Consider the following 71,987-nt stretch of genomic DNA (forward strand, 5'->3'; position numbering starts at 1 on the left):
TGAGAAGCAACCCTTTCTGGAAAATACATGGCAGTAATGTTAGAAGGACACCGTCCAGGGTTATTGCAACATCAGTCTTGCCAAACCCAGTTCCTTCTTTACTCCAGCAGCATAACACCCTGCATCCAAGGTCTTTACCTTTGGTCATTGTTACATTTCCAATCACACCATGATGGACACCTAATCATTCTTTCGATTGGCTAATTCATGCCCCTCCTCCCCTTAACTGTTCCACAGGTATTTGCTGCAAATGACAAAAAACATACCTGAAAATAATACATATATACAGCATGACATTTAGATTTACCTAGAGAAAGATTGTAATGTGTGATGTTTTTTATATATAAACAAATATTAAAGAAATTAAAAGGGCGGTAAAATTATGTACAATAATTGCCACAAATTGTTATCACAAACACTCATTGCTATTTCGATAAATGCTGCTCCAAGCATTTCTCAGATTTTTAATTTCTAGGATTTAATAGATGGATTGCTTTTGCTTACCAATTAAATGTTTTGTTTTGCTCATTGAATTGTTTTCCCTATGAAAACTATCTACTCATGCATCATGCCACAAATCCCCTTGACATCTATCTTACTGGCATTGTCACCTTATAGCCTACTGCAATGTACTGCATCTTTAGTGAGCTTCCCAAAATACCCAGGAGTCTGGCAGAAATGGATTACTTTTGTAGAGGGCCATGACAAGCATGCAAAAAAACATTACAGTGAGGAGCTGGGTGTGTAGCGACCATTTCTCTCCACACAGTTGTAAAAAGTTCCATCAGTGAGCCACTGCATTAGCCAGATTGATCCTAGTTGTTTAAGCTCTAGCTCTCTATTTCGGTAACAGAATCCACCAGTCAGCAGAGCCTGATTGTATACTTAATTACTTTGTACTACTCTCAAAGCTAGTTCAGTACATTCCTTTTACTTTTTGCGTAGCTGACTACCTTGTAATGCTATAAGTAAATTACTGTGAAGTATTAGCTATTTAAAGTCAGTGCTATTACCGTGATTTCCCATTTATAAACCACAGCTTATACACAGATTTTGAAAACGCGTGGCTAATAACCACGTTGACATTTTTAAAACCGTTTCACACACAAACCTATTCACGGATGATTCCTTGGCGACTAGAGGTCTCAGAAACCCATGTAGCAAATATGATACAGTTGGCATTACAGGTTTTTTTTTAAAACATATTTTATTCTTCAACAAATAAATTTTGGTAGCGCCCTATGACAGATGTTTAATATTAATGTACAGTATCTCACAAAAGTTATTACACCCCTCACATTTCTGTTAATATTTGATTATACCTTTCATGTGTTAACACTGAAGAAATTACACTTTTCTACAATGTAAAGTAGTGAGTGTACAACTTGTATAATAGTGTAAATTTGCTGTCCCCTCAAAATTACACAACACACAGCCATTTATGTCTAAACCGCTGGCAACAAAAGTGAGGACACCCCTAAGTGTTGTCACATGAAAAGATATAAACAAATATTTTAAAAAATATATTTACGGTATAAGCTACACAAGCATGTAACATAAGCTTGCATCAGCAGCAAATGTAGCTACCTACAGAATCTCACATTACATTGGCTGGGTGAACGTAAGTTTGTTATTACAGTTCTGATCTGGGGATAATGCTGCTGAACATTGTGTCACATTTTCACATGGATTCACTGCTGGTAATGTCAAAATCAAGCTCTTAACGGGATAGTATATCTAAAAAAAATCACTGCAAAAGCATCATCTTTAGTCTGATGTACAACAGGCCTAAACAGTGCATTTTGGATGTACAATCACATTATGAAACTTAGAAACATAGTTGGCCAAAATACGTTCATCAGAAGTAGTATAGCCAAAAGACATTGGGTATATATAAAAATAATAAAAAAAAAACTATTGTCGACAAGAGACATTCTAAAACATCCTCACCAAATTAATTTGAAAGGGGTTACCTTAAAAGCCATTTGTCATGCTAGGTTGGAAAAACACTGATGCTAAATGTTGTTTTTAGTATGTCTGTTAGGTAGCTACATCCTATTATGAGAGCTGGCCATTGGGCCCCTCTTGCCTAGAATGTCTTTTCCAATACATTTTTGGAATGTGAAAAAAGACTCCAGCACCCCTGGAGTTATGAGGGGGGGCGATATCCGGATGATCAACCACACATCTTGGAACTAGTTCAGCTTCAGGGACTGGGTCATTCATGGTCTGCAGCATTGGAATCAATAGTTCCCATTCGTTGCAACAAAAGCATTCCGTTTCGGTTGGCATTAGATTGCACAACCCACAGCTAAACCACCATCCTCTGGACATTCTGGGCAAGGGTTGGGGATTATCTTGTTCACCATCGTCAGCTACTGTTCTAGCCTCTACTAGTTTGGTCAGTTCATCCTCTGTGTAATCTGGTTCCAACAAGTAAGGTACTACCCCTGGAAAAAGCCTTCTTCCTGGTCGTATTTATGTATTTTCCTTTGTCTCTCAAGCAAGTAAGAGTTGACTGTCCTTTGGTGAATATCAACCACAAAACAGGTAACTTGCTTCCTAGCTAGCGAATGCTACCTTATGTTTACTGTGACATATACACCACCTCTTCCTGAAAGAACGCGGATTGATGCAATGGTGAACAAAACTGACCGGTAAACACAGGAATAATCTGTTTATTTGAAATGACAAATATATTCCGAAACATACTATTTTTTTCGAGGAATACAACATCGTCATGTTCTTTGAGTTAAACAACACCACTTGTATTAGTTTGGAGTGTTTTGGAGTCGTTTTTCTGCTTGCAATCAGCTTTGCTGTAGTGGGACGCATAGTTTCCATTAATGAATTTGGACGATGCTAAGAATGCTAATTACAGCCGGGGACAGAGCTGAATAATGGATGGTTGGAAAAAATGACTATGTCCATTCCAGACTAACTTTTGGATAAATATGATTTTTTGACAAACTATCCCTTTAAGCTGTGCAAAACACATGGATGAAGTAAAACTCGTGGGGAGAGAACAGAGTGCCGGGATCAGGCTGCATTTATACTGCCAAACAGGTGTTCCTGATAAAAACAAGACAAGAGATACAAACAATATTATACGAAAACAGATTAGGAGGCTTGTCAAACAAACATCAGTGGCGAGATTTTTTGGACCATTGCCATCTGCGATTGTTTATGTGTAATATCGAAGTGCATAAAGTGCATGCCCATAGCATTGGCTGAACTGCCAGAAGAGGTAACAATGCAAAAAGAATAGGATAAGAATCTACATTTTCTTATTGTTTTTGCCCGCCATTGGGGTTCATTTCATGATGGGTGATTAAAATGGGAATGGGACAGGAATTAAAGGAATTTAAAATTGGCCAAAAAATTATAAAAAGCTTCCAAGTATGGGAAAGAACAATACTTAGGCTTCACTTACCTTTCTTTGCCATACTATGCATTGGTTAGCAAATATCACTTCCATCTTGATGTACTGTATATTGTCTCAGGTAAGACTAGAGCAATAATGGCCCCATTCCATAGCTGCTAGTTTAAAGGTAAAATGAAACACCCACAGTCTGTTTTGTGGGATGTTTTAATCAAATGCCACTGGAAAAGGCCAACATAACATGACATTTCTACAAGTACTTTATGTCCATTCTAAAAAGAGATATTCCCCCAATCTAATAATTTCTCCAATGGTTCCCCCCTTTCGGCCTTTGGCATGAGAAGTTTTTGGAAACAAGCAGTAAAACTTTTGAAGGTCATTTATCAGTAAAAGTTCAAATGAGCATACCGGTTTTCTGTCTATACTGACTTTTTTGATAACAGTTTCCAATTACGTTGGCATGGAAACCAACCCAGGGAATCAAAACAAAACAAAGGCTACTCCAAGGTTCAGAGGGTTGGATTGTAATGTCAATGTTGTCTTGATTTGCATTTATTTGCCTTCCAAGTCAGTGGCGGTCTTTGCGTGTCTTGTTTTGGGCTCCGTAAAATATACAGTATCTCATAATCATTTTAATCAAATAATGTGGCAGGGGACAGAGTCAAAGGGGAGCTCACTCCGATTCTTGCATGAAACACAAAAACAGTAACCTAACAAACAACATAAATATCTGCAGAATACACAGATCAGGATAACAATGAATTGTTTAGTATTCCTTTGCATACTTATTTCACAGAATCACATTTGACACACAGGGCCGTAGCTAACATGGAGAAAGGTGGATATGATTTACTAGGCCCATGGCATTGCAGGGCCAAATGATGGAAATTATATACTGTTTGTCTATATGTGAGGGGGCCCAGGCATATATATTCTCAGGAGGCCCAGGATTCCTGGCAACATCCCTGTCGACACAAATTGACTAGCAATTTCCTGGCATCAAGATTAATCTTTTCTAACATGCAACTGAGTATCAAATGATCACAATTTGAAGTTTGTGTATCATTTTAAGTCTCTTTTGTACTGTCTACATCTGTTTCAATTTATTTCTCTCTCTCTTGCCCACTCTCAGTCTGCTTTCAAGTAGGCCTACAATTAATCCATGTCCATCACTCCATTTGCCAACAATTAGCCATGTACATTTTCAGATTGTAGGGATTTTCTAGTCAGCTATCAAAAAGGGAATGCAGTTTGGGTCTTTTGTGTGAACGTTACAACAAAATAATATTATTGATGTCAAATAAACTTTTATGTCAAATAAATGTGAGAAGCTAGCTAACTGTCACGACTACAATCATCTAGCGCAGTGTTTCTCAACATTGCTCCTGGATGACCTCCTGCCCTGCATGTTTTAGATTTCTCCCAGCCCTAACATACCTGATGTAGCTCATGAAGGACTTAATAATGCTGATCTTTTTAATCAGGTGTGACAGAGCAGGGAGAGATCTAAAACATGCAGGGCATGGGGGCGCCCAGGAGCTGGGTTGAGAAACACTGGTCTTGTGTCAAGCAGTCAACATTGGAGAATCGACAGCAACAATGTCTTCCGGTTTTCGTATTTGCCTTCAAAATAAATGTCTGCGGTGAAACGATATATGTATAAAATAAATTATTATTTTTTTGCAGATTTGCATGGTGGAATAACAACGTGGGAAAAATCTATAAATGAAACATAATTACTATTTAAATAATACTTTAAATAATGTAAATAATATTGTAAGGTGGAGCACACTGCAAAATCATTAGAGCTTAAGTAAATACATGTAGAGAACATATCTAACATATCTTATTCTGATATTATTGTTGTTAATTTGCTGGTTCTCATTAGATTTGGACAGGGATTGTGTTATAAGCTAACCAACAATACCCCCCCCCCCCCATGCCTACCTCGGCACACATTTATTGTAATTAAATCCACAAAATCTAAATTACATTTTCTGGAGCAATTAAAGTATAATTGTTGTTGACAAATCAATAATCACTACAGAAAAAAATATTTATTTGGAACGCAATATCATACATTTACATTTCTTTCAAAACCCCAGGGTAGGCAGTGCCTACCTTGCCTACCCAGACCACACTGCCCAGTGTATAGATACACATACACACATGCTCATTTTATTGGCCCATCACAGGTTTTGCTACAGTATTACATTCCATTTGCATTCTAATTTTCTACAGATTGGCTGCTTGTTCAATGGGCCTCAGTGAGATGGATGTGCAGGTTTATAATAAGCAGGGGACATCATTATGCAAATGAAGGGAAATATTACGTATTGTAAAGTCATAAAACTTTATTGGATGTTGCGTGTTGGGGCAGCAGAGATGTGAGATATGCATGAACAAAACACTGTTCATTTCCCAATTCAAATGTCATTATCGTCAGATCAGAGGAGAGTCCACATTAGTGTGGTAGAGTGCATAAACATCTGAGGAATGCTTTGTCGGTAATGAGTGATAATGTTTCCTAAACACTGTAGGTGTCTATGTGTGTGTTTTACTATGGGATCTGTGCTGTCTGAGAAAACGGGTGTGTTGCCCTGCATTACTTTTACAGGTCTCCCTTAAATGGCTCTGGTTAACCCTCCCAGGGAGCAGTGCCATTTGAGGGGGTGTTTTTTAGGATCACCACAGTCTACAGTAGGCTTGTTACAATGCTAGACGATATGTCAGAACTATTAGGATGGCAGGTGATGGGCAAGACCAGTTAACATAGAAGACAATAGGTCAAGCCCAGTTACATAGATGATTGGTCAAGCTTATTTACATCACAGAAGATGGGCCAGAAACATTAACTTGGTAGAAGTTTGGCCCGAACCATTTGCATAGCAGAAGATGAGCTAATTAATATGGCAAACTGGTGAAGGCTTGTAAATACGGCAGATGATGGGCAAGGCACATTACAATGTCAGATAATAAAACAGGACTAATAGCATTGGGCCAGGTCTGTTTTAATGTCAGATAATGGGCCAGGTCTGATTTCAGATGATGGGCCAGGACTAATAACATGTCAGATGATGGGCCAGGACTAATCGCATATTAGATAATGGGCCAGGTCTGTTACAATGTCAAATGAGGGGCCAGGACTAATAACATGTCAGATTTTGGGCCAGGCCTGTTATAATGTCAGATGATGGGCCAGAACTAATAACAGTAAATAAAACAATTAATTATTACAAAACCCAGTTCTGATCAATATTTATTGATTGCTTGTTATTGCAGCCAGTTACACCACCCTCCATGAAGTGAATGTTTTTAGATATTGGGCTATATCATTAATAATAATTATTTTTGATAGTGGGCTGTATCATTAACAATGTTTTTTTAGATATTGGGCTGTATCATTAATAATAATTATTTTTGATAGTGGGCTGTATCATTAACAATGTTTTTTTAGATATTGGGCTGTATCATTAACAATGTTTTTTTAGATACTGGGCTGTATCATTAACAATGTTTTATTAGATACTGGGCTGTGTCAGTGTGGTGGACTGAGTGGATGGATATGTGATGGTCACCATGTTCCCATTTGTTGGTTACACCTGTTGACCAGGAGAGAAGGTGTCCCACAAGGGTTAGGTCCTGATTTCACACAACTGAAGACAGTAATTGGGAAGATTTCAGGTGGGATTTAACACGACCTTTGGAGAGCTGTAGGCCTCTCTGTGTTTTTTGCTTTGTGAGAGAAGGTGACAACCCCAGACAGCCGGAAGCTTGAGAGGTGCCGACTCAGGTACAGCATCCTAAGGAGCATCCTAAGTTTGAGTTGTTTGTTTTCTGTTTTGGGCTAGTAAAAGACCCTGGTGAAAAGGTACGTTATCTTGTGTAAAAAAATTCTGGAATTGTTTGCACATTTTGGCATCACCCAAACTTCTGGTATGAATTTGATCACACCTGATGCTGAAGGTGATGGACAGACCAACATTGGATGAAGTACAGGAGGTCTGTCGTAGCTGAAATGCTGCCGGCCATTTGACTCCTTCCGCTGCTGCTGTTGGCTTTGATGAATTACAGTTTGTGGTGCAAAGCCCCTGGCCCTCTCGCTCTGAGGCAGAGTGCTTCAAGCTGTTTTTGACAGAAAAGCTGTCGGAAGACAGTTGAGGAGACCAATTGCTGTGCCTCAGAGCTGCAGGGAAGACAGCCTGGAGTCAGGAGGAAGCTCACTAAATGGGTGACAACCCCAATTAGTGAAATGTATAACTTCCTGGTGACAGTCCTATTGATGGGAATAGTGAAAAAGAACTCCCTAAGGCAGGCATAGTCATTGGGCGTCTCGTGACAAAAATGTGTCTCTCTGTCACTTGATTGGCAGCTCGCTGCAATAATTTGAAATAATGTGTTATCCTCAGTCAGCTGAAAAAGCAGCTTTCCAGCTGTTCATAGAATCGTGTTTGAGCAATTCTTTTAGCAGAAAAAAGCAGTTCTTAATGTTTCTGATGCTTCTTGAAATTACAATTATGGTTCTAGATTTTGAATGGTTGAAGCAATTACAATGAACCTTCAATGAAAGGTATAACTTTCAGCTGTTTCTATCCATTACACGAGCTGTGGGAGATTTAGTAACCGAAAGTGATGAATCTGCAGAGGGAAATGTACTGATTCTCCCCAAAAATGCTTACAATGGTTTGCATATCATCCCTGATGTTTTCCTGAACTGTCTACCTTCCTGATGGATTTCAATCCAATGTAAAGTGGCTTTAGAGTGAAATTCACCATTACCTGACTTGACATAGTATCTTGTTAGAGATAATTGCAATACGCTAAAATATTTCAAATGTATCTAAATATTTCGCAGGTCTGTTTCTTAAACGAGTTTCAGGTTTGGAGTCTTTTGTAAAGAAAAGATTTGTCTACAAGTCAGAGTATCAAGTCGGAACATTACTGTCTACAGACGGTCCATGTGTAGACGGTAATGTTGCAAACGGACAGACTTAGAAACTTTACAATGCACCGCCACACTTTTCCAGCATTAGCTTTTAACAGCGCAGGGACATAAGGCACACTTGGCTCCAAAAGGTATGGGAAGCCAACATTCAGATGCAGGAAGACGCGCAAGGGTGATCTGATAATAAAGGCGATTGGTCAACAGCGGGCAGCATAGGTGGGCGTGACAAACAAGCCTGTGTTTCTCCACTATCCACGCAGTAAACATGTCACATGACACAGGGATGACGGATGGGAGGGAAAAGTAAAAACAGACTGTGTGCTTGACTGTTATCAACAATGGGGGCTGTGCAAAAGGTGAACAAGGTGGACATCTGACCAACACTGTTGTCCTCAATGCCACAGTCAATACCAGCTAATGGGAAATGACTACCTACAAATCCCATACAGTTCCATTATGCAATTACAATCTCTGCAGCCATCCTCTTGGGGACCATATTTCAGACAACTTCCTTACCTCACTCGGAGGCACCGCGTTGTCTGCTTATTCAGCCCCAGGAGAATGTTGCAGAGGAGGTTGACATTGTGTATTGTGCTCCCTCTAACACATCACTGCGTGTTGAGCCATGCCATGGCTTGTACCATACACATAAGCGCTGCTGAGCAAACCTCCTGCATTTACTGACCGACTGATTGACTTGATTGGTGACTGGCCATGACACACCAACTTTAGGGGTGGTGTGTATATTTTGAGATTTGCTGTGGTTCTTCAAACACTACGTGATAGTTAAAAAAGGGTTACATAAATGGGCCGTATTTGTCAGGAAGAATGAAGTACAGGATGTCTGTGGTAGCTGAAAGGCTACTGGCCATTTCCTGCTCCAGCTGTTGGCTTTGATCCAGTTTTTGGTGCAAGAATGGATGGAGCAATATGAAATATATTATTTCAGCTTCATGCTTTTCTTTAAATACTGATTCCTTTTAGAACTACAGTAAATAGATGCTGTTCTTGAGTTATAAGATATTAACACATTAAATAAAGATTCAGATGTATTTGATATGATATTGTCACTGCTTGCCATTGAATGCATTAATGTATGCAGTTCACATTTTTTGTTTGCCATACCAGTATCTCTCTTAACATATGCATTGCACATAAATGAACAGGCGTCATAAGACATACATTAATCATCATCAATGGTTCTAAGAAAGCATTTGCCTCCCCGCAACGTATCAGAGCCACCCCCATAAGAGTTAAAATATCAATGAGCCCCAAAACCACACCAGAATTACCAAACATATAGAAGCAGGGGGACCTCAAGAGAACCCTCCCAGAAACGCAATGTGTAATATAAACCCTGTATATAACCTCTGCACCGGCCTGGGGCACCAGTGGGGATGCTGTACGTGTGATGTATGACTGTGAGAAGCCTGCACAGCTCTCTCACACACACACACACTGTGCTACAGCCAGCTGATGGATGGGGAACAAGTATGCTAATGCTCTATTGTTTTAAAGCCTCCTCTCGCCTAGCTGCTCTTATAGCATTATGAAAGCCTTTACTGCAATCCCCTCCATTTGTCATGCCGTCGCAGCGAAAGTTCACAGTCAGAAATAAATTCCAGGAAATGAAGAAGGAGCTGTGGGATGATTTACTATGAAGTAAAACGTGCTAGCCTACAAGGTTGCAGGGAAAACGTAATATTGGTTTTGTTTGTATTTACGTTCCCTTGGCATGAATGTCTGTGGTGATTTACATAGGGAAATTGATGCCAGTTTGTTGATTGGGTATAAAAAATCTGTATAGGAGCTCGTAAAGCGTCTGTCCTGTATAGTTACGTGGAATTGGGTGAAAATGGGTGGACCCGTTAACCGCAATAGCAAAACATAATAGCATTAACTTCCAAGTCTTGCTATGCTTCTGCTATACATACTCAAGACTTTAGCCTAGTGTTAAGGCAATCAATCTCAGTAGTGTTATACTTCCAGGACAGCGTATGGCAGGGGTTTTCAAACTCTCATCCACAAATATATTCGGGCATACTGACAATGGCCGGCATTCTCACATGGCAGTACATATAGTCTCAGCACTGTTCTGGGGTTGGTGTCGGACAAGAGCTGCCTTGCTTTGTCACACTCTAGTGACTCCTTGTGGTGGTCTGGGCCCCTGTATGTAGATGTTGATTGGTGAATGCATTCTCCTCAAAGCGTGGGTTCTGGCAAGTACTTCCTTATAAAGTGAGATGAAGCAGAAAGACTTGGGAAGATGTGCTTTGTAGAACATATGTCTCAGTCTTCAACCCTCCCAAGCCTGCCAGGTGTTGTTGCAATTTATTCAGGCCGTAAGTGCAAAATGGAATTCACAAAATAAAACGGTGAGAAACTGAATTACTGGAAAGGAAAAAGATTTCTCAAATTCTTCTACCAATGCCTGCCAACCAATTCTATTCAGGTTGTGCCCCAAATTGTGCTCTTTTCTCTATTCAGCGCCACCCAGACGTCACTCACTGTTGTACGTAGAGATTATGGTGCTCTTTGGAAGACATCCTTAGCTTGGCTATTCTTTAATCGCTCTCTTTGTCTCTCAATCCCCTTCTCTATTTTTCTCTTTCTCTCTAACATTTATGGTTGGCTATCCCTCCATCCCCTCAGCCCCGGCGTCCTACACTCTGGTCATTACTGAGATTGATCAGATTTGCCAACATGCCGTAGTGCCGACTCCCCTATTTCATCTGATGCTTCCACACTGACTTAATTCTGTTCATTTTCAGCGAGAGAGAGAGAGGGTTTCTTCTAGAGGGTGGACATGTTGATGTCTTGACCTCCGGAGGCACTTGCTGACATTGAGGATTAATGTTTTATATGACAATAAGATACGGTAAATAGGCAGCCTAAAGTTGTTGTTCAATTTTCCAAAGGAAAATAGAAAAAAATGAAATGGCTGTGCGACCTCTCATTCTTCTCCCTTGAAACTTCTCATTGTTTGACAGATAATAGTCCCCTATTTGTCCTTGTCTTCCATATTAGTAATTTCATTTAATTTTTACACAAAAACACATCCATTATCAAACCACATCAAACATTGTTATAACATTCTATATTATTCTCTGTATTATTCTGCTTATGCTGTTCTGGATTCTGCCTAAAGGCTCTGGCTATAGCCCACATGCTGCCACCAATATGTATTGATCACTGGTCATCTGAATTTGCTTACCTCCACAACAGATCAATAAATGATGCCATTTACAGAAAACGCATGGAGGAACAATTTAATAATGAGACTGCTGTTGATTGACTACAGTTCAGCTTTCAACACTATTATTCCCTCCAAATTTGTCACTGGTTCCCGAAACCCTGCTGTGCAATTGGCCGTTGGGCTTTCTGAAGGGCTCTCCTCAGGCTCTGAGGATTCACAACTACGCCTCCTCCTCACAGACACCTAACATTTGGGCTCCCTAGGAGTGTTTTAGAGTAACTTAGGGTTATTGCTGTTCACCGATGACTGTGTGATTTTTTTAATGACATAAACTCTGCCACCAGTTTGCCAACCACACCATGGCTGGCAACCAACAGTCGGCCTTCAGGGAGGAGAGAAACGCATCATAAACGTGGTTCCCGAGGCAACAACCTCTCCCTCTACGTTAGCAAAATGACGGAGACTAACACACCCTGGCCCAGATCAACAGAGCAACAGCAGAGCGGTTAGCGTGTTTATGTTATTCTGCGGTCACCTGGCCGAGGACGTTTAGGACCAACGGTGTTGTCAAAGGAGTTCATCACGCCACCCCTGGTCCTCCAGCACTGCACCCCCTGGAGGATTCTGACAGGATGCAACATGACCTGGTATGGGAATTGCTTTACAGATGACTGTAAGGTCCCACAGTGGGAGGAATCCGCTTCCAGGCATTGGAACTGGAATCGTATTTACTGCTAGTCTCTATCTGCTATTCCAGTTGTAACCTGTGCTCTGGTAAATCTCACCCAGGTCACTCCTAATACCACACGCTTCCTGTGGCCAGCATGACAATCATCACACCTCGGAAAATCTGATCATTGCATCTACTGAACATACATGCTGTCTATTGTAGGGTAATGTTTTGATTATATTTATTTCCATGGCATATAGTGTTTGAGGTATTATATAGTTTGAGTTTTGAATTAGTTTTTTTACTGGCCTGGGGATGTTCAGCAGTCTTAAGTTGCTGTCCTTAAGACTTAAGTTGCTGAAATTCAGAAGCGTGGGTTCAAATCTGACTTACAGCTCTCCCAGCAAAAGCCCTACCCTCAATCTTTCACCACTTTCCTGTCTAATAAAGCATAAAATGCCCAAAAAGAAATATCTTTAAAAATAAAATCATTTTTCATCATTTATATGGTATTGAGTGTAGTCCAGTCCTGCAACTATATGCCCTTGGCAAGGTCAACTTTGTCAGGGCATCATTGTAAATGGTTGTCAGTTGACTTACTGGATAAAAAACGATGAAAGAAATAAATGCAAAAATGTAGCCTGACTTCTACAATTTCTCTCCAGTTAAAAGGCTCACACTGTGACTGTGGACAATAAAAATCTGTTGCAGTTAGAATAAAACATGCGGTCTATATTACAAGCAATGTTTGCTTTAATGCCCCCAGCCTGGTACAGTATCTCTGTTTAGTCTCCCCTCTATCCTCTCCTGCACCTGCTAGTTCCAAAGGCAACACTGTTGGAGTCCATGTACTCCACTTCTACCCTGTTAGGAACATGTCCACTTGCACTGAATAATTTCCAAGCTTGCACAGTGGCCACCATGTAATAGAACAAAGGTTTTAGGTGCTTGAATACCTTGCATGGATTTTCGTGCTTCTGGGTATATAAGAGTAAGGGGGAAAATTTGAGAGAATGAGAGGGACATATCTAGTACTGTAGCTAATGTTAATACCTATATAACTGTCTCTCTGAAGAGGATAGCGTTAGGTTATTTGAGGGTTAAGGGATCAAAAGTGTGCAGTCACAGCAGCGCCATTCTGATGGATTAACTTGGCTATTGTCAGGGTTAATTCTTGTAGTGATATATGGAAAAATGTGTTTTATTCAATGCAGAAGAAGCTTTGGAACAAATATACCAGTTATAGGGCTAAATAATACTTATCATCTCAACCAAGTTTGGGGTGCATGATGTTCCTTGTAGATCAGCCTTTATACTGCAGATTCTTTTTATCTTTCCGATAAAAGTACTTACTCTTTTATTTTTAAATGTACCTCTTTCTGTCTTTCGTTCTTTCTTGAGGTTAAGCTGGCCCCCTTTTATGTGCATGAAGCATGATTGCTGAGTTTTAGGTTGGTAGCTGTCTATGGATGAGCTGGGTCTGCTAGTACAGCCAACATAGGGGCCGCAAACTGAGGTTGTGTGGGCCCCCTTGGTGGCAGTTCACCCCTCATTTATGGACCGGGGTTGAGCTGCCATGCCATGTTGCAGTAGGACCAAGTGTGGGCGGATCAGAGGTTCAGATTGACCTGTACTACAGGTTGTTCGTTGTGATTAAAGATGCTGTTAAAATACTGTTGAAGGCATGAACAGCTGGATTTAGGTGAGTGAGAATGGTATGGGGATAATGACCATTGGATTCGGTGGCTCCATGACCACAGATGCAAACAGTGAGGCAGGGCTTAATCTGACCACCCCCCCAAGCAGAGTACTGCCATGTGGTAGTTCTGTCACCCCAACATTAACATTAGAATGCCTATTTAATTCATAATCTGACACCGGCTGAATTTTATTGGGGGGAATCACAAAATGTTTAGCAGTCTTGGTTGCTCAATTCGAACAGATCTCCATGTTGTCTTAATAAACAACATCATACTTAACACTCTCTTGTTCTAAATGTAAAAAGGTTAGTCTAAAACGTTACAGTTTTATAGAATGATTATGATTATGGGCCAAAGCGCTGACCTTTCTACAGCTGGCTATCCCTGCTTAGATGCAAATAAAGTTACATACTTCTTTGTTTCAAAAATATTAGAAGACCAGAAAAAGGTGAACCTCTTGATTTGGGCATAAACGCAACAGTGAGAATTGATTCATGGGCTTGAAATGCTGTATCGTTAGTGTATTAAAACAATTATTACACTGATTAAAATCTGATTTAAATTAGACTCCATCTTGTGTATCTTTATACGGAGGTCCTTACTAATTCCACTGTGTGTGTCTGGAGATAAGAAGTTCTTGCTCTAGGACTTGCATTGCTACACCAAGGTCTGAATGCATACAGGACTTCCTGTTCTATTGTCTGCATTCTAACAAGAACAAGCCCATAGAACATGTTGTGTTATAGGTTTGGTCTGTAGTCTGAAATTAAAGTTTAAAGTTATACAAAACACATAGAATTGTATCATAGCTATGTGACTCAGTTGGTAATAGCATGTCAGTATCAGTGCCAAGTTTATTGATTGAACTATTGCAGGAATACCAAACATATACAAATGTGTTCATTCACTCTAGTAAGCGGTGTACTGCAAAATATTATCATTAATACCCGTAGCTCATCCCCTGCATTCTGGTGTAATACTACATTTAAAATACTGCTCTGGCTGTTAGTAACACAGACACGCAGTAAGAAACAAAGTAGAAACACAGTACATTAGAAAGCGAGTATTAAACACACACCCAAAGTCTTAATTGCATCCATCCTTATAACAATATCTCTCAAATGCATAATTTTAACATGCAGCTGGCACAGATTCTGGGCTCTTTTTAATCCCTCATAGAATGTCTAAATAAAATATGTTGTAGGAACCTTTTAATTTGTCATTTCATTATTTAATTTGGTTCTTTTCAAAGTAGAATGAATCTGTTCATAAATCTCTTTCATGGCTTATCAAATGGAAACCCAGAAAGATAAGACACACTGATGTTCAACAACCTAAAATATTACTGTAGATGTAGGATGTTCTTGTAAAGTAAGTTCCTGGTTGCTGATAAAGGCTGGTAGAGACCTATTCAAACAGACTTACTGCTGTAATCCAAGCAAACTATTATTCCACAATGCATTAGTCATGCAATGTGAGCACTTACTGTATGCAACTAAGCATTCATGATTTTTATTTTAAAAAGAAATGTCTGAGAAATAATATATTTGTTTAGAACTTAAATAATGTTGGTTACAAGATCTCTAAAAATGTCTGATATGATTTTTGTTAACTTTAGCCTTTACATTAATAAATGTGTGCAGATGTTTTATACAAACTGTATGTACTGAGACTGTCAAAGTTGAAGCTTTAACGTCAATTAAAGATAAAGCACTGAGCAACAATTCTTAATTAAAAACATATAGAATGTTTAACCATAAACATTCATAAGAACCTGTGTCCATGTATCTCTCCAAAATATTTTCTTCATTTCTTTACACTCATATTTAACAACCTGTGGCCCTCTTGGCATTGCCACGCCACAGGACCTGACATGAAATGGGTCATCAAGCTTGTTGCATAACAGAGAACATCCTTGAAGACCTCTGTTAATTCCCTAAGAATCCAGTCCATAACTCAGGAAATTATTGTTTTTTATAGACCAAACTCATCCATCCTGGCTGTGGTCTTTACCTAGAAACCCATTTGGACCAGCTTATTCAAGTCTTTATTCAATGGAGTGTGCACAAATAATGCAGAGAAAGATAGAGGGGGACAAATTGGAGGTTCTGAGTCCATCTTTAAATCACAAAATTAAAATTAAACTTTTTTCCTTATGTTGATCATATTTAAATTTGCTTCTGGAAGGTAAGCTTATTTTGCAGCTTTGAGGTTTTTGGGAGAGTGAGGAGTGGGTAGACTGGATGGTACTTGTTACTTTGGTGTACGCTTTGGCTGTAAAATTATGTTTGGATCCATGCACACATAAACACCACACAATGTGCTCAGAATGATAGGTATGATGCTTTTAGGCCACTTAAACATTCAATCAGCCTTGCAACCACAAAAAACTTGAACAGATTGTCCAAAGTAAAAGCGTGACATTTGCATTTATCCTAGGAGAACCATACATGATTTATCAACAAAATCTGTTAATTAGCCTTTCTCATTAACATGTAATACTGACTTTGTTTGGCCTGACAAGTACAGGTAGCTAGCCAACTCAATTATTAACATCTATCCACTTACCTATGTTGGACCCAGAGTTAATACACTGAACTAAATTATAAACGCAACACTTTTGTTTTTAGCCCCCATTTATCATGAGCTGAACTCAAAGATCTACGACTTTCTCTATATACACAAAAGGCCTATTTCTCTCAAGTATTGTTCAAAATCTTTCAAAATCTGTGTTAGTCAGCACTTCTCCTTTGCCGATGTTACGCACGCCTCCTGGAGGAGAGAGCGCAACACCCCGCTACACATGAGGCACCTTAGGAATTGTCAGAATGGGTATGGGGTCATGGGTGTGAGTATGGACAACAGAGGCAGGACTACCGTTCACAGGACTCTCTCCAAAGTGCCAGACGCCATCGAATGTGAGCATTTGCCCACTCAGTCGACAAACTGCAGTCAGGGTCGAGACCCCGATGAGGACGACGAGCATGCAGATGAGCTTCCCTGAGACGGTTTCTGACAGTTTGTGCAGACATTCTTTGGTTATTCAAACCGATTGTTGCAGCAGCTGTCCGGGTGGCTGGTCTCAGACGATCTTGGAGGTGAAGATGCTGGATGTAGAGGTCCTGGGCTGGTGTGGTTACACGTTGTCTGCAGTTGTGAGGCCGGTTGGATGTACTGCCAAATTCTCAGAAATGCCTTTGGTAGTGGCTTATGGTAGAGAAATTAACATTCAATTCACGGGCAAGAGCTCTGGTGGACATTGCTGCAGTCAGCATGTCAATTGCACACTCCCTCAAAACTTGCGACATCTGTGGCATTATGCTGTGTGATGGAACTGCCCATTTTACAGTGGCCTTTTATTGTGGCCAGCCTAAGGCACACCTGTGCAATAATCATGCTGTCTAATCAGCATATTGACATGCCACACCTGTGAGGTGGATGGATTATCTTGGCAAAGGAGAAGTGCTCACTAAAACAGATTGAGACAGATTTGTGAACAATATTTGAGAGAAAAAGGCCTTTTGTGTACATAGAGAAAGTCTTATATCTTTGAGTTCAGCTCATGATAAATGGGGGCAAAAGTGTTGCATTTATAATTTTGTTCAGTGTAGATCCATAAGAGATAAAGAGTAACATTAGTTAGGTGAAGTTCACGAATTGTTCACAAACAAATCTGGTGTAGCTACTATGAGCTGATGATCAAACGTTTGCACAATACAGACAGACTTGGGGGCTTAAGCTGGATTTTCTTTTTTATTCAGCCAACATTGGCTAAATAAGGGTGGGTTAAAGTGAATGTTGTATTGATACGTTTGTTGCTAATAGCTTGTGTGTCAGATGTTTTTTTTTTTATGAGACTTTGATGGAACAAATGAAAAACCTGTACTTCCAAATTGTTATGCTAGCTGCTCATTAGTGGGCTGCGAGGACACTGGTGGCTCACAGTCAACCTGTTGGAGACCGCTGAGCCCCTGGGGCACTGGTTCCCCATCTTTGTACCACCAACTGAATTGTACTATGCATAGACTGCCCCTGGATACCAAATGCATAGCTAAATATTTAATAATTAAAAAAAGACAGTGCTTTAATTACACAATCAAAATTACTACCTTTGGAAGGAACCAATGTCTTAAAATAGCACAGTATCTCCACTTTCATCAAGTTGCTGTTAAGTACAGAGATATATAATAAAAACCACAGTATCTCCAATTCCGTAGAAGAGTGCTGTGTGTCGTAAAAACATGATAACAGTAAAGCTTCCATTAAAGTAAAACTTGTAGGGGGAAATTGTTGTGAATATGTAGTAGTGAGGATTTATCCTAAATTGTATTCCACCAAATAATTTACAAACAGCCCTGGGAACACAGTACCAACAAATGAATTAAGAAGGATTTTATTCAGTAAATTTGAAGATATAAAACAATGGTTTATAAACCACCATCCTTATAGTCTTTAACCATTACAGTTTTAATAGTGTTCTTTTTTTCCCCAAATATGGTCAAAGTTTAGAGACACAGGAGAGGAGTGCTACTTGGTGTATAGTTAATGCATGAGGTGCTCTTTGATTTTGGAACGAAATGCTATTCAAACAAGAATAACTTGATCCTGGATGGTAAATAATGCCAAAAACCTCTCTGCATACAAATGTCTAGAGATGAGTAAGGCACTCTCATGTGGTAGAAAAATATAATAAAAAGCCTTTATTGTTTACAGCTTATGCATAGAAATGATTAGAAAATGCACCAGCACATTGCAGCTAGAACAGCCATCATCAAGGTGACAAAATAAAGGGGTGGACACGAGCATATTGCAAATCTCACAGGACCTGTCAATATGTGAAGAAACATCGGAAAAAACACAATAATCATGGCACAGTGTAGAGGACTGTATGTTCCTGTATGCTTTTCTTTTTAATTTATATATTGTATTCCTCTATACTATGTCATGTTTCTTATTTTTTTACATTATCTGTTACATATGGTAATGAATTCAGGCACTTCCTACAGGATTTGGGATGTATTCTTCTGTCCACCTCTTTATTTTGTCACCTTGATGAAGGCAAAATAAACGCATGAGTGCATTTCTTAAATTGTCACTTTGCATAAGCCGTAAAAAATAAGTACTTTTTATTTAAATGTTCTAGCATATCATATTGCCTTGATGGTTTCTGGAAGTATGGTTGCAGAAATACTTTTTTGACATGTTTACCATCCAGAATCAACTTATTTTGGTCCTATAGTAATCATATCTGATTGATGGCCTTGAGGGATTGGTTGGAGAATAACACTTTTTCACTATTGAAATAATAAGGCCAGACATTGTCTATTTGCCGACAGTATTTAGTCTGGTTTTGGCTTCTTCTAGCATACAACATGAATTTATCTTTTCACTTAGACTAACATCTTTGAAAAATGAATACCCAGACATTTAGCCTCAGATTTAATGGTAATGTTGTATGGGGTCACTAGGCACCAGTCATTCCATAACAATTATTTCCCTTATTTTCTCCCACCTTGTGAAAGTAAGCCGAAATTACAGCTGCAGTGCATTCAAACTAACTCTTTCTAACACTTCAAATGTAGATGGTATAATTATTACCTGCACTATTCAGAGCTTGTTTTCTCACTTCAACAGAAATTGGTTGAATTGAGTGAAATTCTCCCAACCAAAAAATGAAAGGATTTTGCTTGCCATTGTCTGTTTAGGGAAACGTAATCATATGTTTTAGTCACGTCGATGACATCCCTTGTGTTATGCTGCTGTGTATCAGGGATATCTGGTTAACGTTCACATTTCACTTCCTGTACTAAAACTCTGAATGTTCTAAAGAAATTTGATTGGCAGGACTCCTGGTGTAATTATAGTAGCCTATTTAATGTTTTTGGCAGAGGTTTGTCCTTTTAAGTATCTTTTAACTGTTTGGCATGGTGTAGTAAATATATCTTATCAGTAGGGATGTTCTACCATACCAAGTAATAAAAAACACTGTCAACCACTAAATCCACTTTCAAGCTAATCGAAAACTAAATGTATGTTATTGTGTATACTATAGATATTCTAAATAACGATTTGCATGAATTCTATGTTAATGCAGTCATTTTTAATATGAACAAACATCTGTAATCAAAACAAACGTTAGAGGATGCAGACCATCCAGATCTTGGCATCATTCCCAGGCTTGGCTCTAAGGGTGATTAGCTTTATATAGAGTAGAAGGCTCATATTCTAAGTAGCTTCCCTTTAAATTTAAAAGTTCATAGAGAGTCCCAGAAATGTCTGTAGAAATTAGCTGTCAGACCATCCGTCCCAGGAGATTTATCTAAAGATAAACACTGTGCTGTCTTGTCTAGATCCTCTATAGTGATCTCTGCATTGCAGCTCTCTTTGAAGTTGTCATTTATCTGAGGGATATGGTGTTTCATACAATGAAAAAGGCACTAGCATCTGTACTTGAAAGTGAGGAGGAATATAACCTGATTTAAAAGCTGTTTATTTCCTGCGTTCTTAAACTACAGCCTGTAAATTTCACATGAAATTAATGGAATTTCTCCTGACACATTATCTCCAGTGTACGGAATAAGCAGAGTTCCTTTCACCTTCCACTATTAAGTCCTAGATCTCATGTAAGTCCCCTTAGCTTTTCTGAGAAACATTTCATCAAGTTTACAGACTTGTTTTAAAGACTTGGTCTTTAAAAGGATAGCTATATTACAACCCAAGTTTATTTCTTTAAACAAGTTGTTTTCCTCTTTTTGATGTATTTTGTTCATTACTAAGTAACATAGACAATCAGCAGACTATATTTAAGGTATTTACATTCTATTTATATTGAAGATAATTGCCTTAATGCTTGTATAAAACTGTATAAACTCAGGAGATCTGAGCTGAATTTCTCAAATCACACACCGAATAAATAAAAGAAAGTCAGTGGGTTGACATGACTACGGATGAGGTCATATGCAAACCTGTAGGCTAGGCATATGGGCTATGCAACAGAAAATACTGAAAGGAAAAACTAAGAAAATTCACACCAACACACTTGTGTGGAGCCGGACAAATACGCTATAAGCACTGAGCATTTGACAGTTGATGCTACGCTGATGTCACATCCCAATGTAATAAGACTCTTCAGCGCCACTCTTTATTAGAAGAACCACCCACTTTAACCCGCTGTTTAAGTGCAATAACATAAGTAGAACCCAAACTGTGAACAGATGTGTGTTTTGAATGTGCTGAGAAGCGTAAACCCCTCATAAGTGTTGACGGGCGTCGGTGTGAAGTGAGCCAGCACAGGCAGAGGTTAGATGATTCTGGAACGACACTGAGAGGGGTTGAGAGCGAGGAGAATGAGGAGGTGTTTAGTATTTACAGCGGTGGCGCTATATTAGATTTGTAGTAGGCGTCATTCGATGAGCAGAGAATCTCTACTCTTGAACCCTACCCACCCATCTCCTCTAAACGTCATTCCATTAAATCGCCCACAGCATCTACCATCATCCATAGCACTCGCCCGAACCCTTTGTGTCCGCTACCTCTTACGCTGACTCTGTTTTAGTTTCAGCCCCAGCCCTGGCCTTAGCTTATTTGTTGTGTCCCTCCACAGAAACTTTCATTAAGATGGTGCCAGGATAGACTCAAATTCATCCTGTATTTCTGTTTACTAAATTATATACTGGGGTGTTTGTCTGTCTGTGTCTCATTTTCCCTAAATGAGACACAGACAGACATTTTTACCACATTTTAGCTTGATTAAGAAAAAAAATATGTAGGGGTTAGACAGAAAGGGGTTTTGGCGGAGCGTTCTGGTTTGTATTCGTCAATAAAATAGAGTTGTCTTTTGCGTTTATTCCGCACGCATGAATTTTGTCGGCATGATCGGAGGCATTCAAATGTTTAGTTTTAGTTGCATAAGCTTAATCACTTGTCTAGTCATTAGATATGTTAAAACTAAGCCAACCAATGACTGACTAGTGCACTTACAGACATATGACAAAGGTATTTTACATCATCATTGATATGGTGAAGTGCAAGTTGAATCATAGTTAATTATTGTTAAAAGCTCCATCCATTAAGAGTTTCTGTCTCTCACTAAGGTAATATGACCAAACACAGCAAAGGTTCCCAATGGGCTTTTAATTATCTTCAACAGGTATAGAATGTAAATCTGCTCTGAAGGCAGGGATGTTATTGATTCAGAGAACAAAGCATGCTTCTGAGAGTATATTCCACAGCCAGATATGCGGCTGTTTAAATGTGCTATATAAATAAATGAACTTGAACATATACCAAACCCTCTTGTGCCTATTACATACACTATATTGCCAAAAGTATGTGGACTCCACTTCTAATTATTGAGGTCAGGTGTTCACACCCATTGCTCACAGGTGCATAAAATCCAGCACATAGCCATGAAATCTCCATGGACAAACTCACCTATCATCTGTTGCATCACTCACTACAGAGTTCCAAACTACCTCTGGAAGCAAAATCAGCACAAGAACTGTGCGTCAGGAGCTTTATGAAATGGGTTTCCATGGCCAAGCAGCTAAATAAACATGTGCAATGCCAAGTGTCAGCTGGAGAGGAATAACGCATACTGCTATTGGATTTTGGAGCAGTGGAAACGTGTTCTCGGGAGTGATGAATCACGCCTCAGTATTTGGCAGTCTTATGGACGAATCTGAGTGTGGCGGATGCCCAGAGAACGCTTTCTACCGGAATGTATAGTGCCTACTGTAAAGTTTGGCGGAGGAGGGATAATGGTCTGGGGCTGTGTTTCAGGTTTGGGCTAGGCCCTTCCTGTGAAGGGTCATCAAATGCTACTGTATACCAATTCATGTTAGACAGTTGGGTGCTTCCAACTTTGTGGCAACAGTTGGGGGAGGCCCTTACTTGGTCCAGCATGAGTGTGCCCCTGTGCACAAAGCGGGGTCCATAAAGGCATGGTTTGACGAGGTTGGTGTCGGGGATTCGAGTGGCCAGCTCAGAACCCTGACCTCAACCCCACTGAACACTTTGAGATGAATTGGAACAGCGATGGAGAGACAAGCACTCAAAACTCTTGTGGAAAGCCTCCCCAGGAGAGGATGTTATAGCTGCAAAGGGGAGCGAATCCATATTAATGCCCATGGTTTTGGAATGGGGTGTCCAACAAGCCCATATAGGTGTGATGGCCGGGTTTCCACATACCTTTGGCCCTATAGTGTATACCACAGCTATTATTCAGAATTCAAACCACCCAAACTGAATATTGTTTATAAGTAACAACATTCAGTTAGCTCTTCTTTCCTATATTAAGTGAACTAAAAAGGTTTTTCTGTGAAATAATATTTACTTCCCAGGGAATGAATTTGTAGTTAAAACCAGGCCATAGAATAAATAACCAAAATTAGACTTAGCCAAGTGCAGTCTACCAGTCTAAGCCCCTGCCTCTGGTACACATTCTGTATATTGCTACAGCATGTGTTTATGGCCTACTATTTAATAACAGTCTTTTACAGCCTTTCCCACTTCCCTCAAGAAAAAAAAAACATTGAATGGCACAAAATATACCATGAAAAAAATAAAAATTTAACATCCATAAATGATGTATTTTCAACCCAGAGGAGACTATATCAATTCAACATCCAGAAACAGCTTTTATTTATATCCAAAATGTAACCATATTTTTTCTTACAACTCTGGCATAGTCAGCCTGAAATTCATTTATGTGTCAGTAACTATTAATTATAATTACTTTATTAGCTGGTACATTAAACAGAAGTGGTTCTCTACAACTACAGTACATTTCCAATGAAACTATTAAGCAGTTTCCAAGAAATCTACTAGTCCGATTAAAATATCTCCAATAAAATCTAAATAGTGTAGCTAAAACAAAGCACTGAATTACTTTTGTTTTTGCGTTAATGATTACATATCCTTATTAATGATATTTAGTTGGCTAATGACCAGCGCACGTGTCTGTACTTTCAACAGGACTGCCTAAAGGACAGACTGTTTATATTCAGAAGAGCTGTGCGAATCATAGGTAGAACATGGATTCCATTATGCAAACACACGACCAACCCATTCCCCCTATAAGTCACTGGCTTATAGGGGGAGTTGTGTCACCACAACTCCCCCCGTGTATAGCAATGAGTGTCAGTGGTGTTATTAGCAACGGTGGGAACCAGCGTGTGACAATAACAGGCATCCCAGCTGGGAGTAGTAAAATAAAACACCTCAAAACATCTCACTTATTATGGATGACTTGTCTAGTTCTCATTATTGGATATCTGTTTTTCCCTCATTCTTTTGTCCAAATTTTTTAAAACAGAGTTTTTAGGAGCACTTTCAGAGAACAGTAACACATAAGCAACAGTATGCATCAGAACTAATATAATACTGAACATCGAAACCTAGTCACCTTCAAGACACCGCCTGTTTTTATACACCTCGCATTACAAACCCCTGATGAAAGCAATGTCAACATGTGTCAAAGATCTTTACAGCTTCCCTGAAAACACCAGAACAATGCATTATAAATACTATGATGAGTGTGGGTGTTCTCCTTGTAATTCTCTATGAAATCGCGACGCTTACCAAACAAGACCTCCATCTTGACTTAATGATATTCTATTCAACATTTATCCACATAGCTCTCCCTACCCATGTTCATCTTCCACCCACAGTGTGTTTTCTGAATTTAGTTCAGTGCCTTACATAAAAATATCTCCACAGCACCGGCTCTTACCTGACCTCTGGAAAGAGTCGATACTCCAGTGGTTTCAATGTGATTCGAGTTACTCAGTATAGGTGTAATATATGGATTATCCAAGTTGTTCTGCTGTATATGGTAACCTAAGCTCTAGGTCAGTTGACATTTGGATTCAGTTAATCAGAGCCGAGGTCAAACAGAACCAGATCACATAACCCAATATTTTTTGGAAACTCCTTCACAATGAAGAGTCAGATTTAAGTTCCATATAATCTTCCATTATTTTTTCATGGAAGCACCTGCATAAGACCTCACAAGTTAATATAATTAAATTAATAGTTAGATTTCACCTCATTAATGTACACAAAAGGTGGATAAAGGTTTTTTCTTCTACTAGACTTCTTATACGGCCTTTGACAAAATGGTTGTTTGTTGATAAGGTGAGAGATGGGTGTCTCAAAGGGAAAACATCAGCGATTAATATGGTAAACGGCAATTTTTCTTTTTTAGATAACCTGACAAAGGAGAAAAATAAAAATGAACTAGCATTTTCTAGAAGTGCAACATTGCCATCTAGTGGTTTAATACTAAGGAATTTCTCTGTTCAATATTCCATATGTATTTGAGTCAACATTTCAACCAGCACTCACTGATAGAAGTAATGTCTGGAGGCTATGTGATAGGAGATGCATGCTAAAATGCTGTGCTAAAACACTATATAACTGATCCTAGCTCTCTTTAAGCAAATTAAAGAACATCATACATTTTTTAAACTGCAGTCATCTTTTGTGGAAAGAATGATCTATAGAACCACTTGTTTATGAAACAGTTGGCATGAGATAAGCAGCATTAGAACTCGTACCGTAGAAACCACAGAATCCTTTGCACTGTTCAAATCCAGACAGGAATGAGAGATTTGGCCCAGGATCTTAAAGGATCCAATCTGTACTTTGTCTGCATTTCCCAAAGAAATCAAAATGCAGGTGTTCATTCAAAGTTAGGAACAAAGACATATGCTTGAGTTAAAAACGATTAAACTACCACTGCAAGCCGTCTGATTTGTTTCTAAGCCAGAAAACAAACATTTCCTGGAAAAGACAATTACAAGTGATAACCTTTTTAACCACCAGGGAGAGACAAAGCAGCATTGCTCCAAACTGACATTAATGCTTTTGTTAGCAGTGCTCATCAACTTACAAACCAAAGTAGAACAGCATTTATGCAACCAATCCAAACTCAAGAGATGAGGCCAAGTCAAACACTGGAAAGTATATCAATATTTCAGACGTTCTCGTCACAATGGAGTAAAAAGCATGTGATGGTCATGCAGAAAATATGTTCCATTCAGCATTTTGCACTCAGATGCACTAGATGGCACCAAGCTCAAAGGATGAGCAATGTGACTTAAGGGGAAACAAAACAATCCACCAGTGAGGCATACCCAGTGAGAATCATTACACAATGTTTAACACCCAAGATTATGAACACCAATGACCTTTGGTTGCTCAAAACAAGCAAAATCAGCATGAAATCCCCAGGGTTGAAACAGGATATAAACTCAGATTCAAGGTTAACCATCTGAATTGAAATAACATCCTAACACCTAAAGGGTTACTAGTGACTGCCTCCAGTGCACATAATGCATTATGGGTTCGAGGGCACAGCCATCTCCCTTCCCTCAGCCTTTGCCAAGACATCCAAACAAACCTGAAGCATCACAGGCAAAAACACAGCACAAAGAGTGAGAATTCTTTATTGTTAGTACAACAGTTCAACTTGTTACCATAGCTATTGAGATGTGAAGGTGCATTGCATTCCATGGGCATACCCACTTTCACAGTAACATACTAGATGATTAACAAGTCTGGCAAAAGCTCCTTCCTGGCCCTACAACAGTATTAAGTCATGTGTTTGAGACAAACCCCCACTTTCTACAAAAGCATTAAACCTGCGTCAGTAAGACAAGTCGCGTCCGAAATGGCATCCTTTAGGGTACGACGAGGTTAAGCGCTACTGCGCCTCTGGACTAAGACACCAGAGACAGCCACAGGTCTTTTTCAAGCAAAGCTGCAATACAACACCAGCTGCAAGAAATTGAAAACAGATCAATAGAATAAAAGTCGGGATGGAGGATTAACGGTCAGTAAGTGCAATGACCAGTGGGGCGTGGTAGATACACTGCTCCAAAGATAGTGGAAGAGAAGGTAAAGGAACCTTTACATAAGTACTTCACCAAGTATTAGGTCAGAAGCTGCCATGACAAAGGCCATTTCCCGGAGATGTAGCTTGTCTCAAATGTTTACTAGCAGACTAAGCCACTTCCACCATCCTCGTTTTCCCCAAATTCTAAAAGCTCAACGAATGAACAGGTCTGAAACCCATCCTCCACTGCCATTTGAAGGGAACGAGGATGGGATTCAACAGTTTGACAGCCTAGGGATAGAAGCAAACAGGGGACAAAAATATCCACATGTAAAACTACTGTAAGTACACTTCTAGCAGGAAGTTAAACAATTCAGAGTGGGAACATTTCAATACAAAGGGGGTGGCAGTGAACACAAATACTGGCCATCAACTACATATAAATCAATCTTTGGATATGTAAAAAAAAGAAAAGAAACTATAGTACACAACTCCCCATACAGACTGAAATATTCAGTTTTCTGATGCCTCAGCACAACCCTCTTTGGTTTCCTTCTTGGCACGCACCTCTTCCAGTTTCTTGTCCTACAGAACAAACAAGCGCAAAACATCACTGACAATGTACATTCCTTCATTTCTCAACAAGTGTTGACCATTGGTGGGTGAACATTAAACACAAAGACCAATTTAGGACCACGTTCAGTAAACAAACATGAACTACAGCAGAGTAATGACAATATATCTGACATGATTCCTTGCTCTACATGGGAGGGGCATATTTGTTCAGCATGACATGGATAGAGGTTAAAACTTGAATGGGTTTTAGCACTGGTGTCACACATTAAAGGTTCCACCGTTATAAAGACGTCATGCATAACAGACCTAAGGCGGTGATAATTGTGGACACACTCATTCATCCCCAATACAGATCAACTTTTTCATAGTCGGCTCACCAATCTAGAAGTCACCCTTAGTTTGTTCCACAAGACATGAAAATAGATGGCACGGAGACACTGTAGGGGCTAGTGACAGGTTTACACTGAGTGTATGCATGTGCTACATACACAATGAGTTGTATTAATTGTAGCGCATATCTAAATGCTGTGACTGTCAATGCAATTACTCAAAATTGACTATGCCCTACAAATGCTACTTAGTACAATATCAGCATGCTAATAGCACAAAGTACTTAGTGAGTTGACAACTGCGGTCTGCAAATTCAGGGTGCAAACACTTAACTATAGCCTAAACCAGAGGTACTCAAATCTTACCCTACAAGGCCCAGAGCCGGCAGGTTCCCTTTTCTACATCAGTAGTAGTGAGTCCGCAATTACTTGGTTGCAATAAAAAAGGGAGAGGAAATGGCTTTAAGAGCCAGATTTGAATACCACTGGCCAAGGCCATTAAGTCACCATCTCATTGAAAGTGACTGGTTGCTAGCATCTAAATCAAAGTTTTTGGCAAGACAGTAGGAAATATATAGACTCTGACATGCCTTCTCTTTGAACTTCTCGCTCATTGCTGCCTGAAGGGCCTCCTTGTTCTCTTTGTTGGCCTCCATTTTCTGGTTGAGCTTCTCTTCAGCAATTTTGCTGAAATTGTTGTTATCCTCCATGGCTTTCCTTAGAACCTCCTTCTCATGCTCCCTTTTCTCAGCAAGGTGTTTAAGTACCTCCGCTTCATGGGACTGAGGAAGAGTTTAGAAAATACAAACCATTTTAAATCACAATATAGCACACTTAAAAGAAACAAATGACAAAGTAAATTAGGTGTACTTAATACTTAAACCACAACTAAAAATGTGTCCGTTACATTTTGCTTTGGCACAAAACTTAAACCTACTAGAAAACATGACAAACATAGCCTGGAATTACATTATTAGACAACACTACCATGGTCAATCTTGACATCAGCTGCATAAGTAGAGTATTCCTGTGTTCTTCCTATGCTATCCAAGCTTGCGTGGCCTAACGTCCTCCATTTCACAGAACAGTCTAACGAGACAGCAAAGGTAATAACCAGTTCTACACACAATTTCCTCTTAATATTAAACTTGATAAATTCACATTCCTCACATAAAGCATTAAGGTGCTTAAGTCAGAACAGTTAATGCTTTAATATAATATGAATTACAGTAAAGAAAATAAAAGGTTAAAACGAATGGAGTACTACATACAGTCCCAGAGAAATCTGAGGGAGCAACCAGGCACATATCTAAAAATGTCAGACAAGTATTCAGGTACAAAGTCACGAAGTGCTTTAAAAATCAATAAGGCAATTTAGTAATCAATTCTGACATTCATAGGCAGCAAATGTAGCCTTAAAATACCAAAGAGGGGACACCCCCTATTTTAAAGAACCCATACAGCTACAGTTTAAGTTAATTGCAGTTTGCCAATACTTTTGGGTCAGGCCTGACAGTAGAATTGCAATAGAGGAGTCTGCTGGTGATATATGCATGAATCAGTCACAGTAAGCTTGGCAGAGAAACAGGTGGACCTTTGCTAGGTTTCACAAATTGTAAAATGCCATGTCACTTGTCTGATATGGGTCTCAAAGCATAGGTTGCAGTCTAAAAAAAAAGATTTTTGCTTGATGGGTCGAGTGTAGATCAAGAACTAATGAGAAGTCAGTTCCTCCTTGGACCTGGGCACCAATAAACAAAACTTAAGTTGTGTCCTTGGTTAACTGCAAGTCTGTGAGGCATTTAATCAATGCGTCAGTGGGGCTAAAGTCATCAAGGGACACCGGTGTGACGTCATCAGCATAGCTGTGACAATTCCATGCTTTTCAATAATGGTACCAAGAGATAGCATGTACAGGTTGAACAGTATAAGACCCAAAATCAAACCTTGTGGAAGTCCACATGTAATCTTTATAGTCACAACAAAAACTGTCTGCCAGGGAGGTACAACTTAAGCCAGTTTAACTGAACCAGACAGACCCAATTTTGAAGCCTGTCTAGAAGAATTGTGATCTATGGTGTAAACGGCAGCACTTAGGACCAGTAGTACAAGGACAGTCAGCTTATTATTTTTGGTGTTCATCCTAAAGGTTGTTCAAAACCTTCAGGAGTGCAGTTTCTGTACCATGTATGCAGAAGCCAGACAGGATTTCTTAAAACAAGCTTCTCCAGAAAGTCACTTAAAGGCAGGTTAGATATAGGCCTGTAGTTGCTTAACACTTTAGGGTCAGGGGTGCCTCTTTACTGAGGCAGTTATGTCAACAAGCACAAGTATCACCGACACTAGAGATTGAGGGTGAGCCTTCTCATGTTCTGCTTAAGCTGATGGCTGACTGGATATCTTCCCATTGAAAGCCGGCAAACTCCTCACAGCTCATAAGGAATGGAGGGCGCTGGATCATCAAGAACCCGTGGATCATCAAGAACCCGTGGATCATTATGACAGATTTGGAGAAACTCTTCTAATTGCCTTCTATAGAGGGGTTTTCAAAATATCAAAAGGTGGCCTTGTCATTTTGACTTTGTCCATGTCTGTTCAGCATAACTATGTTTTGGTTCTTCATTCCTCCAAGGAGTTTATTTTTATTGCTCTTATTTATAAGGCTAAAACAGTCAGGTCAGTATATGCATCCATTGAACAGTTGAGCAGCCCAAATTGTATTAGATTCCTGTATGTTGGCACCCTGTTATGCAAGTAGTTTCTTTTTTGGAAAGGGCAGAGAGTTGCTTTGCATTCTTTTTCTAAATAGTTTGCATTTCCATCAGTGAGCATTTTGTTTCACTGTTTTAAAAATAGAGTTCTGTTTTCGCCAACAAAGCATTGCCTACCTTCCTCCTTTCCTCAGCAGCCTCCAGTTTCCTCTGAATCTCCTCGAGGGACAGGTCTTTCTTCTTGGGGGGAGACAAGGGGAACTCCCCTTTGGCATCTGGAGTCGGAGCTGCCAGGATCACCTCAAATGCCTGGCCAGATGCACGTTTGTCAATCTCCTTAACCTGAATATCTTCAGGGGAATAAAATAACGCACTTCTGTTAGAAACAAGTCTGCTGACAGGCAGGTTACAGAGCACAAATACCATAGCTTTTTCTGTCCTTTCATTTGGAAAGCAAAGTGAATAATTCAGAGGAAATGGGGTACAGGCAGTGGAAATTTAGTAAGTCTCCCTTAAGTGCCTAAGAGTACACCCTCCTTCATCCAACTTGACTGATTGAACAAGACACGAGATGAAAATAAGGTAGAACGTCATAATTCGCTACACTTCATGAGAGATGAGATTTCTGCAGGCTTTTGAACACAACTAACCATCACCGGGGGTTGCCATTTCAGCAGCAGGGAGTGAGCTGATGCACCTGGGGGGGAGGAACATTTAACAGTTAGAACAACATTTGGCTAAGATGTCCTTTTTACATCAGTTATAATTTGGCCAGCCTAGAAGCCAGATTTAAGGCAAGCTTGCATAGACCTAATGAGTATCCTGGAACAGAAGAGCTACACCCACTCCCTGGGGAGCAGATGAAGTCGCCAATCATGAGGTGCCAGTGTCATTAAACTCTAGCACCCTCTGGTGGGACAGAAACCTAATTCACCGTCTTTTTGTGTAACACTGACTACACCCCACATTCAGTCGTCATGACCACAAATGCTACAGTCAGTTTTCAGAATTCTACACAGACGATTGAAACCAAACCATTTATTGCGTGACTCCTTATTACACCGGTACTAGGCAAAACAAGATGGATCGGATGGGTCACCAGGACATTTGAGAATAATTGATAACTAGAGCAGTTAAAACAAAGCCCATGCAGTGGCCATCTTTTGGTTATGGCAGGGAGAAATCACCACCCTATTGAAGTAAGCTATTATAAAATGGCTCTGACATTCAAAGATCAATAACGACATGGCCCATTGAACCGTGTAGACTAAATAACATCACGTGAAATCAAGACACTACTTAATTAACTATTCGTTATGCCTAGCTAGGGCAATACAGTCTGAAATGGCAAACGTTTAGACCCAAAGAAAAATAACAGGGTGCTGTATGCCATTTGCGCCACAATCTACACAGGAAGCAAACGAACCTAATCAAACATTCAACAAACGTGCACCTGTTAGTGAATCGCGCGCTATTTTCCTCCAAACTCAACCGCTCACTCCCCTAAACCAAAGTGAAGATGCTGCGGTTTGTCAGTTCAAATAGTGTCGACATGTATGCTGCCGTGAGGGTGGAGAGACACCTGCAGCATTCAAATAAAAACGGAGACGTTTTATACTCCGGTTCTTAATCTCTAAATGACCGACGTTACAGGATCACAACAAAACGGTCTTTCCGGGGAACCAAAAACATTAGTACAACGAAACAAAGGCGCATTTGTTTGCTTGCACTGATGAGCAGCTGCAAACAAAGAATGGCGCGAGCGCATGGCAGCTTCGACCGTTTCACCACTCGCATGATATCACACACACTAACTTTGTTCCGATTAAAGCGGGTACATTCCAAAAAACGGCCAGAACTACTATTAAAAGGTTAATATTAGTAATAGGGTTCGCGTTGCGATAAAAATGTTCGGCATAGTACATGACAGCGTCTCATTTCGCAAATCGACATGCAAGCAAACAAAAGGCTAATCGTCGTGGTACACTACCTGTATTATGCCTAGCTAAGGGAAGAAAAAAAACACGAATGGATAAATTACAATAGCAAGCAAGTCCTGTTTCAGTAAATGCAACAACAAAAACGGCAATAGCTAATTACGGGTCACTTATAAAATGTCAGCACCAATACATTGTGTATCCCTAACCGGCAAGTACCAAGTGTCACGACATCAACAATCTGTCACTGAATAGAACAAAACAAGTCAATAGCTACAGTACAGTAGCTTTATCAGATAAGCAGCCAGCATACACCGGCGACCTTACCTTTATAAGCGTAGTGAATAGTGTACAAGTGTAGCGGTCTAACATCATTTAAGTCCTACGTTAAATTCAGAACAATCTATATTAATGAAATGTTCTACTAGTTAGTACGGTCTCACAATTAACTACAGTGCTATTCATGTTGCTTATGCGAGGACCCCTGTCGTCTCCTGCTTAACCGAATGTTGAACCGAGGTGAAAATATAAAGTACCTGACTAACGTTAATAACCACTTATTTTATGGAAAAACCTGTATTGTCATCACTTATTATTAGATAGAACATTCAACTATTTAAAATATTCTGATAGCTAATGTATTACTTCAGCTATGCAACATATTAATGGCACACCCACCTTTGTAAACAGCGAAACAGACCTTCCTCCGTACACAATCCGTTGCCGCGAATTCTGCTCCAGCGTGGTAAGTTCGCGCATAAAAAGCCTAAAATGTTTGTCGTCACAGCTAAGTCTGCCATTCGATTGGCTGTTTACTCGTTCCCCGCGCCCTCCTGGTAGTTGTAGTTACGGGCTTTCTAGACAGCAGCACAGTCAAGAACAGCTTGTATCAGAGATTTGTATTACTTCAGTAATGGATTATAACATATTTAATTGTTAACATTTTATTGTTTAAAATGTGGCTATAAATATGATTACGTAGTATGTCTTCAATATAGGGTTCCAATCAAGAGTATGCGCTAGAAGCAGAGTTTGGATTGCATGACTGTGCCTTATTTGTGTCCTGGCCATAGCAAAAATCCCTATAGGTAGACTATTCCTGTTTAGCTTATGACCTGAATGTTAGCTAAAGAGACTGGTAGATTGGGTGAACTACACATTTATAGGACAAAATAATGTCTTTATGTAGTCTGTGTCCTGTTTGTTTTAATCAACCAGAGAAAAATAGGACAAATGAAACTAGGCCTCTATAGCGAGAAAGCTATTATAGCCTACATCATGCGTCCATCATTGGTCTGATGACTTGAATGGACTGCACTCCCTAATCTGAACGGGGAATATTGTGAGTTAATGTCACACCACAGGACTCCAGCACTCCTTAGGGAATAAGACATCTCTAAAGACTTGATGTTTAGGCTGGGGGAGGCAGAAGATAGAGGAAGAAAGGGAAGATAAACAGAATATGATTCCTGGCCTGAAAAAATTATTATATTTAAGAAGGCTTACACACTGAAGCTGCATAGCCTATAACTGTGACCATGTTTCTTCCTTAACTGTTCCTTAAATGGTTATATAGTAATCTAAGTAGTTAGAGGATGTCACTTTTACTATTTGTGTTTTCTGCCGACATAGTCTGCTACCTTTAACCCACTAGTTGTTTTGTATTCCATCAGCGTTCCAGGTCCTGCAATGCCATGTAGGTAAAGAGACAGACAGCAAGTGTGTCTGTATTGTGTAATGATTAAAAACAGTAGTAGTGTTAACACTGATCAGTGAACCATAAACAACAAGGAACTGGAGCACCCACCTTATCCCAAGATAGAAATTGGGGTTTGTTTAATTGTCATACAAGTTTTGTTTAAGTGATATAATTCCCAACACTAAATTAAAGTCAGTAAAGTTAAAAGTACTATTTTGTTGACATTGATAACCTCATATCCTTTCAAGTCACTGCACGGTGGTCTCATCTTCCCAGCTACCATCTTTCAGCTAGTGGGCAAAATGATGATGGAGTAACGGTGAGTGGTAACACGCCCTCCTGTCTCCCATTTTTATTCACTTAATTTAACCTTTATTTTATCAGGTTTAGCCCCATAACGTGATCATCTTTTTAGCGTATCTGATCCCTACAGAAATCAAACCCCCAACATCATGCATGCTCTTACTAACAAAGAGCATGTATGATTCTGTCATTCATCTCCTTCCTATGTGCACCAGTAGTGATTGGAATAATGAGCTGGATGAGAAGTAGAAACTTTGTGATTTAATACACTTGATTCCACTTTATTAGACAGACAGTTGTTTTGAAAATGTTTGGTTTTGGGATTATGGAATAACTGTACTTCAACTGACCATTTAATTTCATTATATTTTTAACTAGACTCTACAGTTAAGGCATAGAAGAACAATAAAGTAGACATCCTGCTGAAGTTTTTGTTTTTTTCCAGGCTGTGCGATATCGAGCTCTGAATATTTCGACCTACCCGGGTTTATATTTAGACAGTTTTGTTGCTGTTGTTGTGTGTCACTAGCTCATAATTGAACCAATCAATTGTACACAGTTTTACCTCACTTGGCTGGGTGTATTGTTGTTGCATAGTGTGAGATCTTTTCAGGATTTGTGTGCTCATATGGATCCCCCTCTCTAAATCCAGGCCAAATCAGTGGTCATCGATTGAACTGCTGCAGTTCAGCCTGCAACTAATTTATATTCTCTTTACAATAACCGACTCACCTAAAACCTCACTGAGATGCCCTCATCATTTGAACTGGATACATTATTGGATTCATCCTGTCCCTGTATGACAAAGCCTGAGGCTATGCAATAAGAAGCACAGATCATTGCCATCATTGCCATCCATCAAAACAATTCACCATGTTCATTACTTGACATGCATGGTATCAGAATATTAGTTTATTGTGCGCCTCAGTCAGAAATAGATTTGAATCTAAACTGGACTTGCCTGGTTTACTTGCTGCATTGTCTGCTCCTGTTGAATTGGTTTAGGAGGGGTGCCTCATTGTGCCCTGGAGGCCCCGAATGAGCAGATGGCGTAGCCTGCCACTTTCCTTCTAGAAACCTGCCAGCTCTGGTCTTTTCTTAGACGACTGGTCCTCCACCACAGGGCAAAGACACACTGTCACAGTGAGCGTTCCACTGACAGCCGTGACCAATATGTGGAGATGTGTGTCTGTTGTAGAGCTGAGGACTTTGAAAGTCTGCTTACTTCTGTGTGTGGAAGTGGGATGCGAGTGTGTGTGTGTATATGTCTATATGGGTGTTTTTTTCTGTCTGTCTCTATGTGATTGTCAGTGTGTGTGTTTGTGTTTACTGGCCAGTAGGGCTATTCTCCAGTCAAATCACAACATCATTCATTTGTATAAATGGGGTTTGAATGACCTGCACTTAACACTACAGAGTGTATTAGAGGAATCCCTAAAATGTCAGACAGCAACATAAACCTGCTGTAGTGAATTTATTTAGGATATGAAAATGAGCATAGTTGGAGCTAGACTAGTTTGAAGAATTCTCATGGTGTGCATGATGTTTGAATAGTCTCTGTCAAAAGTGAATGGACATCCAAAAATGGATTATGGGGATTATTTCAAAGATGGATTCATATTCTATTTCTGGAAGAACTACAAAGATATTTTTGGAAAACAAAATGTGCGTTTACGTTGCCAACTTGGATGAGGGGGAAAACGGGTAGTTATTAGTCTTTGGTCCCAGTGAGCTGGGGTTCACTTGTATCATTGGATGGGCACACACACATTGCTCTTTCCAGAAGAATCCAGCATGGCTGGGGATGACCCATTTTCTTTGACTCACTCCACACACACACACACACACACACACACACACACACACCCATACACACTCTCAGACACATACACAAATCACGGGTCCTCTGAGTTGGATTCTTGCGTAAGGTTCCCACTGCCTCTAAGGACTGTGGTCAAAGTAGTTCCCAGTCTAGCCAACCATTGTCTCATGTTGTTATGGTGCTGTAAAGGACCAGAGATGATGTAACTATTGCTTAATTGCTCAGAGAGAGGGAAAGACAGAGAAAGAAAAGGAGACAGATGCGATTGATGGCATGCGAGTAGCTTGAAGCATCTACACTATGGACACCTTTGTATCATGTTCTGCTGCTGAAGTTATGTTGTGTGTATGATTTAGTCAGTCTAATAGTGGCATTTTAGTGAACATTGTATATAAGAGTTACTGTATGTAGTAGTGTTAAGATGAATTTATAAAAGATTTATAAAAGATGAATGTTATGTAATATCATTCTCAGCAGCTCCTTTCTCTCCCTGGGAGCCTGCGAGCTGCTTCCCAACCCCCACCATTCACTTTCCATGTGCGCCTGTGTGCTTGTGTGTGTGTGTGTGTGTTGGTGGGGGGGGGGGGGGGGGGGTTCAGGGTTTATGTGCAATGCATGTCACATGTAGACACAGAAACACACCCTGTGCTGTCCATTTGGATAAAAAAAGATGATAGCTAACTGCTTGGTCTAAAATTAGACTGAATATGCTAATGTTAAGGAAATTGTAATATTCCACTGAACAGCAAGGAATGGATTACAATCAAATCTAGAAGGATTTAAGATGTTGAGTGGTTTCTTTAGAATTTGGTATGCAGTGGTGAACAACAGCTAGGTCACCGCATATATAACGAAACTTCTGACTGAATAAAATACTAAAATATAAATAATCTTTAGGGAAGAATGTAGGTTGCATGTTTGGCTAAAGTAGTACCTGTGATGACTGACAGAGTAATGGGTGGGGCTTCGATCTGTCTTTTCTCTGAACTCTCCTTCTCCAGACAGAAGATCACAAACGTGTGCAGGATTCTCAACCTACATACTTACATAGCTGTGGCGCAGTCTGCCTTGACAACCACCTCTTAGTCTCAGAATTCCCCTGACAAAAAAGTCATATTAAGCTATTGCAGATATAAACACGGTTAAAACAGGCATTTTATGCCCTTATTATAACCTTTGACAGCGTAGCCGGCGTAAGAGAGGTGAGATTGCCAGCGTCTTATCGAGATATATACATCAGAAATACTTTGGTCACCCTGTGCCCCCATGTCACTGGGGTTGAACCCAGCTGCCTTCAGGCCTCTTGTCCCTCTTCCACAATCAGAGGCCAGATTAGCGCTGTGACCTCCTAGTGACTAGGGTCAGGTGTCAGCCAGACACATCTTCTTGGTGTCTCTGTCCCATTAACTGTGCTCTGCAATACCCTTACTAATCTTACACACACAAACAGCGAACCCACGCGTGCACACACAAATGCACCACATCACACGCACACACACCCACACACACACCTAGCCACTTGAACTCGCAGATAATGGTCCCATCTTTGGCCCATTGCCTTATGAGGACTTAACAGATGGGACTCCATAACACTGTCTCTCTCCACCTTCATCTATCCCTTTCTCGCTCTCCTCCTGCCCTGGATGGACACACACACACACACACACACACACACACGATTTTCTCACACTCCTTCTCCCTTTCTCATGCCATGGCAGCTTTTGAAGGGCAGGCCTGTCTGTCTTTGTGTGTTGTGGGATGGTGATAACACACTCCAGTGTTTTTCCAGTGAGAGTGGTATTCATAGACCACATTGTTGTTGCTTTGTGCCTGCATCCTCCTTCTAGGAGACTTAATAATGATTAAATTAGACAGTTGACATAGCCATTGAAGTATCTACTCTGCCTCATCAGCATATTTCATGTGCCGAAGGTTCTGGCGGACTGTACTTCTTTTTAACACACACCATCACTCATGTTCCTATTATTATGTGTAACATTCTGACCTGCTTCTCTCTTGTTTTTCAACATTGCACAATATACTGTTATGCTGTGTGTCAGGTAGCTCTTGGATAATGGTATTTTGTTTTTGCTAATGTAGAACTGCGGAAATTCTCGCACTACATCCATGCCTAGATGTGGTACCGATGTACAAAACATGGATACATGTCCATTTAAGTAGAGAGTCATTTCAGTACACAGTCATTTTTGGTCCCAAACATACAGCAGTGAAGTGAGAACTTGGCCCACTTAGTATAGCTTGCTCAGCGTTAGGTGTAGCCTGAGCCCGGGGCTTGCTGGGGGCAGGGGAGCACTCAACACAAGAGACAGAGAGGAATGGAAAGGAGTGGGAGAGAGCAGTTGGAGCACTGTGGCTGTCGTTGGGGGTCATGGAAAGATCGAACCAGGCAGAGAGGCTGATTTAGAGACAGTGGACAGACAGGGAAAGTGGAGAAAGAAAGAGAGGGAGGGAAAAAAGAGACTGACGATAGAATAGCGATGTAAGGGTGAGGTTTGAGACAGTTGTAGTTGCTGAGTCAGGGCTTATTATCATCAAAGCATGCCTCTGGGACTGTGATGTCAATGCAGAGATGATGGGACTAGGAGATGATGAGGAGGTGAAGGTGGATAACATAACAATAAGGAGGGAGGAGGCATGGATTGTACTTGAAGAAGAGGAGGGTAGAGACCTGATACACATTAGATACGGCTGTAATGCGACAAACTAACATCCAGGAAAGTCTTCTGAGAGATGGACAGAGAGCCACTAAAGAATGCTATGATTTTTGTCTGATTACAGTGCTCTTACTTACAGTGCTCTTAGGATATCAGTCTTTTTGTAGTATATCAGAATCAGAAAGAGGTTTATTTATATATATAGAAAAAAGGAATTTGTTCTGGCTGTTGATGCAATAATTTATACAAAAGGAATAAGGGAAATAAAAACAAACAAGAACAAAAAATATTAGACAGTGTATTTATAAATGAGTAAAAAAGAACTAAAGAATATATGTGAGGTGTAAGATTGAGGATTGAGGGTTGTGTGTGTATGTGGGGAGCAGGCTATAGTCAATTTGGTTCCAGGGGCAGGTTCACGAGGCCTACTGCTGTAGGAAAGAAACTGATCTGTGGTGAGAGGTTTTGGTCCTGATAGACCTCAGCCTTCTACCAGAGGGGAGAGTTCTGAATAGTCAATTTCCAGGGTGGGTGGGATCAGCCCCAATCATTGCAGTTCGCCTCCGTGTCCTGGATGTGCTGAAGCTTACCCTTGTCTTTGGAAATAGCTGCAGCATTCCAGACAGTGATGAAGGAGGTCAGGGTGGACTCTATGATGGCAGTGTAGAAATGCACTATCATAGCTTTTGGCAGGTTGAACTTTTTCATCTGCCGCAGGAAGTACATCCTCTGCTGTGCTTTCTTTGTAAGAGAGGTGATATTCAGCTCCCACTTGAGTTATTGTGTGATGGTGGTGACCAGAAAGCAAAAGGACTCAACAGAGTTGACTGGGGAACAACCCTGACTGATGGAGGGAAGGGCAGCTGGGCGTTGAGCTCTGACTGCACCAGGACACCGGTTGGTCAATCTCCCACCTGTAGGTGGACTTGTCTCCATCAAAAATAAATCAGATGAGGGTGGTGTCATCCACAAATATCAGGAGCTTGACAGAGTGGTGACCGGAGGTGCTCCTGTTGGTGTACAGGAAGAGTAGGGGGGAAAGGACTCAGCCTTGAGGGGAGCCGGTGCTGATGGTCAGGGGGTCAGACAAGTGCTTCCCTAGCCTCAGCTGCTGTCTCCTGTTGGACAGGAAGGCTGTGATCCACCTGCATGTGGACTCGGGCACTCCCAGTTGGGAGAGCTTGTCTTGGAGCAAAGCGGGAATTATGGTGTTGAATGCGGAACTGAAGTCTGTCGCTTGAAAAGTCTGTTAAAGTCCCCCTCCAGAATCGAAAGTTCCATTGTAGTGGCAGAGGTGGGGATGATTGGGATGGGTGATTGTGAATGGGCCCCGATGGTGGGGGCTTGGTGTTGTTGGCTGGAAACAGGGAGAAGGCATGTTGTCAGGACTGCCCTTTTATCTTTCTATTCTGCAGTAGAACTCATTCAGGTCATTGGCAAGTTGCAGGTCATTAATGGAGCATGGGGATTTAGGCTTGTAGTTGGTAATCTGTTCGAGGCCTCTCCAAAGAGAAACAGAGTTGTTGGATTGAGAGCTGTTGTTTTAATTTCTCTCCATGCAGTCACTTAACTTCCTTCACTGCCTTAACAAAGCTGTATTTAGCCTCTCTGTACCTGTCTCTGTCCCCACTCCTGAACGCCTCCTCCATATGTTAATTCAGACAGAATCACTTTAGCTCTAGATTGTCTATCAGTATGATCAGATTTCCACCAGATTGCAGAAAGTGCTTAGAATGGTAATCCTGACCTGGAAGTATTACACTGATCCTGACATTATCGTACTAACATCCATTTTAATATCACCGTAAATCAAGCCAGATGCCATTTCCAATTCAGGCTGTGTCAATGTCATTTTGTCATGTCATTTTGAACTCCAGGCGTGGTGAGATACCATTTAAAACATCAGGTGTGGTGAGATACCATTTCAAACACCAGGTGTGGTGAGATACCATTTCAAACACCAGGCTTGGTTTGGTCCAGACGCCATGTTAACTCCAGGCACAGAGAAGTCCAGATGCCATGTTACCTCCAGGCATTTATGGTTCTAGTTTATGTAGAAGTATTGTCTGACCACATAACTAGGCCATTTGGCTAGCACTCAGCAACTAACGTCATCCCGTCCAGGAGTAACAGGTGCATTCAACACCAGCAAATTCTTTAACTTGAAAAGCAAGACCATGACCTGGTACCTAAAGGCGAGAGAAACGCTGTGATTGCACAAGCTTATGGCACGCATCTGTCCCCTGTTGTTAATCAGATCATGTTTTTTATTGGCCCTAGCAGACCGTTACTCTGTCCCCACCCCTAGAAGCGCGTATATTCGACTGGCAAATGAATATTAAACCTCGCCCCGGAACAGCCCCCCAAATCCTCCTCATTAGCATAAGTCATTGAATGAATGTCTGGTGGCAGCCGAGAGGGACTGTGTGAGCAACGTGAAGGAACCATTGTGCCCTCGTCATTCATTCCAGTTCCCTGTGGGTGGGACAGCTGTTACTGTTTCACAATGCCCACAGTATGAATAGGGTCAATCAATATTTTAGCTCTGCAAATGGTCACCGTGTAGAACAGCAGAACGGTCACAATGGACGGGAATAATCAGTGATGCCGTGGAAGCAGGTGTTTGACCCCATTGAGGATGCTAAGTGGTCCGGACAGTTACAATGAGCCTATCTCAGACTCTCTAATGACCATTAATAGTTTAATGTATCCATTATCTTGGATCAAGAAGTTGTTATTGGCAGAAGGTTATCTTTTTTTTAAAATCATTTATGAAGCTACAGTGTTTTTCTAAATTCTGCACAAGATTTGCCACGAGGCACTGGGGCACAAAGCACATCGTTTAGGCGCCAACGGGGGCAGTGTTCTTTTGTGTTTTGTACTGTTTTTGATGAGACGGACGCCGCCGTCTCGCTGCTGAGGCCGTCTGACACAGAACTTATGTGGTTTAACGGCACCCATACTCACGCAGACACACACAGATGCCACCCCAGTCTGATGCCAAGCTGAAGGCTCCGGTCCCCGCCCCATCAGCGGAGGGATGATGTCATTGGACGAAGGATTAAGTCACTGTCAAGTGTTGCCCTGGCGGAAGAAGAGGATCAAACCAGCAGATATTCTCTCAGTGGCTTTTTGAGCCAATCGGTGCAGATATTTCAGAACCCCTTTCCCACGACGATCCTCCTTATCAGGTTGGATGGAAACACATTCCTCAAAACAACCTTGATTTCTACGGGCCCAGCTTTTTACTTGATTTGTTTGATTTGTGTTTTTGTACCGGCGCTGAGCTGGTGATGACGTGTTGGCAGACTGATAAGTTGAAAGAAATGCCTCAAGGAAGCAAGAGGGTGATATCGGGTGGAGTTCGCATGGCTTTATTTCCTGTTGTCTAGTTTGCATTGTGTAGAAATGTAGTAAACACGCATTTTGTAAAAATGAAACATACACTAGGTTTTGCTTGAAATTACACTCTTGGAATCATCTATCGATCAGAATTACATTAACGCAAAGAATTGGCTGAGGGTTGTGAAACCATATTTGCTTACATTTGATCTGTTTTGAAAAGGGCACCGAACCCGAGTCTGGCCAACAGATCTGACTGTCAGTTAATAGGTGTTCTCCATGGGAGATTCTGTCTTGCTGTCTCTATCGATCTGTCTCAGTCTGTCTCGGTTTCTGTCTCCTGCCGCTTTCCTCTTCCTCTCACACAGTCTTTGTCCTCTTTCTGCGTGCCCCCCCTCCCGTCTCCTTCCTGAGGCTGGGCTGTGTTGGGTGTGGATGGCACGTTGAGCTCCACGTGATGAGAAGGCAGCCCCTAGTCTTCTCGGAGCGGACCGGCGTGCACACACTTCGTCTGACCCCTTCTTGCTCTAATCCCAGTCTTCATGGCCGCGATGCCTCCCCGATCAACTGCTTTAGCTCTCCGTCTCGTTCTTTCTCCCTCAATCTCATTCTGTTTGTCTCATTCTGTTTGTCTCATTCTGTTTGTCTCTTCTCCGTCTGTCCTTGCACCTGCCTTGTCTCTTCTATTTCTATGTCTCTCCTGCTCGGATTCTCTTTGTCTATCCCTCTGTCTGAATATACTGTCTATCTCTCCATTTATTAGAGGATATTCTCATTTAGAATATCCTCTAATACTATCTTGTCAGACATGCCTCGGTCACACAGTTCTGCTGGGAAGGAGGGATGGAGTTTGTCTAAAATACTACTAGAAAGCTGGACTAAGATCTGGCAGTAACATGATTGAAATCTGAACGTAATTGAACCACTGCATATTTGACTCCATAAGCCACTTCTATTAATTGAATGTATTGTTTATTGGATGTAATCATGTTTTGTTAGCATTACTGTGACCTAATTCAGGCTGAGTGCTTTTCCTTTCCTTTCTCTTCTGATAGTTGAATGTACTCGGGTGCTGTCAGTGCTGCAGTAGTGATTCATATCTGTCTACCCAGTGTGCTATCCTCCTCCCTTCCCCAGTCACACCTTTCCTCACTGTCTTTTGGTACAGATACAGGCTGCTTATTTTAGAGAAGAAAGACGTGAGTGAGAGACAGAGAGACAGAGACACACACACACACACATACACAGAAAACCAGATAGAAGAACAGCCAGACATAAAATATAAATAACAGCTTTACAACCCTGAGAGTTTGACTGTCACTCCGGTGAGATCCCTGACATCATCAGTTCTATTATAAATTGCCCTGTGCATGTTTGTGCTAGATACTTCCCTTTGTTTTTAATACGTGCATTTGGCTCTGCCAATTCCCAAAATCATAAATTACATTATTGCTCGTGAATCAGATGAAAACGTTCTGGAAGAGACAAATAACTAAAAAACGTATGTTTTATCACCCAAACTGAGTCTGGGGAGAACAAATTAATTAAGGGTCTATTTTCACTAAAACAAATGTTGAGATTTAACAGTTGGAGGTACAAACAAATATGAACATTGACAAGTCTCTGGAATACAAAGGTTAGTCGTGGTGTTCCTGTAAGATGCACTCAAGTTTCATTATCCATCTAAAGGTAAACCAAGGACTGTTGCTGACAGAAGAAAATGTAAGTACCATTGCTGCAAAAACATAAATTTCCTGAGTTTTCTTATACATCTCTGATAAACATCTTTTTAGCCATGATACATTTGTGTTTTACAATGTGTTTCTTTTCATCACAGCAATAAAAGCCAATTTCACAGAAACATTTTATTATTGAAAAATAATAATTGGATAGGTTCATCAGATCTAAACATCCAAATGAAATTTCTAAATGATTCATTGCATGGCCGTCTTAAAACAATAATACATCGTTCCGATTGGCAAAAGAAGAATAAAGACCCAGTGTTGAAATGGGACAATGCTCTACTCCACTCATTAGTGCAGAAAGACACAGGCAACACCACAAATATAAATGTGAAGATTAAAGCCCAAGCCACTAGGGTAAGACTTTGCCCCAAGGATAGGTTACATTAGCAACAAGTTCCATGGAAAGTGCAGGCGAGGAACCCACCTTTGAGTCAATAGTTTGGCAGAGGTAGAAGGAAAATAGCTTGTTGGTGATTTGATATTCCTATTGACATTCATCTTTTTTTATGGTTGTTTGTGTGCATTGCTGTGTCTGTGTTGGCTGATGCCAGACGTAATGTCAGACCAAAGAGGTTTCGATCAAAGTGGAACACATTCCCTCTATCGAGGAGCACAAGCATCAGGACAGCAGAACAGGGCGTGTCAGAGTCTCAAAATTCAGCAGGAAAACATTTGAATTGGTTGTGAGTAGAAATCTGGGTTGAATTCTGGACAGAACAGGGCATGCAGTCCAACATGCTGTTGGTGTTTGACAGTCAATGAGGTAAGACAGATGAATGTGTTAGATCTGGTTATGACTCCTATTCCAGACAATGTCCTTTGTGCCCCAGACATAAGAACAAAGAGACTCACAAAATGTTGACAGTCTGTAGGCTGGACAGTTAGTTAGGAAATATCCCCCCCTAGTGGGCATAAAGTATTACATTACATTGCAATTCACACCATCCCCACCAGGCGCTGCTGGCTTCTCTCTCACCTTTTGGTTCTCCTTTCAAATGAGACAGTCCTTTTCCACTTCCACATTATCAAGCAAACTGTTAAATAATCAATCCCAAAATAACTGCACAAACTGATCAAAACACAAGTTGTGCAATAAAATAAAAGCAATTCTATGGCGCTGAAACAGCGTTCCAAACACGTTTGCTTCCACAATTAAATCTCCAGGAGTGAAGGGTTATTAAGGAATCTACTCAACCACTTTATTGGCATCCAGGTCAAGAAGAGGATTAGATGGAGTTTCAACCAAACAAGACAAGTCCCCTCTCTAAGTGCCATGTAGTGGGAAAAGCTGGTTATAATTAAACAGGTTTTTGCAGCATTGTGGATCCAAGATTCAGAAAAAGGCTTAAAAGAAAAACACTCAAAACAAATCATCTATGTAAATCATTGTGGATTTATTATGGCGTGTTGCCTACCCACCTGAAAGAACAGAGGAACAGTGGAATTCTGCTCAATAAATTACTACACATACCACCACTTAGAACATTGGACACTACAAAACACACCTTCCCATCCCATGATCGTGTACCTCGATCTGTTACATGAACAGGTTCCAGTCAGCAGTACATTATAGGCTATATCAGAAATGACAGCATCTGCTGTATGCTTTGGAGACAGACCAAACATATATACACACAGCCCAAACATCTTGCACAGATGATTGATAATATAGTATGTTGGTTGTCTTACAGTCAATCTCAACCGTGTGTAATAGTAAAATATATACAACAGCAGTGTTCTGCCTGGGCTTACAGTTTACGGGATCATGCATATCTAGGTCCCTTTTTCACAACTCTGTGCGTTGACGAGTGAGAAATTAGATCCAAGTCCTGTCAGACGTGGAGGGGGGCACTGGGAATCCAGTTCAGTTAAATACAGATGGGCCTGAACACCATTGGTCAAGTTGGCCAGTTAATTATTAACTGGTGGGGGGGGGCTGGTGTGCCGACCTCTATTAAAGAAATGGGACGTGTTAAAAACGCCTGAGCTTACTTGTGGTCCCATTCCATCTGTGGCAGGGCAGAGTGGTTAGATACAAGGCAATGTATGCGGCTGCCATGATGCCTTCTGTAGACGTGGGGTTTCTTGCTCCCAGATATGATCACAGGCACATGCTGTTCCATCTTTAAGGTCTTACTGTGAGTGGTCAACCTCCACAAGCATGTACATCAGTAACAACTGCATACTATCTGTCCAGATAAAACATACGTCTCTGTAATGTACAATTGAACTCAGCAAAACGTGGTAGTTATGCATGTCTTCTACCAAACACAAATGAAAGGTTGTACGTATGTGTCTACAGCCCAAATACCGTTTACCGGGACTGCACACAGAGATATAGGACACAGCGAAGCAAGTGTTCCTGCGTGAACTGCTACCAGGCACATTTTCAGAGAAGTCTGGGAAAATATAAAGCTTTTCATCAGGCTGATGAACACAACAGCAGTGTTTTCAAGAGGAGTTCTTTTTTTTTTTTAAGTGTTAGGCAGTGAGACACCATTTTAGATTATTTAAGGAATGCTAAAGAGATAGTGATTGGATAATGCCCAATAACATTAGCTTTACTAATGAGGTGAACTAGACTTGGCAAATAAAGAAATGTCCACACTTCAGGTAACAATCACATCAATTATGATCTATACCGCAATCATTAGCGCTGTAGTCCATTACAACATTTTAAAACCCATAGGCTCTAAAGTAAAGTGTAAGATCTGAATTCATACTTCAAACATCAAACAGTGAGACAAAAAAAAGAGGAAGCCAGCTGCCCCTTATTATACGCATAATTATCTCACTCACGTAATTTCTCATCTACATACAGTACATTATATTACATGTTTATCTTATATGTTCCAGACCAATCAGAAACCTCAGAACTACTATAGGCCACTAGGATCCACCCACTGTCCCATCTGATTAAATCAGTGACAGGTCCTGTAAGATAGAAGTCAGCTGGGAATAGTACTGTATATTTTCAATTGTTCACTTAGTTTAATTATATTATTAAAAAAAGATGTGTAGTGTACAACAGCATATAATCAGCATATGTGTTTCCCATGGCAGTGTGTGTGTGTGTGTGTGTGTACGTGTGTGGGAGTAGAAGTGCTCCATCCACCCACCCTCACCAACGCTTTTGTTAGTGTCTTTTCAGACTGTGTGATCAGCCTCTTGCAGCCAAGTCATTAGTGTCTGTCTATCCTTCCATCCTTCTCTTCCCCTGATTATCCCCCTCTTTTGGCAGCTCAGCTGAGGTTCAGACAAGCCCATCGGTCCTTCATGGGTCCTTGTGTATTATTTCAGGCAGCCATCTCTCTTCTCCAGTGATCTCGTCAGCCTTGCAGGAGGTAAACATCGTGGCTAGTTAGCCCCCCACCAGGCTGCCTTACGATCCCTCCTTGTCCTCTGAGCTCTCTGTAGGGTGTGGAGCCTCCTCCGCTGTGGGAGACTGGACTCCTCCCGGACCATCTAGGCACAGAGACGGTGACGCATTCAGCAAGCATGACGTTTTCCACAGTTAGTGAGGGTTACTGTTTTCTACAGTTAGTAAGCATGACGTTTTCCACAGTTAGTGAGGGTTACTGTTTTCTACAGTTAGTAAGAATGACGTTTTCCACAGTTAGTGAGCGTTACTGTTTTCTACAGTTAGTAAGAATGACATTTTCCACAGTTAGTGAGCGTTACTGTTTTCTACAGTTAGTATGAATGACGTTTTCCACAGTTAGTGAGCGTTACTGTTTTCTACAGTTAGTAAGAATGATGTTTTCCACAGTTAGTGAGCGTTACTGTTTTCTACAGTTAGTAAGAATGATGTTTTCCACAGTTAGTGAGCGTTACTGTTTTCTACAGTTAATAAGAATGACGTTTTCCACAGTTAGTGAGCGTTACTGTTTTCTACAGTTAGTAAGAATGACGTTTTCCACAGTTAGTGAGCGTTACTGTTTTCTACAGTTAGTAAGAATGATGTCTTCCACAGTTAGTGAGAGTTACTGTTTTCTACAGTTAGTAAGAATGATGTTTTCCCACAGTTAGTGAGCGTTACTGTTTTCTACAGTTAGTAAGAATGATGTTTTCCACAGTTAGTGAGAGTTACTGTTTTCTACAGTTAGTAAGAATGACGTTTTCCACAGTTAGTGAGCGTTACTGTTTTCTACAGTTAGTAAGAATGATGTTTTCCACAGTTAGTGAGCGTTACTGTTTTCTACAGTTATTATGAATGACGTTTTCCACAGTTAGTGAGCGTTACTGTTTTCTACAGTTAGTAAGAATAATGTTTTCCACAGTTAGTGAAAGTTACTGTTTTCTACAGTTAGTAAGAATGATGTTTTCCCACAGTTAGTGAGAGTTACTGTTTTCTACAGTTAGTAAGAATGATGTTTTCCACAGTTAGTGAGCGTTACTGTTTTCTACAGTTAATAAGAATGACGTTTTCCACAGTTAGTGAGCGTTACTGTTTTCTACAGTTAGTAAGAATGATGTTTTCCACAGTTAGTGAGAGTTACTGTTTTCTACAGTTAGTAAGAATTATGTTTTCCCACAGTTAGTGAGCGTTACTGTTTTCTACAGTTAGTAAGAATGATGTTTTCCACAGTTAGTGAGAGTTACTGTTTTCTACAGTTAGTAAGAATGACGTTTTCCACAGTTAGTGAGCGTTACTGTTTTCTACAGTTAGTAAGAGTGACTTTTTCTATACTCCTGTGCAATAGGTGTGTCTGAGCATGTCGGCGAATGGTTTGGCCTTAAGTGATGTCTCTTGGTGTATGTGCGTGAATGCTGAAAATGAGATGTTACAGCAGATGTCCGTCTAAGAGGCTAACCCTAGCTATGCAAGTTGATTTGGAATTGCACCATACCAAATTAACTCACTTTTGAGGGAGTACATCAATGTTCAGAGGATTAGAGGCTAAGCTAGCATACCTGTGAGGTTGAGTTCAGCCAGTTTGAGTGGCAAGTCAGTGGGGTTCAGCCCAGCCGGTGACCCCAGGATGTCTGGCAGGGCATTCCTTCTCCCAGAGCGACCTGATGATGCAAAGTCTAGCTTTGGCTCTACCACCTCCGTCATCTTCTCAGAATCAGAACCCAGCTACTGCTGCCTTTGAGACGGGGAGAGACAGAAAGATACAAATCATTTTTACCCAAATGTTTTACGGTTACTATCACTGTATGCCGAGTTCGATGTTGGAGCACTACCCAGGCGTTGATTTTATACCTGCCAAGGTAGGTTGGCAAAGATATACAGATGGTTTAGTAGTGGGTAACCACCCAGATGCTAATAACGTCATTTATCTGTCCTTATGAAGATTTGAAAACCTATGGGTTAGCTTACATGGTCTGTATGAATGTTTTTGCAGTGGCATATATGTCCACTGGAGGGAGTCCTTGTAATCTTCCAACAGCCGCCGAATTCTCACTTGTTTTTATGTGCAGCTCAAGCATATCTTTATGCCGGAAAACCCAAGGTAACACATCTCACAGGCCATTTATTTCATTATTGTCCGCCTCAGCTAGCACAGGGCTGTTTTCCTTGCAGACATCATGCAGCTCGGATGGCACTGATCAATTTCCTATTGCATCTGGAGTGTGGATGACGGACACAACGAGAACTTCCTCTTTGTACATGGCTGCCTGTGTGTATCCGTCTGTTCTCATGGTGACCACTGTTGGGGAGTCTGCTTTTGGCTTCACATGTGACACACATGTGTACACAAACGCACAAACAGGGATATGAAAAAAAAGCCCAGTGAGCACATGCCTTTTTACACAAATTTCAACACACACACACACACACACACACACACACAAACACACAGAGCTGCTGTTTCTATGGCAACGGGTTAAAAACCACCTCTGGCAAGAAGACATTTGAGTCCAAAACCTTTCTCTCTTTCTATCTCTCCCTCTCGTATTCTGTGTTTCTGTCCATACATAGTCCTCTTGAAATAAACCATATCATCTTCTTCTGTACAATCTCTGTCAAGTATGTGGAAGGGCTGCACATGCGCGCGCTTGCTCACACGCACACGCACACACACCACCACAAGGATTTCTTTTTCCTCATACCATGTCAAAATAATGACACAGCAGTTATGAGTGCCTTGACGTGGGTAAGCAAATGCATGTGTGCACGTGCACAAGATGACCCTTTGTCAAGCGTTACTGCTCTCACTTCACACTGTTTGCCCTCTCCTCTCTCCTTGCTCCTTCACTTGTAAACCACTCCCACTCAACCTTCATCTCTCTCCATCAGTTCTATTGTATCATGTAGAATCTCTCCCTCTTTCCTATAATTCTCTATTGTGACTATTTCATAGTAATGGTTAATTCTCACTGAATGTATTCTCTTATGTGTTGCTTTATATTTAATAGGATATTAGACATTTCAACCCAGGGGCCTTTTTAGGGCCCTATAAGAAAACATCACATTCCCAAACTCTACATTTTGCATTTCTACATTGAGACAGCAGGGCGGGCCTATAAAACAGGCAGCCTGTGGGCCACATCATCTGTCAATTTAGAAAAGCCCTTTGATGATTCTGTAAAATAAATAGAACGTTCCACATGGTTTGGTTATCTAACATTAGCTGCCTTCAGGTATCATCATTGACCATGTAGCTAGCTATCTTTCTGTGTAGCTAGATGTTCTTTTTCCAGTGTAAGCTAATTAGTTAACTTCTTGAGGGAAAAAATCTGCTAAACTTAATTTTATCTAACTGGTGTGACAGGGTGGTGGGTCAAGAACTCCACTGTCCACTATGACATGGTTGCTCAACGAATAGCAAGAGTAGTTTCATTTTGAACAAACCAGAAAAAGACTTTTCCAAAATGTACACATTTTGTGTTCCAAATCCAACAACAGGACATTGCAGACACAGCAATCCTACCAACCACCTTTAAACACTACCCCCAACTGGCTAGCAAACTATTGGGTATTTGAATTGCTGCCTCATCATAATTTGACAGTTCATGTTTTGACCAACTCTTTTTAGGAACCTTATTTTATTAGCAGAACACCGTAAGCCTGTTATCCAAAGAGTTAGAATTTGACTGTTTGAGAAAGTTTGAATTCTAAACAACTTGCCTACACAGCATTCGAAGTAGAACAGACCTTCACAGCGTCTGTAGTAGGTCAAATCGTGTGATGAAAAAAGGCGCTGCGGTGATCATGTCAGTTTCCTTTAGCTTTTTTAACCTATGCTGTCTGTGGATCTGGTCTGGTACTCAAACTGATGGGCAATCTGCTGGACATGCATACATTATGAACATAAGGTTTTTATAACAGTTCTATTACGACAATCAATCATTCCGAATCAAACACGAACAACTCAAAATGTTAGCTGTGAAGGCTTAGTTGGAATGATAACTCCACTGGGGCTTGAATGGGAGGGATAATTCTGTAAATAAATGGTGACCAATATAATACACAAGGTTGTCTTGTCAGCTGTCGGTGTGAACCGTGTAGGCAATCATAAAACCAGATAATGTAAAAGCCCTCCGGTGATTGAAATAAGAGGTCAAGGGTTGTTTACAACACTGCTATTAAAGCATAGAATTGAACTGCCTGCTGACATGGAGTTAATGGGACTCTCTTATCTACCTTTATCAGTCAAACACCTGGTTACAGTGGAATCAATGGAGGAAATAATTTATGGTCCTAACCACCCCTGAGGCATTTGAGATGGATTTCATTAAGATTTGGGTATCTAAATTAGGATAAAACTGTCAGGTTACAATCATAGGTATACCGTGCCTTCTGAAAGTTCCCTCGTTCCTTGCAGATCATCTCTACTTGGAAGAAGAATCCCTTACCTTTCTCCATATTTCGCTGTTTTTTGAAACGGGTCTACACACACAATACCTCAAAAATGACAAAGCAAAGTGTTCAGACCCTTTGCCATGACACAAACTGGGCATGTCTTTTGATCATCCTTGAGATGTTTCTAGGACTAGGATAGGAGTCTACCTGTAGCAAATGCAATCGATTGGACATGATGTAGAAAGGCACACATCTGTCTATATAAGGTCCCACACTTCACAATGCATGTCAGAGAGAAACTCAAGCCATGAAATTCAAGAAACTCTCTGCAGACCTCCAAGATAGAATTGTGTTTTGGTGTAAATCAAGGAAAGGTAATGAAAAAGTGCTAAAGCACTGAAAGTTCCCTGGAGCATAGTGAGCTCCAACACTGAGAAATGGATGACATTTGGAACCACCAAGAACCACCTTCCTACAGCTGGCTGTAACCAGGCAAGAATGGCCTTGGTCCGGGCGGTGATTTCCTGACATCGGTTAATAAAGATGTCCACCCAGTCAGCATTGAATTCATAACCTTGTCAAATCAATGCAAAAAAAAGTGTGACAGAAGGGGGTGAATGTAACTGGTTGGACTTTTTGTCTTTCGATATATTTCCTAGATATACTTGGTAGCTACTTTGCTCAGGTGAAGCTGGTATACTGAAATGATTGCTGACTGAAAGGACCGAAACAGAGCTTCACTGTTGTTGTTGAGTAATGGTGCCGATTCGAAGCATATGTAAATTAAGTGAAAGTATAGCTTTTATGAATGGACAATAAACATTCTATGCTATAGTTCTTGCTCCCGTTTCACACTGGTAATTTAGTCTCTGTGTTTCCGGGGCTAGCCATGAAAAGGTGGTTCGAACCCTGCCCCGGAGCAGGGCTAGCTTGCCCTGGGCTAAGGTTGGTACTAGCCCATTTCAAAATCTATGAACACTTGCTTAGCCCTGGGCTAAAATCTTCTAGCCCTGGCTATGGTGCACACCTTAAGATAAAATTATTGGAAAATAGCAAGCCAGCTATTTACGTGGTGCTGACTTATTTGTAAGTGAGAAGGATTATACAACTTGTGGTTATTTTGTGAAGGTGAAAACAAACTTTGTATGAGTTCCTGGCAGCTAAAGCTTTCAGAGTACGTTTCAACCCATTTTCATAATTTAATAGCGTTAGCTAGGAAACTCACAGTAGGACACAGAGGTTCTACAAATAAAGTGTTTTTAATCCAGGTAAATCCGAGAACATCCAAGAACATGAGAAACAAACGTCTCACGAAACAAGCAACAATGACAGACAAGAAACACTAGGGCAGGAAAAACTAAAATAGGGACTTAACAAGGGGTTAACGAGACACGGGGGAACCAATAACAATGACACGACTAAACATAGAAACAGGAAAACCAGAACTAAAACACACAGAACATAGAACTGCAAGGACCCTCACAGCAGAGGCCGTGACAGGCCGTTCCAGCATAAACCTAGGTTATTAGCTTATGCCTTGATAGATCAGTGTGTATTACACTATTATAACTATTATGGCCTGTCCATCTGAGGTTTATAGTAGCAAGTCTGGATACTAAGTCTTGGACCCTGCCAGCTGTTTGACTTCATTAGACATCTTCATGAGCGGCTGCATGCAGTTTTGGTCAGACTTAATTTAGGAAAGTATGAGAACACGTCTTGTAAACCTCTCTGACACAAGGCTCTAAAGAGCTAATGTCATAGTGATGTGTAAATGAGATGGAGTGGGGGGGCCTTAGGTGTGGAGACAGGTGGTACTTCCAGCATCTCACCTTGGGAAAAACACAATTTTCACTATCAATCTTTTCTTATCATTTAATACTACAGCATGTTTCGCTGCCTCCGCCCCCACCACATCGTGTGCTTTAGTCATTCTAATTGTCTCTCTCTTAAAGGAGAAAAGCACAAGGCCTATTCCTGGCAGCTCCAATGGCCTTGACACCCGAATGACTCAGTGTCACTGATGAGTGATCCTTTGCCCCTAGAGGATGATGTGCCTAGAGGATGATGTCCCTAGAGGATGACCCTCTCTATAGTCTGAGGGTCCCTAGATGACGGTGTGTCATTCTTCCAATACAGGTACAGAGTCGGTCAACATCCACTCTAAATGATTAGGGTGGAGCTGGGGATGTGGGTGTGGTCAGAAAGACAATTGTGGCTATCCTACATCACTGGAATCAGCTGTTGTTGCTAAAACTGACTGACCGACCGACCGAGGATTATGGGAGGGGATGGCTGTGCGTCCTTGCTGTTAGAGGAAATTATGTGTACAAAGCCAACAAAGCCATCTGAAGTTACTGTTTAATAAATGATGCTGGGGATTACTCCTTTCTCTATTTATAACCTTCTCCTTATGCCCCTGATTATTTTTCCAGTGGCTCCTCTTCACTCTCTCCTCCTCCCTTAATGTGTTTTACTGGCTGCCATGGTAACAGCAGCTTTGTAATCAGCCTTTATAGGACGGGAAGGAGGAAACCCTCAGAGGAACATGGAGATGGGGGGGGGGGGGGGTGAAACAGAGAGAGACATAAACAGTGAAATCCAAAAGTATTCTTACAGTGACCAATGTGTTCTTTTTGCTCTGTATTCCCGTTCTATTTAATTGTAATTGGACAACTGGCTTCACAGCTGTTTCTGATAGGGCAGGTGTGTTTGTTTCATTGTTAGTGCACACATGAACAGTCGGTGTCTAGTCTTGATTCTAGGCTTTGCATTTGGGATGTGTTGCAGGTGTCAACATGAGAACAAGCTTGCCATCATGATGCAGATAAACCAGAATTAATCGATCCCAGATAGAGCCAAAAAATAAGACAGCCAAAATCTACTTTTTGATACATTAAGATGAAAAAGACAGCACTTATGAGCTCAACGACGTGGTGGACCAAGGAAAACGCCTATAGCAAACAGTACCCGACGAACGACTAGTTTCAGTGGTGAAGGAAAAAAACAGTCCAACAGATCAGGCACATACCTCATGAGGTAGGCATATAGATGTGTTAGATCTCTCAGACTCACACATCCCGGTAAACTGGTCCTACTAATCCCCCTCCTTCACACACTCAACTGATCCCCAGAATTTTCATAAGCTAAGCTCTCAGACAAAGACACATCAGAAGATACTTTTCTTTTGGGCACAGGAGATCTGAAAGACTTAATGTGACTCTGCTAACTGCCTGAAAGTGCCTTGGGCAGCGCCATGCCAGGCTAACTGCCTGAATTTGCCTTGGACAGCGCCATGCCAGGCTAACGGGACAGCACGTAAGTAACAAATGTAACCTCCAAAAGGTGCAACACTGTAAGCCCACTATAAGCAAAAGTAGTTTGAATGAGGGAAACAGTCGGCTAATATACAGTACTGTATGTGACTACAAATTTTACCATCTGGTTGGGGACCAAAACTCCCTACAAGGACAATAAAACTTGAATTATTTTAAAGTTTAATGGTCCAAAATGAGGAAAAATACAATATTCAGTTTAGGAAGTTAGGTTTAGGATAAAGGTCAAAATTACAGTTACGGTTAAAATTGGGGTTACGGATAAGTAATTTATTAGGGACTAAGGTTAGAGTTAGGAGTTCAAATGAGAAAAACGTAAATGCGTGTGTGCGTGTGTGCATGCGTGCGTGTGTGTGAGTGTTTATATTGCCCTCTGGATTCCCAAACCCTCTGGATTCCCATAATTCTATTCCAGAGGGTCAAAGCACCACAACACATTCATGGTCAGACTCCATCTTAACCCTTTACAGTCTTGCGGGGGCCTACATTCAAATGCTTTAGCTGCGCTTCCTTGAGCGACTTGTTGGGCGATCTGACGAAGGTTGACATCACTCAAGCCTAATGAGTCAGTGGAACCCCACTACCTTAACGATGAGTGGAGACGATGGACACAGGAGGACACGGAGGCCTTAACAGTACTGCAGAATGTTCCCAATGTTGTGGCACTTCTAATAACAGCGTATGCAACAGAAAAACTGCACGGGGTCAACAAGGATTGGTGGCACGGAATCTGAGGCGTGGAGGGAAGACAGTGAGAACAGACTCGGTGAGTTTCTAAAACAATAGGAGGGCAGTGTGTGCCCACAGCGCCAACCAACCACCACGCATCAATATTTTAGCCCACGGCCTCGTTAGAGTGGGTACAAGACAAGGCTGTTCTCTCTCCCTGCTCCATATCCCCTGTCCCTCCTCTAAGCAGACATGTAAACAGCTCTGTGCTGTGCCGTCGGTCGGATCTCTTTGCTCTGCTTGGCCTGCACGTGCCTCTCTCTTACGCTGACCGGCCTCACAACACACACACCCTGCAGGGCTCTGGCAGTGCTTCACCAGAGCAATGAAGTGGCAGGGGGACAGTAGCACAGAGAGAAAAAGAATGTTCTTTTCTCTCTTACAGACACACACACACACACACAAACAACAATATTCTGCAACATCCTCTACATGGTTGTTTTCCGTTTTTGTCAGAGATACAAGAGGGATCTTCTGTTCACAAAAGCGAGCAAAGCCCATAGTCATAAACGCTTAATTAATAGGACCAATTGAAATTCACTTGAACCCTTCTTTGTGCATGTGACCCTCTTTACAGACCCACCATTAAGCCCTCAATGAAACGAGCTCTTCAGAATCTATCATTACTGCCTAGTAAACACAAACAACGTCTGTCTAACCATTGGTTTACTGGAGTTACAGTACAACTACACTGATCAAATAAGAACAATCCTTGTTCATGTGTGTGTGTGTGTGTGTGTGTGTGTGTGTGTGCCCATTGCCAATGCTTTCTGCTGCCGCCTAGCAAGTTTCAGCTGGGCAATTCCACACAATGGTCAATGAATATTTTTCACATTAAATGGTATTCCTTACCATCCTTATTGTATAGATTTTGAATTGCAGACTCTAATTCAGCAGTATGTAATAATTGGTAGCTGCATCAATTCTGACAGCTATGGAGTAGGTGTCCAAATTTAAATTAACTTCACATGTTTTCAAAAGGTAGCACTTAGAAAGATCACTTCTTTTTCTATTCACATCATTCCCCTACATGAAGGTGAGATTTTACGTAATACAGAGTAAGTAATACAGAGCGAAGTCAAGTGTTTTGTGCCTTCTTGGTGTGCTGTACAGTCTTAGAAGATGAAGGGAGCGACTTAGATAGGCAGTGTTTAGGAAAGGTTTGAGTACAACATGCACCTTCCATGAGAACATCTTGAAAGGTTTTCTGTGAAGCCAGCTTACAAACATACAGATGCTTGTTAATATACTCAGTCTCCCCAAAAAGCTTTTCCAATAAATGTAAGAACCGTAATGCTTCTAATTAGCTTCATTTCTCAAAGATATAAAGTGTAATCTCCTTTTTGTATAAAACAGCCCAACACACATCAAAACAGCACTATATTTTTAGTTTGTCCATTCAGTCAAAAATCCAAATCGTAATGTCAATAATATAGGAATCACCCAGCTGTTCTTTGTGCCAATCATCAGAAGCAGCGCAGACACACACACACACACACACACACACACAGAAACACCGGGGAGTGAGCAAACTCAACTCTTGATAGTGTTCCTCTTTGTGTATCTTCTTCCAGAGTGTCCCTCTCAAACAGAGTACCGGTCTGATGTATGTGAGTGTTGTTTTGTGTCGGTGTGTTACTCTCACAGGTCCCCAAGGACAGCCTTGACGGACACATTTACAAGTAATGTCATTAAAACATCCCTTCTGAATAGCCACCGTGTTATAGGTCACTTTAAAGGTCAACGACCTTCAGCTTTAGCCAATCACTGACTGGACAGCCATTGGCCAAGTCAATACAGTGGAGTAATGAACAACCAGCATTCATTAAGTTACAGATCCACATAACCTCACACACACACGCGCGCAAACACACGCACACACACACACACACACACAGTTGTGGTCTAGCAACCAAGCTGACAAGGCAGAGTCCTTGCATCAATGCGAACAGAGTGAACTGGACTGTGGTGAACTATACAGTGACACCTGACAAACAACATGTAATCTTGTTACAAGGACACTTCCAGACCAGTCCAGCCAGCCCGTCTTCCCTTCACACGGCCCTACATATCATCTTCCACACTGCAACCACTGACCTTTATAACCAGCCCACTTGTCAGACAACAGGGAGGTGAAGCACAGAGGTAATTTTAACAGAATGACACCGAGAGGTTAAGCTACAACTCTCTGGCTATCTTTCTCCAAACACACACACTCTGACCTAAGTAAAACACAATAACGCATTTTCATTGCCGGCATCGTTTAGGGAGGTGAGCAAACTGCTGTAGTAAATAATGGGGATTTGCACCATCAAACTCCAACACAACATACAGCTGCTCACTTTGCCGCTGGTGCGTGTGTATGTGTGTGTGTGACAAGAGCTCGCGCAGTGATGTCAATAGCTGTTTTTCTTTGTTTTTTTAGACAACCAGCCGACCGCCACCGCAACGTGATCAGTTAGAGGCCGAGAAAACCTTGGGCATACGATTCTATCTTCCGTGTTCAATGTCTCTCTATTCTAGAAAAACTCTACAGGACCACCCACCTAAGACTTAGGCAGAGTGTCGGGGGAGGTGGTGCCCATAACCTGTCTCTTTTCTAAAGCACAGCGACGCTCAACACACTTACCAGTGAGTTCATTAAAGAAGCACTCCCGACGTCAAAGATGGCCAGATAGGGTGATGATGCAGAGGAGAATGGATGCGGAGAGCGTGAGATAGAGAGAAGAGGGATGACTTGTAGTGGTTATGCTGATTACAAGAACAGACAGCCTTGGTTCCATTCCCAGAGATCGGCAGAATACAAAAGATCCCTTGATCCCTTGTGTCTGAAATGTCAACTTAGCCTGGAGTTAGTCCAGACTAAGAACATGGAGTGGGTGGTAATGTAGCTGGCCAGAGGTCAATGAGGAAGTAACAATGTCAATTAGCTATAGTCACTGATAAATAACCAGTCTGTCATTACACAGTGTGTAGCCTACTGTACCAGTCTACAAAACTTGTTGAAAAGACCGGTTTAAAAGACTGGACACAGACTGAAAAGGACTGTCACAGTTGGTCAAATCACTTCCTGAACTGCAGGAGAGAAGTTAGGTCTGAAAAGGGCTGTCATCAGCGAGGGAGATGGGAACTCTGTCATTGTCAGGCAGCGTGGCAGTTGACAAAGCAAAACGTCCAGGACAGATGTGCATGAGAGAGGAGATGTGGAGAGAAGAGATGAAAAGAGGAGCTGAGGATGTCAGACAAACAGCCCGCCAGAATGACAGCTGACTACAAGACAATGTGAAGATAATCTCCAGGATCATGGTCCCAAAAACTCTTCTGGTGGATAGAAAAAAGGACAAATGAGGAGAGTATGTACACTAAATATAAGCCCCACATAAAAAACTAGGAGAAGTGCAAACACACACACAGTTCAATAAATTGCCTAGTCTCATTCCAAGCCAATGGCTTTAGACAGAGCAGACTTCATAGGAGGGTTATCAATTATCGGTCACGCGTTCATTTTACCCTGCAGTCTGGTAATTGTCTATCCTCAGCCTTGTGCAGGTCTGGACAGGCGTGTGCATGGCCTCACATGATCTTAATCCAACTTGCTTTGTCAGCTATCATTTTGTCCCTGTCTGGCAGGTGTGTCTGCAGCTTAAAGGGTGTTTAGAATGGGCCCCTACACTTACTACTTTTCTGTTTTCTTTGCATTTCTGTTTTAAAATATTGCCTGGGCTTTCTGTTGGAGCTTGATGGAGAACTGACCTGCTAATTAAAGCTATGATGGTGCCCTAGGCTTAACTTGTCCTGCGTTTTCCAGAGTGTAATTTCTGACCCTTAGGTTAACGCGAGAAACAAAAAAGACACGTCTGATGCAAGCTGGACTGTGACAGTGTTGGGCCCCGCTGCAAAAAACACTGTTCATGGCCCCCATGGATGCAGACGTCACATCATGTTTTTGTCAACAAACAAAATAGGCTGAGGGAGCAAGCTTTTAGGGAAACTGTCGACTGGTTCGAAATAAGTACGATTATTCTGTTGATGGACATCAACAACTGCCGTTATAGTACATTCATTATAGTCCGTTTGGCTTGGAACTGAGGCTGCTCTCGTCCCGAGATTGTTGAAGCAATTACGTTGGAACGGAGATAAAAGCTTTTCTTCATCAGACCTAAAGGCTACTCGCGTTCTCATCTATCTAAGTCTGTAGACCACTATCGTGAAGCAATAATGAATATTTTATCAAAACGATGGGACTAACCAACCTACACATTCTCATATCATAATGCTTGCTTTGCCATAGAAATCCCACCACAGAAATAGCTAGCCGACCACAGCTCTGCATTGGCCTAATAGGTTTCAAACGGTAGCATTACACCGAATATGTTTGGCTAATGGAGTTTGATACTACCTTTTGCCTATGTCAGTGCTATCTTCCGAGGAACCATTTATAGTATATATATTTTTAATAATAACTATAGCTTGTTGACGCACTATTCAATAACCTAGATGGACTTTGCCCTCCTAAAAACGTATGACAGTGTCACATTGTGACATTACAGACTACTAATATTCATCACACATCATATACAGGTAGATAGGATGTGCAGAAATCAAACAACATGTACGGTTTCAATTCTCCATCCCTATACGGTAGTATAACTCACCAACTGGATCAGCGCGCGTGCCAAGGAAAAGAAGCGAGTCCGAAGTTGTCACTACCCCGCCACCATGCTCCTCTCCCGGGGCAAAAATGTAATTATGCCGTATTGTGGTGTTTCATTTTCTTTAAATGGAACAAACAGATCAATTCCCACTGACATCGGTTCACGGCTTCTCATAGCCTATAGAGCAGGATTCACGTCTTCTTCTTTGAGCTCAATGTACGCTCTAAGTGCAATTGCAAAGACCGTACCAAGATATTTCCAGAGGGGCGCACAATATTTAGTCCCTTCGGATATTCCAAACGTTAACAATGTGATATACTTGTCCTACTTTGCCTCACCTTAAACATAATTTGAGAACATTATATGTATTCATTTGAGCATATGATTCTGTTTAAAAAGATCAGAAACTATCAACAAGGCTATTAACCACCCAAAATGGTACAATCGCAACTTTATCCAATAGCAGAACTAAGAGAAGCGGATTGTGTTTCGGGAACTATCCAGCGTCTCTGTTGCTATTCAGTGGACTGTGAAAATCAACAGGTCTAATTATGGCATACAAACCTACCGCTGGTATATGTACGTCTTCAAGATATCTTGATAAGAACAGGGTTATAAACTACACGTTGGAAGGGGGATGTTGTGAAAGTAATGTGTTAATATCCAAAAGCCATGAGCACCTTTAGTCGGTATAATTATAATAGAATGTTATTACCTTTCTTCACTTGTTTTTTGTTTAACACTGACATTCTACATATCTTAAATACATTATTTAATCAGTCAGGCCCCACGATTAGTATGTCTTAACATTGGTCAGCCGACCACAATTGGTCATCCCACCTATGTCTGATATTATGTACGACCCCGATTTAGCATTTCTGATCGGAATTGCAAGTTTGAACCCAGAACCAATGTTAACACTGTCACCAGAGACTACACTACGTCAACGTTTGGCGTTACTCAAGAAGTGCATTAAATACAGTACTCTCCAAACTGGGCCCCTTGTTAAAGATGAGGAATACAACTAAAAGCTATTATTTTTAAACAATAGCTTAGAAGAAATAATGTTGTTTTCACAGTGTCTGCAGATTCCAACCTTTTCAGGATCTTTAGTTTCTGAACAAAGAGAACCAGAGCTTGGCAACTGCATCAAGTTATAGGTTTGTTTAATCTATCCTCCTATTCAGGCTGAACACAGGTTACATCAAACTACATGCGTTCCAGCAGAAGTCCATCTATTTTATTGGAGGGCAATCTGGGCTGGTGCAACTCAACTGCTAGAATTGGTTGTGGTGCAAGCAGTCTGGCACACGTGTTGGATTATTTCAATTTCTGAGATGGGTTGCCATGCTATATCAGAAGCAGAAGTATGTAAACCACTGAAGGTGCCGATATGTAGCTTTTAGTTATGGGTTTATGGGATAACAACAAGCACAGTGACAGCATGATACATTTACTTGAAAAATATCAAATATGTATTGTTTTTGCAATTTTTGGTGTGCAATTATTTAAATAAAAAACTTGTTATGAAAAGGAAATACTTAATGTTTGAGAGGGACTTTATTAAGGTATTTAGGGTATACTTGCTAGATCACAGAACATTAGAGACACAAGTCTAGTCACATGTTGTGTGACTATTGCATCTTTGACTTTGCTTCATATGAGCAATTGTGTTATTATAAATGTATAATATTTTAACAATTTATTTTACCATTGTTCAGTGTCTCAGTTATGCATTTTTTAATAGTATCTTCATCAAGGGTGCATATAATTGTGGACCTGTATAAGGCATATATTTCAGATACCATTTCAGACGCAGTCCATCTGTGGATGGAGGAATGACGTACAACAGACTGCAGTAAAATCAGCCGAATTTCAGCATGATATCAGACTTGGATACGAAAAAAACTGATTCAGCAGTTCTTCAAGTCTGATGTGTTTTGGCATCTTACAGAAAAGGACCCTATTCATATCCCTCTCTGCCAAGATTTGGTGCAACTTTATGACCCCAACTGTTTTTTTTGCATGGAATCTGACCTTATATAGTTAACATTTATAATTACACACCGGTTCACCCCAGAACCAGCTGTCTGCCATACTGGAAAGAAAAAAAAATGAAGGCCTGCCCTTTGGTCCCCAACTTTCTCTTTCTCACATTAATTATGGTAAACTTTCTGAGGGAAAAAATGACACACATGATTATATATTTTGGAAATGGGCTCAACATCCCTGGACCTCTTTGTTATAAGCCATCTTATGGCATGAAGAATTGTTCAACTAATTCACAGTTTAAAAACAGAAGACAAAGGCTCAGAATTAAGCAGATAAATTACTCCATCCCCCAAGATACTGCAGTCTAGAGTAGGGGTAAGGGTCATTCTGCGGCCCCCTTCAGTATTTGATGTATAATTCGAATATTCATTTATATAAATAATGAATTGTAAAAAATTCAAAGGGGAAAGCCTTGTTCATTCACGGTAATAGTTGATATAATTTGTCATACTATTTGTTGTGCAAATTCAGTAAGTCTCTCACAAACATGGACCAGTCCACTGCTTGTCCACAGCTCATCCAACCCATTCGTTCATATGAGCTAGGCATACCACGCAGAAACAAATGTTGAACCACGCGCAATACACACGCTAAAATCACCTTCTGCATGCCCACAGTATGCACTACTCTTTATCGAAAACGGACTGTCAAATTTGGGTTTGTGACGTCTGTGTTTGTGACGTCAACTCCCAAATGCAAATGTACACAGATGGAGGCGCTGCACTACAAAGAATGGTTAATGGTTAAGGTTATGTAACACTTCCAGTGTGGTTAAGGTTATGGTTAGGGGTTAGCTTAGACAAGAAAAACTGATAACGTTTGGTAATGCTCCTGTTTGGTGATGTGATAATTTGTGATTTGAACTCGCAACAATTGGGGTCAGATATTGGGTGGCACTTATACCCAGCCATCATCCCTGACCTCAACTTCCTGGCAAAAAGTTACTTAATTTAAAGCTAAGCATGCATATTACAGTCCCTAGCTAGTGTGGTATGGTAGTTGAGGGCATTTGTGCGTCCATTACACTCAGAAGGTAGTTTTAGAGTGTGTATTGTGCACTGTGAGCACCTCTTAGCACACTAGCTGTGAAAGACAATGTGGCAGTGGGGAGAAGAGCAGAAGGTGACGCGGTCATCTGATTTATTGGTTCATTACGATGGAGAGAGACAGAGACCTCATTCCTTCATTTGATACATCACCCTCTGAGGGCGGAGCAGAGCAACCCACCAGTCACACTGTTAAGCTACAGAATGAAACCTCAGTCCACAACAGGCCTTTTGTCCTGTTTGGATGTTATTTGGTTGTGAACTATGCTTCAAGCAGGACCAAGTCCTTTTAGACCTGAAAGGAAAGTTGAATGCAATGAAACCAAAAACCAAAAGAACCATGACAAACATACCAAGGACCAAATTTTGTTTTGGAGAGTGGACTTTGTCCTTTACCTAATTGTTAGTCATTGCCCAAAATGTATTCTTGGATTCATAGACTCAGTGGCTGTTCTTGACAGTTTATAGGCAATGGTGGGAGATGGTTTTAAGTGGTTTAAAGACATTCATGAAATACCTAACAGAGTATTTTGAAGTTGTGTTGACAGACGAACGACTGTAATCTAACTTTCCAAGTGCATCAGTAGGGAACATTCCAAAGACCAACACCATACTAGAGGAAACAGTTCAACAACAGGAGAGCCCTGTTTCAAAGTCAGATGCTCTGAGCCAGGCTCAAAAATAGGTGGTGCCTTCAACACCATTGAAAATGAAAATGTCTTCTTATGTTAGTCATTAACAGAGGAGCGCAAAGCTTACAAGCTGCATAAAAGAATTGTAGGCTGGGTAATTAAAAAAAAAAATATCAGAGAAAGCGAAAACCGACTGTAACCCTTTACATCAACAAAATCTTTCCAGAGGTCTTCAGGAATGTATTTTTTACGCCATGATGTGCCTCTAAAATCTATGTGCTGACAAATTCATTGTGATTGTTCTGTGCCAAAGTTTGTCAGATTTAAATGAAGCAGGGGTTACCTAAAATGTTGCCTGGTTGAAATAACTTTTTCATACCTGAATATTGCTGTCTTTTCTCTCAGAATTCCTCCATATACTACTGCAACCCACAGAAAATGTACAAAATACAATGTGAAAAATATGCAGAAATGTATAAAATCAAACAGGGCAAATGATGTCAGTGTATCTATTATTTTATGCACACACAATTTTGTGTGCAAACGTGCACACAGTTTATATATCGCTGGTGTTTTTAATTTTATTTAAAAATCTGTTAAGAACTTCACTCCTCTGATAACAATATAAGCATGATTTTTATTAGTTAATTCAATTATTCAAAAACAACCTCAGCACCCAACTCCTGACACCATCATCATGTTTGTTGACAACACAAGGTGGTAAGCCTGATCAGTAATGACATTGAGACAGCATATACGGGAGGGGGTTGTGATGCTACGATAACAATCTACTCCTCAGCGTCAGCCAGACAAAGTATCCTGGAATACAGGTAAGGGAGGGGCGAGAACAAACCCATCCACATTGAAAAGGTTAATGTGGAGCAGGTAGAGAGCTTCCAGTTCCTTCAGGTCCATATCATCAATAAATGAACACTGCCCACGCAAACCCAGCAAGATGTAAAGAAAGGATGTTGTCGCCTATTCCCCCTCATGGAGGCTGGAAAGAGTTAGCATTGGACATCAGATCCTCAAAAACAGATGCCCCCTTAAAAGCATCTCTCCTCAGAAACAGCCACACCACTGAACGCGTCTTGACAGGCTGAGTCATACGCGCCTTGACAGGCACTCGATAAGGCAACTGCAGAACCCTGAGTTGCTCAAAGGTGTTTCTGAGGGCGGTGTGAACGGACAAGTTTAACACCAGGTCAAAGACACAACCGACGTGCTTACCTTGACAGTTAAGTGGCCCAACGATCTTGACCGCCTAATGCTCCCAACTTACTGTTATTAATATTACTGTATACACGGATGATCCAAAACATGACCACTTATAGGAGAAGCGGATTACGTTGATCATCTCCTAACAAGGGCACGTCAAGGTCTGGAACAATTAGTTCTCATAGTCAACGTGTTGGATGCAGTGGAAATGGGTAAGAGTGAAGAGCTGAGCGACTTTGGCAAGGGCCAAATTGCCATGGCCAGACGGCTGGGTCAGAGCATCTCTGAAACGGCAGGGCTTGTGGTGTGGTTCCGCTCAGCAGTGGTGAATGCCTAGCGACAGTGGTCCAAGGAGGCACACACTGGTGACAGGGTGTTGCGCCCCCAAGACTCACTGATGTGCAATGGCAACGAAGGCTGTCCCATCTGGTCGAAAACGACAGAAGGTTTACTGTGGTGGAAAATATCACAGAAAATGTTATTGATAGTTACAGGGGGAATGTGTCACAACACTCAGTGCATCGCACCCTGTTGCTTCTGGGGCCCGTGCTGACCCGTCCACCGCTGAAAACGCCTGCAATGGGCACGCGAGCATCGGAAACTAGATCGCCTGTTCCAATGAGTCCCGTTTACTTTTACATCCCGTGGACAGCCGTGTAAGTGTACCCCATTTACCTGGGGAAGTGATGGCACCAGGACGCAGTGTGGGAAGATGACAAGCCGGTGGAGGGTGTGTGAAGTTCTGCTTGGAAACCCTGGGTCCAAGCATTCATGTGGATGGCAATTTGACATGTGCCACCTACCTAAACATTGTTGCAGACCAGATATACCCCTTCATGGCAATGGTATTCCCTGATGGCATTAGCCTCTTTCAGCGGGATTATGCCCCCTGCCACACTGCACACGTTGTTTGGGAGTGGTTTTAAGGGACATGATGAAGGGTTCAAGGTGTTGGCCAGGCCTCCAAATTCCGCAGATCTCAATCCGACTTAGCATCAGTGGGATGTGTTGGACCAACGAGTCTGATCCATGGCAGCTCCACCTCCATGCCTCAGTGGGTCGTTTTCGCAGCACATAATAGTCAGGTGGTCATAATGTTTTGGCTCATTAGTGTATGTAGTAGTCTACGCAAATGCAAATGGAATAATTAATATTCCTCTAGAAAAGAAGCATTTAAGAAATGTATTTTGATCTACACCTCTCGAAAACGAGTCATGTTGCAAGTAACGTTTAATTTAGTACAGCAGCTGGAAGACACATATGGACCAATCACCGTTTACGGTGTAGAGTTACCGACCGTGTCGAATTACAAAAGGGTGTTCCTGAGTTTATGCACAAGCCCTTGTGTTACGTTTGCGTCATACGAAATTACACATTGATACTGTTGGTAGTTACTTTTTGACATTTGTGTTTTCCACCTTTACTTAAGACAAAGTATTGTTTATTTAGAAACTAAAATGGGAGCGTGTATGGCATTGTGTTCAATCGCCAGCTGTGTAAGTATGAAGTCATTTTTTAACCGTTTTGTCCAACTTGTATAAAGACGCTTCGTTCGTTTGTGGTTGCATATGTAAACAAACATTCCCTATATTTTACAAGTAGCCCTATGTATTCGGCGTTTATTAAAATGTTATGTGATTAAAACATTTACGTTACTCTACAAGTATTTTCATTTGTTGCAAAAGTTTGTTGCCGTATATTTCCGGGATTGGGAACAGTTTCTGTGCGTCACCTCTTCGTCCCTGGGAAATTACTGTATGGCAGTGATATTTTTCTCATGCTATTGTCCGCCAGTTCAATAATCCTGTTCAATGTAAATCAACTTCTGGTAACTACAAAGGTTTTCTAAGACTGGGCTATGTCTACTCTAGCAATTACATGAATTTAGAATGTATATGTTTTTAAAGCCTTGTCAGAAAGTGTGTAAACCGATAACTGACGTAAAACCTTAACGAGCAGTCAATATGATGTTGAATAACTGTGGCAGTAAAAACCTCTCTAGAAAGGCAGGTAAAGAACTAACCATTCCTCGTTGTGCTCCTGCGTGGCGCACAGTCTTTTATTAATGGGTGGCTGATCCTTACCAGATACAGCTATGCTCTACAAATTATGCTTCCCTACTTCAGTCTCAGGGCTGATCCAGCCTATGCCTCTGTAGTTCATACAGTCTCTCTTCCTGACCGTCCGCTTGCATGGTCAGGGTTTCTTTGACATTTCACAACACATCAAATGCACTTCTTCAGTGCAATCTGTTTTGGATCCCTCCCATCTATTGACCAAGAAGGCCCACTGGTAAGGAAGGAGGTTATTTTTGGGAAGGGGGCAACTGAGTAGTATCCACAAGGATGGTTTTTGAAGTATACACCTCAGGCAAAAGGAACCGTTTAAGTGTTTGTTGCTGTTATCCAGCATTGACAAGCATCCCCTGTCATTGTCACTAGCCTGATTACCGTTAGTAGAACCATCAGTTGTCTCTGCTCGTTTTGGACGAGAAACAAATGTAGCGATGGCAGCTGAGACCATCACGGTCCACGCAAACAAACCCTGCTCGAATTGTACTCATTGTATCATGCCTTCTTTCTCTGGCACCCAAAAATGTCTGTGCTGTCTTACTGTACTCCCCCTCTCTCTCTTCCTCCAGGCATCCTGTCTGTGTGGCTCAGCTCCCTGTCTGCTGTCAGGATGCTGTCCCTCCACCTACAATTCTACCATGTCAAGGCTGGCCTTCTCCTTCCTGCTACTGCTCGGTACCCTGGTCTCTGTCATTATGATCTTACCCGGCATGGAGACACAACTCAACAAGGTAATACCACAACATGCAACACCGCGCAACCCTGGTCTTGTTTGCTTGATAAGTAGCTTCGCCCAAGACCTACAGACTTGTGCCAACTCTGAAGTAATGTTGCAGATGTAGCTTAGCGAGCTAAGACAGACTTGTTGCTTGCAGGAAGCCCTGGCTTCAAACCCAGTTGATGTGTTCTTGACGGCCCTGTGTTCAATTACATTTTCTGTCATGCACATTGTTTGTTCTTTTTACTGACCTCAGATTCCGGGGTTCTGTGTTGGCGGAACCTCCATACCCATCCCAGGCCTCCCGGAGAACAAGGTAAACTGCAGCGTCATCCTGGGCTACAAGTCTGTGTACCGCATGTGCTTCGCCATGGCCTGCTTCTTCTTCTTCTTCTCCGTCATCATGATTCGTGTTCGCAGCAGCAAGGACCCCCGAGCCTCCCTGCAGAATGGGTTTGTAGTTCACTTTTAATGGTGGTGTATAGTGATCTTCATTGGTAGAATGTCGCACTCTGCTGGTGAGACCAGGGTGATGCAAAATCCCCTACACCCTTATCTTTTTTCATGCCAGTGTCAATATGACTAAGTACAGTAAAGAAACAAAGACACCGGACCAGTTGTATATGATGTAATAAATGAATGCTTGTGGCATTGTCTACTTAGATTCTGGTTCTTCAAGTTTCTAATACTGGTCGGAATTACTGTTGGTGCCTTCTTCATTCCAGACGGAACGTTCAACACTGGTATGCATCACATCTACAATCTTCAATATCTTTGATATATTTGTCATACTGCCCCGAACATTGTACAAACTGCACTGTCTTGTACAAACTTTGTTCCAGTGTGGTTCTACTTTGGCATGGTGGGTTCCTTCATTTTCATCATCATCCAGTTGATCTTGCTGGTGGACTTTGCTCACTCATGGAATCAGTCTTGGCTGGAGAATGCTGAAGAGGGAAACCGCAAGTGCTGGTTTGCTGGTACTGTAACACTGATGGAGTCTTATGGTTTAAAATCTGGGCAGTCATTTAAATTCACATTATGTGAATGTTTTCAATTCCCTTTTTCTCAGTTCAGGAAGTAAGCATTTCTGAAGTAAACAGAAAATAGAATTTACTCTTGATGATGATATCCTATTCTTCTATGCATCTCATCCCACAGCTCTCCTCACATTCACGGTGCTGCACTATGTCCTGGCCTTCTCTGCAGTGGTGTTGTTTTATGTCTTCTACACCAAAGTAGATGACTGTACTGAAAACAAGGTCTTCATCAGCCTCAACTTGATTTTCAGCATCATAATCTCCATTGTTGCCATCCTGCCCAACGTCCAGGTATGAGATGAATACCTTAAGTTCCCACAGTTCCATTGCTGAATCTTTCAACCGTGTGTCTTTACATCTCTCTGGAATGCATGTGCACCCTGAAATTAATTAAAATTGGAAATATAAATGACAACATTTGCAATGTTACTTTGTCTGCAAATCGCCATCAAAAATAGATGTTAGAGTGAACTATTTGTGGGTATGTTATTCACTTATTGATGTGATTATTCTACCACAGGAGGCTCAGCCCAGCTCAGGCTTGCTCCAGGCTTCGCTCATCTCTCTCTACACTATGTATGTCACATGGTCTGCCATGACCAACAACCCTAGTAAGTGTCATGGCCCTGCTAATGCGGGGGGAGGGTAGTGTGGGAGATTTTGCACAAAATGTAAACGAGGACCTTTTTCAGTCATTAGTTCAGAGTCATGGTTCCAAATGCATTAAGGATGACCCGATGGAACCTTGACCCGCACAGCTTCCTCAAGGTGCATGCTGACTCATGGCAATCACCTGATGACAAGTACGACTATAACATTCATGAGCAACACGCCACTGCTCGAAATAGAGCTGTGTGCAGGATCCACTTGCCTACCTCCTTTCAGTTTCTGCTCCGTCCCTGTGTCTCTGCCACTGTTGAATGCTGAACTGTTTGGACAAATGTATGTCTGTTGTGACGTTAGCCTGTGCAAGAATATATTAGCGCGACCCAAACAGTGGGTGGTGGCAAAGTCCCAGTTGTGAAGTCCTATATCATCAGTTTGATGCATTTGCATTCTGTGTGCTTCCTGATTGTAGTCATCTGAGGTAAATATCCCTTTCCCACTTAGTTACGGAAGGACCGCTTTGTATCCATCGGGTTATTAAACGTTTCCGCCTGTAGTCTGATCTAACAGAATTTTGAGTATTGTTTCCCTGACCCCAATACGTTTTTTTCAGATCAACCCGCTAGCCTTTTTTTTTTTTTATCATGGGCGTAAGATGTTAGCTTTTTACAAAATATTTTTATTTAACTTACAAATCGTAATGTACTTTTAAGACATTGGTGTTCAAGCAGGCAGCAGCCTTCACATATGCAGTTCAAGGTTACTTGATTGGATGTCCTGGTGACTAGAGTTGGATGTGCCATTTTAGATCCTGCGTTTCTTCCCAGACCAAGGAAATGCCTTGGAATTGATGGCGCTTGAAAATGATCCAAAGAGTGTTTTGTTTCTGCATTTGAAAAACCTGTTGTGTGCCCTCACAGACCAACAAATATGTAGAAATGCTTTCAGGTTACCACCTTCCATTTAACTAAAAAAGTTGTGAAATGGCATGAAACATAGTTTAGAATAACAATATTGTAACTCTCCTTCCAGACTGTAACTGATTGTAACTCTCCTTCCAGACCGTAATTGTAACCCCAGTCTGTTGGGTCTGGTGAGCAACAGCTCCACCCCAAACAGCCCCACACCTGCCCCAGGGCAAGTGGTGCAGTGGTGGGATGCCCAAGGCATTGTGGGTCTGATCATCTTTATCTTATGTACTCTCTATGCCAGGTATGACAACTTAGAGCGTGTTACTTGGCATCATTTAGGAAATGCTTCTTGAGTTATGAATTTCATTCAAACCATGTGACTCCAGCCCATTCACGTTTCCCACCTTTTCCACCTCTGCAGCATCCGTTCTTCCAACAACACCCAGGTAAACAGGCTCATGCAGACTGAGGAAGGCCAGGGCATGGCTGCGGACGACCAGGAGGCGGGTAAGGGGGCTGACGGGGTCAGACGGGCAGTGGACAACGAAGAAGATGGAGTATCCTACTCCTACTCGTTCTTCCACTTCAGCCTGTTCCTGGCCTCCCTCTACATCATGATGACTCTCACCAATTGGTACCAGTAAGTAGCCTTGGCCTTTTGGATTATGTCTGAGTGGATAGAGGAAATGGGCCATTTCTCAAGTAGAACTGTGGTCTGTGTTGCACGACCTGAAGACATGGGTCAGCTCACATAGCTAAGGCCTAGACTTTACCGCAGCATGCAAACACAATCTTGAGGTAGAGCTCTGCATCGGGTTGGGTGCACACCGTTTTTGAGTTGACATCCGGCATGGCATGACTTCGGTAAATCCATGAAGTGGACCTGTGCAGGACTGTCTTCTGTTACTTTACCCATTTCACAGATTCTGAAAAATCACGCATGGTACTTTGTGTTTTTGTGGTTGATCCTGATCTCTTCACTCCCCAGACCTGACGTGAACTACCAGGCCATGCAGAGCAGCATGCCAGCTGTGTGGGTGAAGATCAGCTCCAGCTGGATAGGCCTGGCTCTTTACCTTTGGACCCTGGTAGCTCCTCTCATTCTCTCTAACCGAGAATTCAACTGAAGAAAATCTTTCCATCCAGATGATATTCTTGTAATGTTTAAGGGTATTTGTGTAGAGAATGTCATTTGGTCAGTAGGTTTGCAAAGGAACTTTGCGGTGTGAAGGAATGTGTTATTTGTCTTAATGTTTCTCATCTTGGATTTATCCCTATGGGCTAATCAATTTTGTGATTGGTTTTATGCTTTAGTAATATTTCATGTTCTCTGGTCAGGTATTCTACTACAAT

At 41.3% G+C, this 71,987-nt stretch overlaps 2 protein-coding genes and 1 long non-coding RNA gene across 3 annotated transcripts in view; 1 reads left to right on the forward strand and 2 right to left on the reverse strand.

Annotated features, from left to right (window-relative positions):
• Positions 1–26,325: 26,325 nt before the first annotated feature.
• LOC105012645 (stathmin-like) lies at positions 26,326–33,017 on the reverse strand. The gene is given in 5 exon segments (NM_001304035.1): positions 26,326–27,316; positions 28,227–28,418; positions 30,525–30,697; positions 30,998–31,044; positions 32,963–33,017. Coding segments are annotated over 4 exon segments (456 nt in total). The 5' UTR covers positions 31,017–31,044; positions 32,963–33,017; the 3' UTR covers positions 26,326–27,244.
• Positions 33,018–45,243: 12,226 nt separating this feature from the next.
• LOC105012644 lies at positions 45,244–60,548 on the reverse strand. Its single transcript, XR_828171.4, has 3 exons — positions 60,340–60,548; positions 48,785–48,960; positions 45,244–47,335 (listed from the first exon to the last, which is right to left on the reverse strand). It is a non-coding gene; the product is annotated as an uncharacterized LOC105012644 (long non-coding RNA).
• A 6,075-nt stretch (positions 60,549–66,623) lies between these two features.
• serinc2 (serine incorporator 2) overlaps positions 66,624–71,987 on the forward strand; it is a 6,333-nt gene continuing 969 nt past the window's right edge. The window contains exons 1-10 of the mRNA XM_034294875.1: positions 66,624–66,783; positions 67,929–68,090; positions 68,334–68,530; positions 68,741–68,820; positions 68,920–69,057; positions 69,239–69,408; positions 69,638–69,728; positions 70,785–70,935; positions 71,056–71,274; positions 71,623–71,987. The exon at positions 71,623–71,987 is cut by the window's right edge and continues 969 nt beyond it. Of these exons, the coding sequence (XP_034150766.1) occupies positions 66,745–66,783; positions 67,929–68,090; positions 68,334–68,530; positions 68,741–68,820; positions 68,920–69,057; positions 69,239–69,408; positions 69,638–69,728; positions 70,785–70,935; positions 71,056–71,274; positions 71,623–71,761 (1,386 nt within the window). The 5' untranslated portion in view covers positions 66,624–66,744 and the 3' untranslated portion in view covers positions 71,762–71,987. The remainder of the gene's footprint in view (positions 66,784–67,928; positions 68,091–68,333; positions 68,531–68,740; positions 68,821–68,919; positions 69,058–69,238; positions 69,409–69,637; positions 69,729–70,784; positions 70,936–71,055; positions 71,275–71,622) is intronic.

The sequence above is a fragment of the Esox lucius genome, chromosome 10, assembly GCF_011004845.1.
Source record: "Esox lucius isolate fEsoLuc1 chromosome 10, fEsoLuc1.pri, whole genome shotgun sequence".
NCBI lineage: Eukaryota > Metazoa > Chordata > Actinopteri > Esociformes > Esocidae > Esox > Esox lucius.